Source organism: Clarias gariepinus, chromosome 23, assembly GCF_024256425.1.
Source record: "Clarias gariepinus isolate MV-2021 ecotype Netherlands chromosome 23, CGAR_prim_01v2, whole genome shotgun sequence".
Classification (NCBI taxonomy): Eukaryota; Metazoa; Chordata; class Actinopteri; order Siluriformes; family Clariidae; genus Clarias; species Clarias gariepinus.
Window position 1 is genome coordinate 13,718,311 of NC_071122.1, and position 61,119 is coordinate 13,779,429.

General features: G+C 37.0%; 1 protein-coding gene across 1 annotated transcript; it reads right to left on the reverse strand.

Annotated features, from left to right (window-relative positions):
• Nucleotides 1–13,916: 13,916 nt before the first annotated feature.
• Nucleotides 13,917–56,229, reverse strand: slc6a11b (solute carrier family 6 member 11b). Its single transcript, XM_053484374.1, has 15 exons — nucleotides 55,965–56,229; nucleotides 55,444–55,650; nucleotides 53,237–53,371; nucleotides 52,557–52,697; nucleotides 51,331–51,412; nucleotides 50,277–50,409; nucleotides 47,021–47,155; nucleotides 42,816–42,919; nucleotides 40,345–40,469; nucleotides 25,694–25,806; nucleotides 25,240–25,377; nucleotides 23,239–23,341; nucleotides 22,048–22,148; nucleotides 21,252–21,422; nucleotides 13,917–15,563 (listed from the first exon to the last, which is right to left on the reverse strand). Exons 2-15 carry the CDS (start codon nucleotides 55,634–55,636, stop codon nucleotides 15,414–15,416), a joined length of 1,824 nt encoding a protein of 607 aa, XP_053340349.1. The 5' UTR covers nucleotides 55,637–55,650; nucleotides 55,965–56,229; the 3' UTR covers nucleotides 13,917–15,413.
• Nucleotides 56,230–61,119: the final 4,890 nt, after the last annotated feature.

The window sequence follows — 61,119 nt, forward strand, 5'->3', positions numbered from 1 at the left end:
ACAATTTCTAACTTTCACACATAATTTATCTGGTCTGCAAATGAAAATGTAATGCATAATGCTCTATATACCATGTAAAAGGCACATAGCAACATAAGAGCAAATCAAAGGAAGCTACATGGACTATTGCTTGATTTAATACACTTGTTTTTAACTGAAACACAAGCAGCAGACACAATAATAAAATGGGAAATATTTAGCAGTATGACTCATCTAGTAAATTGCAGCTACAATAAGTTAAATAATTTAGGTTTAGTACCATATTTATGGTATAGAAATTAATTTATGTAACAGCTTTGTTAAAGATGCTACGGCTCCACTAATGCAGTTTGGGTAAATCACTGGGACACAATAAACCATTGTATGTATTGCATATAAAAATGCAGGAATGTAAACAGTAGATCCCAGACTGATTGCATGTGTTACAATCTAGAGCTAAACTGGCCTTTACCATTTCATGACACATCTAACATTCAAGAGAGAGAGAGAGAGAGAGAGAGAGAGAGGTTAACTAATCTACAGAGGAAGGCTTTTGTTGTATGCCAAAGTATTCAGCCCTCTTGATCAGAAACCCAGAAGGTTGCAGTTACAGCAGGCAATCTGTGACAGTCTGGGTGGGATATGTCTCTATCAGTTTTGTGTTGCTGGTTCCTGATATTTTTCCCATTGTTCCTGTCAACACTGGGTAAACTGTGTCAGATTTTTTGGCGACATGCTGAACTGTAATTTTCTCACAGATCCTCAGATGGATTAGGACTTGACGTTGACTGGAACATTCCAACACATTCGGGGTATTTGGGTTTTGAACGTCTGTGTCAGTGTCGTTTCTTCTACAATTGTACAGTATTTTTGTTTCTAACATTTTAAACCTAACCCTAAAATGTCTGTGCCCCACAACATGATGCTACTACCATCATGCGTTACTTCGGGTGATGCTTCAATGATAGTGATGTGCAGTATAAATGCAACACCTAAGGACAAAAAGGTACATTTAGGGGCTCATCTCACCACAGAACTATTCTCACATGCTTGCTGATTTCCCAATTTCTTGTGCCAAACTCTAAGTGGCAAAAACTTCAAGTGGCAACAACTCTTTTTTCTCACCATTCTTCCGGTGGTTGTCCTGTAAACAGTTTTTCTTATCTGAGCAATGCATCTCCCTAGTTCTTTTATATTCTCTGCATTACACACTCCTTGACTTTTAGTGGTCATTGTAAACAATCCTTTTCATTTGTAGTTCTGGAGTTGATTTAAATATTGAATGGGATATTCTTGTGATTTATTAAATACATAATCAACCCCTGTCTGATCATTTCTAAACTTTGCCAGGAAATATTTTTATCATGATACTGGTTGTTATGATAAAAATACTCCACAGTCTAAGGAACCTTTAGGAGGTTAATTTTATATTGAGATTACAATGCACCGTAGTTACACATGTAATGATCCCATTAATTCATAGTTTCGTTGAATTATATATGTAATAGTTTAGTTAATAGTTTTGTGGTATTGGATTTACTTGTTAAGAATGTGAGATAAAATCACAATCAATTCAGTTTAAGTTTCAGATTGTTAAAAATGTTGAAATGTTGTCAAAATGTTTAAAAATTCACCATGGGGAATGGTTATGCAAAATACAGTACAGTATATTCACAATTACTTACAATATGCATTGTAGAGAACAATCCACAAACGTTATTAGCACGTTGTAATTCTGAGCATATAAACCAAAGAGTTCAGGAGATATTGCTATAAGAGGAAATGAAATAGTGATTCATTTCCTTTCCTTCGGCTAATGGTTCATCCTCTGTGGTTAGGGCTTTTATCTGTTCTTTTTTCTTTTTTTTACTCTGTTACATAGCTGACCTAATTTTTAGCATGAACCAAAGCTCCACTGTGTCAGGCATACAACATTTCCTGGATCACTAAGTGCAGGCGAAAATATGAAATATGAAAACTTAAACCATATTACATAATACACTTTTATTTAATTACACTTAATTTGAAACAATTATTTCCTTAAGCTTACAGGCTAAAAATACTAGAAATAAGTTTATAAATAAAAATTAAAAATTAAACAGGGAATTTTAAAATATGATCTTTTAAGTAATAAAAGATGAAATCAGAACACTTACAGTATTTTGTTATTTTGTTAATGTCTGGCATGATATTGTACAGTCTGTGTTTATTTAAACATTGTACAGTATGTCTACCTTATACAGACATAATATAACTGTTCAAGCTGCAAAGAAACAAAGGAAAGAACATTAAGACAAACAACATATAAAGACTATTTGTGCTTGTGCTAGTAATTAATATTGACTACCATAATAATTAAAATGAGTAACTAGTTAACTAGCGCGAGCTAATGCAGGCATTGGTTCATCATCCCTGACCATGTCTCTGGATCCAGCCTGGCTAGCCCTGACCGTAATGTTAGAGCTGTCAGAGTCTGCAGAACTGTAACTTAACTTAAATTAATTAATAGGGGAGGGTGGGCAATACATTTGCGTGCACCTGTGTAGAAAAGTGATGCAATATTATGGTTTCCATAATTTTTTAAATACAGTATATTTGCGTTCTGACTGGGCCAGCCCACATTAGCCAGCGGCCCACCGGGAAAACTCCCGGTGCTCCAAATGGCCAGTACAGAACACAATGAATAGTTTTGGCTCAGCAATGCATCACTAACAGTTTGCTTAAAAGTAACATGCGCAGAAGCTGTCATTAACACACAGGTATAAACCAATCCTCTGCTCAGTTTCTCATTCCTCATTATTCCTCATTACCTGCTCAGCCTCACATTACCATTCCTCATTAGCTGCTAAATCTCTTATTACCATTCCTGTATGAACTACTTAAATATTGGGAGTATAATTCTAACTAATTATTCAAACTGTGTTCAATGATTTTAAAGTAAATATTAAATGTAAATCAAGGCACCAGACACTAATGTAAGTGTATTGTGCTTCTAAAACCTACTTTATAAATAATCTGAAATACACAGTTGTGTAATTGCTGTTTAAGACTGCTTGAATTACTTTAAATTACTTTATAGAATATGACAGTATGCTCAGAAGTTGAAAGAAATGTACAGCTACTTTAAATTAAATTAAAGTATACACAACTTCAAACGTCTGTGGTCTCTTTGTGTGAACTTTGAGGAAAAAGGTCCTCTCATCAAGAATTACGATTAAACGTTGCCTCTAGCCTTTCAGCAGAACCGAGATTATAGTTGTGTTAATTATTCAAATGAAGAGGCAACAAAACATTCTTTTTTTACTAACAGATAAATGGTGAATGAAATTAAAAAACACTGTACTGTATGTGTTATAAGTCCTGTGACAACCTTGCATGCACACGCATGCATCCATCATAGGTACTCACCAGTACTAAAAAAAAAATTAAAAACATTTGGCGCACACCCAAAACATGACCTACCTCCAACGAACAATTTAAAATGCACCTCATAGAACCAAAGGGCAAAACTATTACACAGTTTTTTTTTTAAAAACAACCACTATAAATTTTTTTCAAAAACAACATTCAACTGTCTTTCCTTTTAAATCAAGAGGGCAATGACGTGATCATACAGGTAATTCTTGGCTTTAAGAAATCCAACAGCATCCAACCAACTCTCCAAAAATTGTTGATCTTCAAGGAATGCCAACCAACAGTCTCTACAGTTTAATAATAATAATTAGAATAACAATAATAATAGTCCAATAAGTGCAAAAAGGTTCACAGATTCAACCATGCACAAAGAAAAGTCTCACATCAAACACAGCTCACTAACTACAAAAACGTCCAGGTTGCATTTGTACTATTGTGATAACTCAGTCGAGATGCTAAACAAACTAAAAATTTCTGATGCAGACATAGTGAGACTATCTAGTGAAAGACTCTCTATGATACACCAAAATCCATTTGGCTAATTAATTAATCAATCTTAATTTGTGCCTTCAGTCATTTACATGGCAGTAAGTCCAAGTTCAGCAGGGCCTTTGAAAAAACCTTGGAGAAAAGCTTTAGTTGTCAGTAATCACATAGCAACAGAAGAGAAAAAAAAAGCTTACGGACTGATTTTGTTTTCACTCCCCCATAGATGGTTGGATCAGAAAAAGTTTGTAGACATAGGAATGTGTGTGTGTGTTTTTTTTTTTTTTTTTTTTTTCATTTTGAGAAATAAGGTCTTGCAGGCCATAACATGCGTGACAGAGTTAGCCTATGATCTCTATGTGCTGTGTGTGTTTCCTCTGGATACTCCAGCTCCCACAGTCTAAAGACTTAGTACACATGGTTTGTAGTGTGTGTGTGTACAGGGGTGTGTTTCCCCACCACACTGGCTTGGCACTTCATTCAGCGTGCCTTATGCATTTAGCTCCGTGGGATAGACTCCAGGCCCTTGTGTCCTCACGCAGACAAATGGTTAAGAAGATACTTGTAAAATTCTCATGGGAACAAAAAAAAAAACGATTTCTGAAGGAGCAAGTTATTATAGGTGAACGTCTTAATGCTGATTGTTTCCAATAACCCTGCTGAAACACCTGTCTATCTTTAAGGTCAGTTTTTTAGTCCTTCCTTTCTTCTGCCCTCTTTTCCTCTTTCATGCACTCGCCTCCCTCCCTCACTCCATCTTTCTCTCATCCTGTCCCCTTCACTTGCCAGTCTTTAAATAGCTCAAGGGCATTTGGGTGCTGACACAATGTGTAGATGCAAGAAAAAAGCTGTCTTCACAGCAATTTGGTCTTTCTACTATGTTATTTATTATTTGCTAGTCATGAAGCCTCATCATTTGCAATATGCAGCTGGTGTTATTGTAACAAATACCCAGGATCTTCAAATCAAGCACACTTTTTTTAAAGAGAATGGGGTGGAAATTAGTAATTATCTCCAACCGGAGAATGGACATGCTAGTTTGGATGCCATGAATACTTAATACATATGGAATTTGCTCAAAATGCTTTAAAAATAATAAATAAATAAATAAATAAATGAGAACGCTCTGAAAACTTGCAATTTGCAAATGTTCCTCACACACACATGCCTGATTAAGATTAGGATGCAGCATATGAGTTTGTCTCTAATAAATGGTTAATAAATGGTTAAAAAAATGTCTTTTTTTTTACAGTTACATGTTACTTATGTAACATTTAAAGATTTGAACTATTATCAGTTTTAAAATTAAATTGGCCTGGTCACACACAACCATACAGATTATAAAATGTAGTGTAAACTGCCTCTTAGGATTCCTTTCTAGTGAAGAGATTTAAATTTATATGACTTGCTAAAATAAAAATAAAGAAAAAAATGAAATCTACAAATATATACCTAGACATTATACAATTAATATTAATATATGACAAAAAATGTATAAAATGCAAATTATGTTATTATACCTGAATTATGAATTCAAGATCTGTAAACAACAATCCAGTGCTTCAGTACAATCTGTTTGTGGGCACAGTGACATTCATTGAAATCTTGGTTACTTCAGTGCCTATTCGGAACAGAATGCTCCCACCATTGATGAACAGATTTGAGGGTAAGAGGTCAGACAAAGGATAACCCTAAAAACTCCCATAAAAGGCTTGAATGTCTGAAGTTTGCAGTAACTAAATAGGAAACCGTAACAACATGTACATTATGGAAGACAATCAAAATTCCCACTTATAACTGGGCTCGACTTTCTGAGTGTTACACAGTCTTGGGGCTCAGAGAAGAAAGATATGGTTTAAAAACAGAAGGAGGTTTCACATACTTCCCTTTTTTGCTACACTTCTTACTTCAGATCCATCCACAATAGCTGTCATGTTCCACAATCATCTCTCTGCCACATCAAACATTTATTACGCATTGCCACCAACCTCGGATATTCTACAACTCACAAACTTGCAAAACATGACAGGATGGGACACAGACAATATGGAGAAGTTAATGGCTACCTGGCCTCACACCACCTCACTCATCCTGGGTAAAACAACACATCTGGGGAGACACACAAAATATCATTATCTCCATTTTGAGAAAAAAATCATTGAGGATCAGGTTGACCAGATGCTGCAAGATAAAATTATTAAACCCTTCTGCCCGCCATGTTCGTCCCCCATGGTCCTTGTCCCAAAACCCAACAGCTCTTACCATTTTTGTGTGGACTGCAGGAAACATAACAGCAAGATCAAACCAGATGCTTAACCAATGCCGCTGATACATGACATCATAGACTCCCTGGAAGCGGCCTCATGGTCCAGCACATTGGATCTGAACCTGGTTGCTGGCAGGTGGAGATGGAAGGAGAGGGCCGTGAAGAGACAGCCTTCATCACCACTTTTATCAGTTCCGGTCCATGCCATACAGGCTCAGAAATGCCATTGCCACCTTTCACCAGCTCATGGAGAAGGTCCTGGCTGACCTGAAGGGAAAATGTTGCTCCGCTTACATCTGAATGCGTTGTTACAAAGACTCACCCAAGCCAACCTCTCCTTAAATATGAGAAAAAGTGTAATTTCTACAAATGACAGCTTAAGTTTCAGGGACACATCTCTGAGAGAGGAGTCCACATCAATCCTAAAAAGACCCAGACAGAGGCTGAATATGTTCCACCTCAAAATGTAAAAGCCTTACAACATTCCTGGGTCTCGCTGGCTGGTACCACAAGTTTATTCGTCATTTTGCTGACATAACTGCCTCATTTAACCATCTAAAGAAAAAGGGAGTAAAATGGGAATAGACTGACGAGTGCCAGGCCAGCATGGACACAAGCCCTTCAAAACTCATCTGTTCTGGTTCTACCTGATCTCAACTTTACCCTTTCAGTTGCATACTGTACGAATCCCAGTAATGTGGGTCTGGGAGCTATCCTCACCTAACAGTCAGCCGAAGGAGAACGGGTGGTAGCAAATACCTTCAGTTGTCCGAAAACCAGCTCACTCAATGGAAACCTGATGTAGACTACAACAGTTCGTCTTCCACAAAAAGGCCTCAACCTGAAATAATTTTATCAGAGCAAAGTTTTTTTCTATGAGCTTTTGTAAGCTGTAAAACTGTCTTATTGTGGATTATTGGACATTGCTTTTTTTCACCAACCAGACAATGTTACAGGGCAGTCCTTCCTCTATTATCATGCTCCCAGACTGTTTTTCTGAAACCAGTAAAGCTGATTCATTCTCCCCCACCCCCCACATGCACACGCAGCATACACTGGCCTTTGGACTTTCAATACATTTTCCCACTCATTAAAACATTGTATATATTTTGTAAATATTAATATTTGGTACACCGTTTGGTTTATTATTTATACAATACACATTTGGGATTGGTTCATTGTCTGTTTGTTTATGTAGTTTCTTTATTAAACACCAGCAATAAAGTCAAAAGTTCCCCTTTTTGTGTAATCTTGATTTATTATTTAATTTGAACGTTAACTGGTATTGATAACAAAAACTAGTAAGGAAAATCCTGATTTAGTGAGGTTATAAGATGGTAAGGTATAGTTTCTGTATAGTTGCCATTACTTGCACACAGGACATCGGGTGGGTAAACCCAAGAGAGCCTTTTAGATTTCTTGGAATGATATGGTATCTCATGGTATGGGCCATGGCCCCACCAGGAAGAGAAATATGAAAATATTTTTCTACCAGACCTTTAAATACAGTTTCAGCATGGAGCTGAACCATTCATTGTTTACCCAGGAAACACTATGTAAGTGCTCGAGGAAGTCGTGATGGATCCAAGTGCAGATAAGAAGGTCAGAAGAAGTCACTCATGTTTTATTGCATTGATATATTGTTGAAACTGTGGTTGAAAAGACGCAGCAGTGTGGGGATAACACTAGTGTGGTCTGTGCTCCTCATTTGGAGCCGATGTGGATAGAAAGACGCTTGCTGGAATGCGGAAGCACAGAGTGCTGGCACAGGAGCTCTGAGACAAGGGCCAGCATATGTAGCGTGAGTCTTGCAGGAATGCGAAAGCACAGAGCCAGCATGAGTTGAGTGTGCTCTGAGAAGAAACCAGCACATGCAGCATTAGCCTTGTAAGAATGCAGAATTGCAGGAAGACGGCATGGGCAGAAGGAGCTTAAGCAGGTTAGTTGTTGAGGCTGATGTGTTCCACGAGATGACTGATCTGTGAGGATTAATCGTGGTCATAGAGCAAGCAGAGGTCGAAAGTCTGTGATCCTTGGTTGCTAAGCATTTCCAGAGGTTGATAACAGAAGAATACAAGACGTACAGCGAAGATGAGTTTGGTCAAACGAGGCATGGTCGAGATTGAGAATGCAATGATGCAAAATAAATCTGGAATATTGGGCATCTAATATCTAATCTGGTGATGAGGTGTTGTCTGACCATAAGTTAAATAGGAAGCAGACGTTAGTAATTGAAAAAAAATTGGGAGTGGTAAACAAGTAAGCAAGAAGCGAAGTGGATTATGGAACAGGAGTGCACCAGTGTTCATGGAGGATTTCTAGATGAGGATGTGGCCACCAGGTGTTCTTGCGCCTCGGGGTGGAGTTTCTGGGAGTCAGTGATTGGAGATCCATCTAGAAACCTGGTAGGTATCCAGCTTCTGTCATCGGGTCCGTAGCCCCCGCCAGTCCACCAGGTACTAGTGGCGCAGAAGCTGGAACATAGAGCATATCAGGTGGAACGTTACTTGTGCCTGGCCCTTGTTTGAGAGTCTGCAGGACCAGGTTCCCTACGTCTAGTTGTATAGTGGCCACAATATGAGGGGAAATGATAGTTTCTGTGGTGGGTGTGTTCTCTAGGGTAGAGAACTGCTGGGAGAGAGCATTGGGTTTGACCTGGCGTGAATTAAATCTCTTGGCTGTCCTTAAGTACCTGAGGTTTTGTGATCTGTCCGGACAAGAAAAGGGTGTTCCGCTCCTTCCAGTCAGTCAATGATGAGTTATATACATAGTATTATATATATACACATTATATATATAAACAGGTGTACTGGGAGCAGTGAATGAGGCAGTGAAAAGCAAGAAGTGAAAAGCAAGGAGTAAAGTGGTAGGGTGGATTACGGATCTATTAGAGATGCATATACAACCACCCATGAGGTTCTTTACAAGCTGTCAAACAACTACAGTATGGTCTAAAAAAATAAATAAATAGATAAATAAATAAATGGAATTCTTTCATCATATTATATGTAAAATTTAAATTGAAGTTAAATTTCTTGTCTAGTGTTAATAGACATAAAATTACTGTAGTGATTAAAGAACAAAGAAATGAGTTTAAACAAAATGAATCCACAATGACTGCCCTTGATGTTCAAATCTTTCATGATGAATCTAGGTCAGTGTTGTTTTGGGCAATATACTGAACAACATTGCCTTTTGGGTAGCACAAAGTACCAATATTAGATCTGTCCCAAAGTGATGCCTCTACACACTTGAATTTGTGTAAGCTGATGAACCATGCATCTGGCTCCTAGCATGAGGCCATGTCAGCTTGACTAAATGCCAGAGGACTAAATTGCACATAATTACAAGCGTATAGACACATGCAAAAATGTACACACACACACACACACACACACACACACACACACACACAATGTTATTAAAAGATAAGCAGCACAAGTTTTTTTTATTTAAAATATGTCTGAAAAATACTGCAAATTTAGTATTTTATCTAATTTGGCTTTTTCTTGTCTAAAGAAGGGTGAGTCAAAAATTACCCACACTCTAGCTCTAGAATTTTTTTTAATTAACTTTTGGGGGGAAAAAAACATTTTCCTACTGTTATGAGGGGCCACCAAATATGTTGTAAAATGTGGGAGCCCCAAGGGAAAAATTGGGAGGTGGGGGAATTATGTTCATTTTGGCACTTAAATCGGTTAGGACAAGCACTATCCAGCACTAAGGTAATGGCACTTTTACGCTGCTTTGTAACTAATACAACTTAAGCAGGGAAAATGTCTTTTACCACAGCATGGAGGTACGCTTCTAGTACTATGCACTGCCTTGTTTCTTATTCTCTTACCCAACTAAGGAACTTGCCAACTTGTGCTTCTAAACATAAATGTATATCTATATATACCTGAATGCACCATAAACGGTGATGTGTGACGCCACGGGAGAGCTTAGGGATAAACGGAAGCATGGACGTATAGCTTCCTGGGGACCCACCTCCCGGATCCGGTTCCTGTTGCTGAGCTTGCTCCAGATCTCCAATGCCAAAATTTCACTCTGCCAGGGACAAGCGATGTGAGAAACAGGGGAAGGGATTTAATTCCTGGTTCTCCATGGAATGTTAAAAGAGGATTGCACGAACAGCCATCAGCCAACAAGTCAGATGCGTATACCTCCACCACAAATTGGGCTTGGGTCCGGGCACCCATGAAAACCCCTCACTGAGCTAGGGTGACTTTGGACTTTATAACCTCAAAGCCCTTTTGAGTCTCCTCTGTCCATTTAAATTGCTCTTTGTTCTTCTTGGTGTGCACACTGAGCGGGGCCACTTGCGTGTTAAAATTGCGAATAAATCGCTGGAAGAAATGATCAAATCCTAGGAAGCGCTGTATGGCGTTAACTGATGTGGGGCAAGGCCAGTCTTGTTCGTGTTACTGTTGCTCTCCCTGTCTATTAATCCGTGTAGTCACCGTCTGCGGGTTTGAAAGTCTTATGGTTTGGCAGAGTTACATCAACATAATCTCCTTGCTTTTCAATGCACTCGTATTCCCTCATTAAAGATGTTAATGTGAGCTCATGAATGCACCGTTGTCTTCACTTCTTTATTTGATGTGAATCTTTAAACTTGTAGTACTGCTTTCAGTGGACAAACCAGGTAAAACAATAAGATGGAGCAGGATCAGGACTATAGAAAGAATGCTTTAACACCTAAAAACAATGTTTTCGCAGAATGTAGACAGTGAGTGTGTCGGGAGTGTGCAGACGTGCATTGTCGTGCAAGAACACAACGACCTTGGAGAGCAATCTGCGAAGTTTAGGCTTTAGCTCTTCAGTAAACATCCTTAAACCTTTTTTCTGATAAAGTTTCAGTGATGGCCCTTGAGGATCCCAGAAAACTGTAAGCATCAATTATTTAGTTGATGCTTGAATTTTAAACATTTTCTTGATCAGCAATTCATTTTCATTCCATATTCTTCCGTTTACTCTCAGACTTATAATTATGTTTGTCTTATCATCAGTAATGCTTCTCTTTAAGAAACCTTTACCTTTCTTAGAGTATCGGACCAAATTTTGTTTGAAGATATTTAAATGTTTCTGTTTGTGCTCCTCTGTAAGTTATTTCGACACCATGTACACCCTTAGCGCATAAAAAAAATATTATTGCATGCTGCTCTTCTGTCTTGCAAATCATAAGTGGGGCATCTATTTTCGAGAACAAAGGACACGACCCAAAGCATCAGCCCCAGGAGTAACAGCTAGTGTCAGGAACAGGTGGAGAGCCTGTGCACACCGCACACCTCTGCCTTGAATCCTGCTCGCCAACATCTGGGCACTGGAAAACAAGATTTATGACCTTACTGCCAGAGTAAAGTTCCAGAAAGAAATATGGGACTGCAATCATCTCTGCCTTACCGAGACATGGCTGAATCCAGCAGTACTGGACCACTCAGTCCAGCTAGCCGAGTTCTTCTCGGTTCACAGCGTGGACAGAACACTGGACTGACTTACCTGAGCTGAAAACCTTCTGCAGTCACTTTGAGGCTGCAGCTAACAATGCTAATGCTAAAGCGAATGCTAAAGCTAATGCTAATGTCTGCAGACAGGAAGAGAATGACAACACTGGAAACACGTTCATCATCAACATCCCAGGATGAGTCCTCAGAGCCTATGCAGACCAGCTAGCACCTGTGTTCACAGAAATATTTAACCTCTTCTTTATCCAATCGGTAATCCTCACATGCTTTAAAGAGTCCATTATTGTTCCTGTCCCAAAGAAACTACATCCTGCTTTCATCTTCAGTAGTGATAAGGTGTTTTGAGCACTGGATCCATTAAATTTTGATACCATTTCACACCATCATTCACTTACCTGGACACTTGGAGAGGGAATTATGTTAAAATGCTCTTTGTTGACTGCAGTTCAGAATTTAACATGCTAATTCCCTTCACACTCACCACCAAGCTAGAGCACCTGGGACTTAGACAATTTCGTTGTCAGTGGATCTAGAATATCCTAACTAGCGGACCACAGGCACTAAGTATGAGTAGACATGTCTCAGGTTCCCTCACCCTTAGCATTGGAGCCCCCAGGGGTTTGTTCTGAGCCCCGGGCTGTACTCACTGTACACATAAGACTGCATGGACACTAACAACTCCACCGCCATCATTGAGTTTGCTGGGAGGGCCTGATCTCTGAAAGTTTAATATAACTCTGCTACCTCAGGCGCTGGAGAGACTTCAGACTGCCCTCCAAGAACATTTACCCCTGCACCATGGAGAGTTTCCTGACAGAAACCATTGCCACCTGGTTTGGCAAGAGCACTATGCAAGACAGGCTAGCTCTACAGAGGGTGGTGCGATCAGCTGAGTGCATCACCACACTGAGATCACTGATCTGCACTCAATCTACAGCAAGCAGTGGTGGACCAAGGCCAGGAAGATCGTGAGGTACCTCAGCCACCCCAACAGTGGACTGTTCTCTCTGTTGGGTCAGGAAAGTGTTTCTGCTCCCTGAAGGCCGACACAGAGAGACTGAGGAGAAGCTTCTTCCCACAGGCTATACAAACTCTCAATCACAACACCACGCGCGACTAAACACATTCCACATTAATGCACATTTAACACTTATTTGCACATACTTTGCACACTGTTATGCTGTTATGCTAATTACTGGACATTTACATTTCAATTTAATTTCGATTCCTTTTTATTACTTGTACATAGTGTAAATTTCTACTGCTAAAAGTTTTCTATATTTTCTATTTTAAAAATATTTGTATTTTATATTTTATGTTTCTTATTTGAATATTTGATGCATACTCTATTTTTCTTTTTTGTTATAAAAACATTTCACTGCATATCCCATATCCTAGTGTATGACTGTGTACTGTATGTAAAAATTTTTTTAAATTTAAATAAAAAAAATGATATTTTTTAAAACATATTAATACTCCAAACTCCACAGGTTTATATGGCACCTGGGTTAATGAGTGATTGTCTTCACTGTTCTACCAGTTTATGGCTAATTGGATAATGACTATGACTAATTTGGATATTTCTCCTTATTAGGCTATTATACTGTGTGTCTGATTTGGCTTCTTTTGTTTTTCTATGTGTATGCATACCCAAAAGGGTCAACGCCATATTGCATAGTGTTAGTGATCATGGGAATAATAATAATAATTACAATATATATAATGTAAAAAAAAAAAAGGCTAATCTCTGCCTCATGTGTTTCCTTTTCTACACTGTTAATAGGGCTATCTGACTTTATAGCATGCATTAAGTGCTATTCGTGCACTTTACGTAAAGTGCTATTCATTTTTACCAACAACAATAACCTTTTCAATGAATTTTTTTTTCCACTAATCTTGGAAAATCTCACTTCTTGTTAAATAGTACTTCAGTTCTAGGAATACTTTACCATATTTACAATATTTCATTAAGAAAATTAAAGTAGATTTATTTTCAAGTGGATGGTTAGGATTGAGCCCAAATTACATTTCTCATTGCACTTACAGTAATGTTTGAAGAACAGTATTTCATGACTCCCACTCCCTCAAACCCAGGGCTTTCTCTAATTTTTATTGTGTGCCTGAAATTTACAGTAGTTACTTCCAGTGTTTTCCATTGTGGCTTTATGGGATTGTGCTTTGATTGATAAAATAACTGTTTAATGGCAATGTTACAACAAAATGCCAGAATACATAAATTATTGCAATCATTTTATAATGTTAAAATGACAAAAATGGCAAAAATGAAACCTTTCTTTTTAACTTTTATTTTTAAAAATGAGTAAGCAGATCATTCTTATGTCCTGTGAATACCAAAATTTGTGTAAACAGCACATATAACATTTGCATTATCTCTAAAACGCCATGATGAATGGCATATCAAAAGACACCCAATAAACAAATTTTCTGTCTTTTTTTCCTTTTGTTCATCTCAAGAAATAGTAGACACAAAAATACCCTAACCAAATGTAAAAATATATAGCAACCTCAGAAGTTAGGCTATTAAAATGTAAAACAGTTTACTTTCACAAACAGAAGAGATAGTGTCATGATGAATTAGACCATACCAAAGATCACATGCATGTGCACAGGGCTCACAGTGGATCCAAGACAACTGGAAATCTAAAGGGTCGAAGTAGCTGGTTGCCCTGATAACACTTTTGTCAGTTCTTTTTCTTACTCAAGACAATCAAAAATCTAGTTAATCGTAGTATTAGAAATATACTTAGCATCATTAGGTCAGTCTAACGGCACATACCAATTTACGGGCACATTTCACTCTACACATCAGGTGGTAAACGTGATAATAGCAGCAAGTGTGTTAGCCAGTCCAAACAACATTAGGATATTATGCCTTTTACCACATATCCCTGTTAAATCCTACTTGCCTTTAATCTTTTTCTATCTTAAGGCCCAAACTTGCATAAAACAGAACCAACAATTATAAGCCACATTTATCTATAATGGTATCCATATAGTGAATGTGTACTGCAAAAAAAAAAAAAAAAAAAAAAAAAAACTGGCCTTATTCTCATACTTTACCAAAAAACACTGAACAGTTTTCCTTGGGTCACCAGCTTGTCAACAGACTGCTCTATAACATGAAAGTGTGAAGTGCCCACTACAGCATTGAATAGTCCAGCTGGCTATCTAAGATCACAATGCACAAAAATGAAAAACTGTGTTCAATTTGTCACCTTGGATTAAACTCAGTTTAACCGTGAAGTAGCATTAAGTCCATGCTGTACTGTATAAAATGACTTTTTGACACTGAGTGTGCTAAGTCATGCTCGCCCTGCGAGGAGTCTACTGCCAACCAAATGTACCATAATTTTTATCCATCAAATAAAGAATCCACTAAAAACATACCTGTAACATTTGGAATGGTCATAAAATGTTTTTTTTCCTACACATTAGGAACATCCTGTAGGGAACAATGGCACTGACAGGAGTCAAAATGCAGAAACACCTTACAGAACATTTTTACCTTGGCTTCACTCTAGGTACGGCAATCACTAGTGTCACAAAAAATACATAAAGTACAAGATCACCTTTAACAGTCTAGTTCTTTTTATAAAAACGTGAATATGAGATTTTTTTATTATGAAGTTAACTCGTAATGGATGCGTTAAACATTTGTGCAAAAAGGGCAAGGCTAAGAATGTGATAATCATTTTATCTTCACCAAAAATTGAGGCAAGCTTTAAGTTCTTTTCCTTTCCAGTCTTGGTGGCTGTGATGGTGTCTTGGTAGGTACAGGTTTAGAAATGTGTCTCCTTCTCCGTAATGGTGGAGATTTTGCCATCCACCCTCATTTTAGCGTCAGCGTCATTAATGGCGTAAGGACTCTTTGCACTGAGGTGGCCTCTCATCCTCAGATCAGAGCTTGGGGTGGTCAGCTTCTTGATTCTCTAAAAGTATGAGTAGATTAAACACAATAAGAGAACTGCTTTCTTCACATTGTGAGACTAAACAATAGCATCTTAATTTGTAGAGATTTTTCAGGGCTGAATTTTGAATTAAGGCGTTTAAAAAGCGCAGCAGAAACTGTCACGAAATTATATAAAGCAATTTTCTTAAATAAATGAAATAAAATATAACATTTCTAGCTACCTTCTTTTTTCTTTTACCTGATAATAGTTAATTAATATTTGGAGGAATTATAGAAATTTGTACTGGTTTGTTATTACAAGAGTGGGTTTGCTTACCAAGATTCAATTAAATGTAGTCTGCTAGGTAAACAGGAATGCTATCTGTAAGCTACTTTAATGTTGTGGCCATACAAGTAAAACATTACAACCATACAAGTAGTGCAAGTCTGAACTGCTGCCTTTCTGTACTGAACAGCTGAGTGTTTAAAATACTGCTGAAACCAGAAGTTGAAATACACCTAGGCTAAATATATTCAATCTATTTTTAACAACATGTATATGCGCTGTTATCATATATTTCTTTTGGCATTTCATATCCTCTTTTCCTGACTAAATAAAGCTTTATTTCAGCTCTACTTCATTATTTCAGAAATAATTTGTTATTTTCGTGAAACTGAGTTCTTATTATAATACAATTTATTAACAACAATAAAGAAGTACACAGACTTCATATGAACAGTTTTTCAGCAACATCATTTTAAATCTTTTGATTCTGTTTTGCCCTATAGGTTGGATAGCATGGGGTACGACGAGGTAAATGTAAATAAATAAGTAAAGCAAAATTGTGCCCTACTCTTACAGTAATTTTTAAGAAAAAAAGTGAATACATTGTGCGATTTGTAAAAGCATCAATACTACCTGTCAGTTTTTCACACTAACCCCAGAGGGGTAAAAACGGGGAAATGCAGTTTTACTTCACACGATAAAAAAAAAAAAAAGGTAGTTAGTTTTTGTCCAAATGTATCATTTATGAGCTCCATGTCACTCAATGTTACTAAAATGTCTCTCCTCCATGAAGCCATTTCCTTGCTACTACTAACCAGTTTGGACACAGACTCTCCTACTATACGTATTGGTAAAGATTGGAGTGATTTCCTATTCTAAAAATTTAGATAAATAGCTCTTATTCCTACTCCTGAAAGTAGGACCAAAATGGCTTCATTCTGAGAATTTTTGGCCACTTAGGAGTGATTTCCTACTCTAAGAAGCTTGGTAAATACGGGTCCTAAACCCAATTGTGGGCCAAAACAATGTGAGAGGCTTTTAAATTCTAAACTTACAGTAACACAATTTCAAGTTGATGAAGGCTTTCTGGTAATAATAATCATTGCAGTGTTTGATACCCAAAAAGCTAATAAAATGCTAGTATTAGAAAAGCTTTACAACAGCAGTAACATTCAGCAGATGTTATCATGCTAAGTTATCATGCTAGTAGAGGACTTTGATGGCAAAGGATAGTCATGCCTAAATTTAATAACAATGTGAAGGGAGAACAACATCCAGGATTAAGTCTACACAAACATCCTAAAAGCACTGAAGTAAATTTCATGTGCACCACTTTAACACAATAAGATCATGTTTTCTTAATGCTGATCACAGCTTATAAACCATGGAGCTGCAGAACAAGCACAGTAATCAGGACATAGGTATGGTCTAAGGAATTGACCTTGATGCTGCAAGCCTGCTTTAGCAGAACAGACTGGAATCAGTTTGTAGTGTAAGCATATGCCAAATCTTGAGATATACAGTATAAACTTCTGCAGTGAGAGTGTGCTACTGCAGCAGAAAATAAAGTCTTGGATTTATAATAATGTGTGAGAGGGCTTCTTAAGGAATGGCATTTTGCCTTTAGATCAGTGGACAAATAAGTCTGTAGTAGTGTACAAACAAAACTCAAAAGAGGCATCAGGGATGCAAGGCGCAAATACAAACAGCGCATGGAAACACACTTTGACCACAGTAGCACATGGAATGGCATTAAGGCACTGAGTGGTTACATAACCACCAATCTGCTGCCCAGTGATGACATCAAACTGTCTGATGACCTGAACCAGTTCTTTGCCTGCTTTGACACTCAGAGCAAGGAGACTGTCCAGAGAAAGTCTAGATGGGCTATCCAGTTGATTATGGAAAGCATGTGCTATCCAGATTACAGAGATGTTTACAGTACTACCATTTTTATACTCTTGTTACAAAAGCTGCGGTTCCAGTATGTTTGAAATCGTATATAATTATTTCCAAGAAATTATATGTGAGGTGCACCATCATTAGATTTAACACCATTATTCCTTACAAACTGGCCAAAAAGATGCTGGACTTCAAGACCAACTGCACAGCAGACCAGGATTTGAAAGCAATGCCCCTCTCCAACATAATTACATGCAATTAGAGGAGGCATAACATTAAAGACATCAACTTTGGAATCTAATAAGACGTATAACATGCATCAGAAATTCCTTTTATACCACTGCTTTCAAAACATTTATATTAGGAGTTGAGGTGCTTTGGCTAGCTGTGGACATTAACATCACTCAAATTCATCAAACATTGCTCAGAAGTCAATGTATCTCTAATTTACTGATCAGGCAATTAACTGCACAAAACAAAACGGCTGCATTTAAATCGCCTTTGTACTCTTGGCTTTTACATTATTGCAGGTTACAGTAGCCTATATCATGCTCTAGCCATAGCTTAATGGTTGTAACCAATCATAATACAAAAGGTGTGATTTGTCCAAAAGATTTTTTATTTTTAAACTTACATCAAAGAATAAGTCCTGTACTGTCACCTGCATTTTGAAACACTTAAATTTTTTACAACGATCCAAAAATTGCTGATTAATTTCAATCTCAGATGATTCTCCAGTTCATTCCTCTTGTTGCATTATAGCTTTAGCCCTATTCAAGTATGGCGGGTATACAATATCTTAAGATTAGCTGCTAACTGTTGCCGTTGTTTAAACCTCTTCTTACATGTCTTAAAACATCAGACACCAGTTCTGCTTTTCACACAGATCTCCTGATTCCTCCTGAATAAGGCAATATTCATGACTTGTGCAGGCTGTGTAAAGGTGCTATAGGAACTTCATGTGCTGAACCCCATGCGTTTCACACTTTTTACCCACAATTACACCCGCATCCACACCTTAATCTTCATAATCAAATTCAATGATGACATTACGATTGATGGACAGATTTTATAGGCATGGGGTGAAACACCTGGCAGAGTCAGCATGATACAGCGCCCATGGAGCAGACATGGTTAAGAGCACTGATTAAGGGCCCACAATAGCAGCCTGTGGTGCTGGGGCTTAAACTGCCACCCTCTAATCAGATACCTAGAGTTTTACTCCACTGAACTACCACTGCACCATTGCCATCATGCAAATAGGTTAAAGAACGGCTTTAAATAGGTTAAAGAATATTTTGCAAATATGTTACCTTGTAGAGTCAACTGCAAGTCAAATATTACCTCCATTTCACCCTGCCTGTCCAATAAGTTTATTTATTTTATTTTAAATGAAAGTAAGTAAAATTAAATCTGGCCAGAAATGTCTTGTGGTTAAAAAAGCTAATAAACTCAGCCATGGATAGCTAGCAAAAACTGAATAGCTGAATAGCTCATACCAAGGAATGGTACAGTATGAGCTATTCGGCTATATAACCAAGTGACATTTTGTAGCTCACTCTATTAATTAGATGTGGCACAATGGGGTCAGACAAGGGCAAAGAGTTACACATGCAGCATGGCATCAAATTTGCATTGCATTCAGAATATCCTGCTGTTTGGAGCAAATTACATGCATGCCCTGTCACAGCTATTCAGCTAGAAGTTTATCAAATTTATTAAGCTATAAATGTCCTCTGTTATTTTTATGAAAAGTGCAAGCAGGTCAAATAGACACAAAAGGAAATGTACCTAATAAAAAATAGAAAAAAGTCAAGTAGTCAATGAAGCTCATGTAAAATTTTAGTGTTATATAAAAAAGGGGCTTGAAATTCTCATGCAACTTTGCAATTCTGTATGGCACATTTCCCACCTTCCTCAATTTGTACAATCTTGATAGACTTACTTATTATTAGAATAATTTCTCCTTAGAATTTTGAGCTAAACTAAAAAAATAGCAAATATTGAAGTTTATAATGTGAGGTATTGTACAATAGTGTGTGAAAGGTTCATAAATAAGGAAAATATTTGGCAGAATAAAAAATAAGTCTCATAAATAAGCAGTATATAAATACTTATCTAATGCCTTCATAATGATAATTTAATACATTTCCTCAATCTTAAAACAGTGGGAAATAATATGCATATAGTACTGTATATACACAACCAGCTGTTGTGCTGATGCAGCTATAGGCACAACGGCACAGCATGGGTGCCAAAGATGTCATTATCAACAGATAATAAATATTAACAGATTAAAATTATTATTAACAGATCATTAATAGTTTGTTTATTTGACTTATATTTCCACTTTGGATTTTTTTTTAGAATGTCCGCGTTAAAATATAGCTTTAGTATATTAGCTAACTTCTAGGGTTCCGGAGTTAAATCCCAAGTAGCATTGAATGGAAAGCTAGTCCCTTGTTCCGCATACCAAGTAGCTTGATCAGGGCATAAAGGGATTTGAGATTCAGCCTTGTACAGTATTAAAAGCTAGTTAGCCTTGTAGCTTATGTTAGAAATGAATAGAACAACATGGACAGTTTAGAGGTAATTTAGAATGACTTAGAAGCAGTTACTAAGAAGTGTTGTTTACGAAGACAACATTAGCAGATCGGTTTTCTTGCTAAAAGTGCTTTCGTGATTGGTTCTGTATGTGGGTTTTCCCACACTTTCCAGTACTGCGGACCTTACCGACTTACTTTCACACATGCCTATGACTGACAGTGTAATTAATGATTGTCACACCTGTGACCCTGAGTGATGTATACTGTATAGTTAAAGGTCCCAGTGCCAGAAGTAACTGTTGTATAACGAAAGTTTAAGACTTTTGAAAGTATTTATTTTTCAGCACACTATTTCTAAATTAAAAGCATATAAATAAACCTGAATTATACATACTGTACCTATTTCCACCTGTCATATGAAACATACAGTTCATAATACTGCTTCAAAACCACTTAACTTTAAATTAGTCATGAACAACTACTGCTTAACAAGGCTTCTGTTGCTCAGTGAAATAATAAAACTAAATATGTATCTAAATAACCTTTAAAGAAGATTATAAGGACTTTTAGCTATCCCCAAGTTAAAAAAAATATATTTTAACAACACTGTGATGATAGATTTGGAAGTGATTTACCTTTATATTTGAAGTAGAATTATATAGAATGTGGTGCATTTTAATTCATGGTTGCAATCAGAATCTGGCAACTGAGTGTGTATGTTACCTGAGTTAACATTTTTAGGGAAGGTTTTGGATTATAATAGTAAGGGCATTTATTTAACGCATTTGTTGATAAAAAATAATACAATTAAATTAATATTATAGTACTATTTATTGTACCATAAAACAGTTCAACAAAGTCTTGTCGCATATTGTTGCTAAACATACAGCATAACCTATGTTTACTTTTTTTTAAATATTCCTAGACACTATATATACTGCTGAACTAATTTACTGTGAGGAAAATGGCAAGTGCCAAGGTAAAAAAAAATTACCTCCATAAAGGTTCCTTCTGTTTTCCAGATCTGGACTATAATGCCCAGAGGGATGCAGATCATCGAGGACATTGCCATCGTCCATCCAATGCCATAACCCCAGTCTGGATATGTGTACACATTGTTGTATTTCAGGGGCTTATATTTGATCAAGAAAAAGAGGAAAATTCCCTAAGAGAAAAAGATTAAATAATTATTACAGAGACAATATTTCAGATGTTTGTCCATTATTATTAGTAGCGGATCATTTGTAAGGAATACAACTCATCTCTACTGTTATACGAACATAATCTTTTTATATGCGATAAATTTTATACCCCAGCAACCTGGCACTGATTACATTTTGGTATTCATTAAAAAGATATGTGAATTACCTGCTAAGAGTTTAATTATATACTTATACACTGTCTGCAAAATAAAATAACCTACCAATGTCACTTGCATTACATGAAAGCACAAACTAGACTAAACAAATACAAAAAATGGTCTCTTTCCAGAAAATCTTTGTAAAATAATGACACATCTTTTAATCTTTTTGGATCTAATAGTATATGGAGCACCTGCCATCCAAGTCCTTGTAAATAAGTTATTACAAAAGAAATTATAACATTTTAGAATTTGATCGTATTAACATAAAACTGTGGTTTGCTTTTTAGCCAGAGTACTGTCAGAGCTGCTGTTAAAGAGAATGAATCAAGAATGTTTGTCCTGTTCTGGGGTTGTAAAAAGTGTGCAAACATTTCAAATGAATTTAAGAAAAAAATTATCATTGCTGAAAATATAAGGCACAACTTACTGAACAGATGCCAGGGGTGAGGATCTTCCAGCACCACTTAATGAAGAATACTGGCTTGTACCCAATCATGTCCTCAATGTTCGAATAAAACTTGTCACCGCCTGAAATTCGTAACAAAAGATGTGATCTGTCAGCTACATGCAGAATAATCACTCATTATATGAAACTCTGTTTCACATACGCATGCAACGTTCTGCAAAAATGTGTGAATAGTTGTAATACATGTCATGTTCCAGCAGATGTCAGGGAAGTTACACACATGAAACCTTGCTTAAACATATAGTGCCTGGTTAAGTCTGACATTAATATTTTGTTTATGACCTTTAGCTTTGACTACATTGTGCAAAGGGTTGGTCATTTTATTTCTGAAAATGATTTCTTGTGCCCACTGTTTCATAATCTAAGTCCCGGAATTGCCTTCAGGAAAGAAAAAACACTACTTTGCATTGCTCTAAAGTCCCATCCTAATGCTCCCTAGCAAATTCTGATTAGCCTCATTTACAAGTGTTTCTTATGGCAACACAACTGCTGAGTACGAAACCTAAACATACTCATCACAATGTTTGTGGATTGGTTGGCATGGGAACGCTCTTACTTTCACCATTAATCATAGATGTGATTTAAATTTTTGAAGTTTAACTTCAACCAAGCGTTTAAGTGATCTGATTTTTTACAGACCACATTTCCTGTGTAAAGTTTACGATTCAGCACTATCATTCTAATGTGTGGGATAATTCTTAACCTAGTTTTAGTAACTCCAGCAAGCTCCTTGGTTATTTCCTTTGCACTAATGCCAGGCAGTGTACAACATGCATCAAAAACCTTATACATGAAAGATCCATTTGAAACACCCATTAATAAAATGTAATACCATTTAAAGTAGTTATGAGAAATTGAGTGATTTGATATTGTGGATATGATTTTAATTAAATTAAGTGCTTTAGGTAGTAGCAGGCCATTGCTTTTTTTACTGGGGCTTTCTGTGGCTAACAGATACAAAGGTCACACCCTTTAGATGGAGAATAGAACCACACGCGCACGCACACACACTGGATCAACTTTTGCCCAGCACATACTCTCTGAATAAGTTAATCTCTTCTTGTTACTGTTAAACATTTTTCAAACCTGTAAACAAGGCTCATGTTTTTTAATATTAAAGTGGAAGAATAATAAAGTGGAAGAATCCTTTACCGTAGACCCAGCCGATGCAGATGGACTCAAAAATGGCCACAAAAAGCAAACACATCCCGCTGGCAGCATAAGAATCAAACAACTGGAACACATACATGCCACCCTGACAAAGAATAGAGAAAACTGTTAAATAAGATTTAAAAAAATCATTTACTTTACATACCATATATAAAAATTATATACTAACATTATGCTTTTACCAATTTTTGTGATTAAACTTCATACTTCACAATAATTGTACTATAGTACACTTTCCAAAAATATATTATAGGAAAATATACTTTAAGTGACAGATAGAGGTAATTTCCACAGCAACTTCCGCAAAAACTTTTTTTCAATTTACTTCTGGCATTAAAAAAAAAAAAAAAGCTCGAAATAATGCTAACAATGTACAGGAAGTAGCTATACATTAGATTACAAATTTTTATATAGGGTAGTCTAAGTATATTTCTAGTTAAATTTGAATGTGCTTATCTATATGTACTTTATTTATGCTTATATTAAGTGCAGTACTCTCTTACATGTGCTCTCAAACTCGTTTTTGTATGCAGAAATTCACTTTTGTGCATTCAAGATCAGTACTTCAGTGCGCTTAATTTTATACTGTAAAGCTCCACTTGCTCGGACTGCAGCGCTTCACTGCAACTTTGCAACTAATCCAGCTAACCATAGACTAGAGTAGGGTCAATACCAGCCAATCAGAAACTGGAGGCGGACCGTCTGTTTTTTGATTTTCTCCCCAGTCCGTACGTTAGTTCATATCGTTCTTATTTTATTTTTTATCGGCATAAGGTCAATTTTATGGAATAAAACTTTAAATATACTTCAAAATAATTGTATTATAGTACATTTTCTAAAAAATATATTATTGGAAAATATACTTTAAGTGAAAGGTTAGTCTAATTTCCAAAGTATGCTTATTTAACCTTTGTTTTTCAATGTATTTTTGGTATATTTAAAAAAATATGCTCGAAATAATCATTGTACAAATGTACAAAAAGTATACATTAGAATACAATTTTTAATATACAGTAGTCTCAGTTTATGATCAGTTAAATTTAAATGTACTTATTTATACCTATATTTAGTGCACTACTCTCTCGTGCACGCGCGCTTTTAGACTAGTTTTTGCACGCTGAATCTCTCGCTTTCTCAAACTCGTTTTTGTGCGTTCAAGATAGATTATGTTTGCACTCTCTCACTCTTCTGTGCGCTCACTGTCATTAAGCTACACTTGCACAAACTGCAGCAGCGTTATAGGTCTGCAACTATTCCAGCCAACAAGAGACTAGAATCTAGAACACCAGCCAATCATCTGTTTCCTGAAGCACCCTGTGTTTGTTAATATTAACTTTTTAATGATTTTTTTTTCCTTTTAATTTCTTTTAACAACTTTATTACTGAGTTAGCACAAAAATCTGATTCACAAACATATTTGTATGCCTGAGACTAAAGGGTTCTCAAAGTGTTATAACCCCAAATACTGACTTTGTGTCATTAAAATGTTTACTTTTTAAGAAAAAAATTTAAGACATCCTTGCTCTGAAGCATTTATCTGCATGTACCTAAAACGTTTGCACAATGTTGTACATTACCTTTTTTTCTTTTCTATTTTACATACTCAATAAGAGTTTCAACCTAATCTAAAGCCAGGCCGCATTATTTAGAGAGGTAATTTGATAGCTACAATGGTTGTATTGCTGTAAGTAAACTACAAGCGACTGCTTTAAATCTAAACAATAGATGCAGCTTACACTTTTAAATATTTTTAATAACAAATTTTAATCGTAAAAATTTCTGTAAACATTGTTTCATATTTTTTTGGAAAACCACAGAATGCAAATAGATTGCAATAGATTATAAGCATTTCACTTCATATCGTACTGTGTATGACTGTGTATGTGACAAATAAAATTTGAATTTGAAAATTTGAATTTAGATTGATGATTCATCAGTGCTTAAAATAGTTTTTACAATTCATTGTTTTTCCATTTTTCTTACCTCTGTCAACATTGTTAGACCCAAAATATAAGAAGCCACAGACATGCCTAAGATCAGGAGCTCTCGACGGTATCCCACCCTGAAGGTTTTGGGGTACATGTCCACCACGGCAGTCACAAGACTCTCTACACATACAAACTAAAAAACAGTAATAATATTTTATACAAACTTGTGTATAATTGTGATTTCTTCTTTGCATTATACGTATATGCTAGGTTATACAGCTACAAAGTTTTTGTCCTCAGCCATAATGTTTATACACATAAATGTTTCATTTAAAAATCAAACAAACAGAAAAAAACTAAAATGCTGTATAACAGTTAGAAGTGTGTTACAGAGGGTAGATAATTAAACATGTTAAAAATGAAATGTGAAATTGTAAAAACAAATAAAAATACAAAGATAGATTTATTGTTTAATTTCATTGATTTTTGATTGTGTAGATTTTTATTACTTGACTGTCCAAGCCGAGGAAGATGAGCATCATGAAGAAGAGGCAAGCCCACAGCGGTGACCATGGCATCATGGTCACAGCTTTTGGATATGCAATAAAAGCCAGACCTGGTCCTGTAATAGATGATAAATATGTAGTTATTGTAAAAAAATATGTTTATTCTGAATTTTACATGTTTGTGCCTTATTCCCTTAAAAATCTGTTCTTTCCACAATGGTACAATTTTAAGCTAATCACAGTATTCAATTAAGAGTGTATTGTTCATTATACAATCATGTAACATCAGTATTTAGACTACAAAATTATGAACAAAATGAGCTTAACTTCATTAAGTTACGAGGTCGTATTAAAAAGATTTGAAACTAGTTTTGTAACACACCAACAGATGCCCAGTCATGGGAAGCACCGACCTTCATAAGTCAATGTGCCAAAAGACATTGTCATGTGTAAATCCTGACCTGTGCAACTGGTGCAAACCTGACCACGTGCCCAACCATGTCTGCTATTTGATCATGTACAGCAAGTTAGAACAAAAAATTCTTTTTGTGTAAAACAGGGCAAATCTCAATTTCTACAATTCATGTAGAGGATCATTTCGGGTGATAAAACTTGGGTGTATGGGTACGACCCTAAGACAAAGCAACAGTCTTCACAGTGGAAGAGCCCATAATCTCCACGACTGAAAGCGGCGAGGCAGGTCTGCAGCATGACCAAGGGCATGCTTATCATCTTTTTCGACATTTTGACATGCAACATTCAACTTTTTGAAACCCACTTGTATGCACACTCCTAACCCTGAATGTAAGTACAGTGGAACCTCGGATTACGAGTAACACGGTTTACGAGTGTTCCGCAAGACGAGCAAAGATTTTTAATACATTTTTACTTAAAGGGGACACACAGGCCTACATGCACCTTTTTAAGCTGTTTGGACTGAACTGTGTGTTAGGAGAGTGTGTACACAAACACTCTACGATCATAAAGAGCCGCCCAGTGTTTTTTTTTTCATTTATTAAAATAACATGCCTCTTCTGAAATCAGGCCAATCTCAAATGCCTTGCAGTGTGACGCCACACCAAAAGAGGCCGCTCCTACACTAGTTGATTGACACTGGTGTTTTAGCAAAGACCCGCCCGAGTGAGAAGAAGCTGTCAGCCATTGTTTTTCGCCGCTGGAGCAAAATGTCGCCTAAGCGAGTGTTGTGTACAGTTGTTGGGTGTAATAGCGAACACAGCAGTCGTCATTCACTACCGACATCTGAGCCGCTGAGGACGCAGTGGCTGAATTTAGTTTTTAAAGCTAACGTCCCCGCCGGTTTACCTAAATGTGTTCATGTTTGCACTAATCATTTTTTATCAGACTGCTTTATAAACGCGGGTCAATATAAAGCAGGTTTTACTAGGAAGCAGCTCCTAAAAAATGGATCTGTACTAACGCTTTGTGTTCCTGCTTCATTTTCACCAGGCTCGGTGAGTGTGATTTCTTTTTCTATAAATCTTTGCAGATCGCCTTTTCTAATAATCAGTGTAAGTTAACTTATACTCTCATAGAACATGGTTATGGCTTCTTCTCTGTGTACATCTGTCTCAGTATAAATCCCTAATCGCCTGTTAATAATAATTAATGCATTAAGGTGATTGTCTAGTTGCAAACTGTGTACGTTGTCGGAAAACTATATTATGCTTACCTTTGTTACGTTAGATGGTTTATAACGATGTCTGTTGAAGATTAAGAAGTCATGTAAACACATCAGTAAACACATCGCGTTTCTCCGCTTTTGTTGTTGTTGCTCGCGGCAGCGCAACAGCCCGTTAATTCATGCCCATGCAGTAATGAGAAAGACAAATCGAGTCGATGCATGTCCATTCTTTTAATTTCTGCGTTGTCAGGCGATATTACAAACTTCCGCGTAGGTTCCGTACTTAAATCAAACCGAAAACTACTTGAGAAAACAGGCTCAGGCTCTATATTCCAGCGGTTTCCAGTTTGGACTGCATTACCCACAAAGCATTGCCCGCACTGCGTTGTGGGCATTGCTTTGTGGATAATGCAGTCCAAAACATTGCCCGCACTGGACTACACTCCCGTGGCTATACCCCACGTGTGTTGTGAAGACACGCCCCACAGAACTGGGGGGCGGGCTCAGCAGAGATCATAAGCATTTAAAGGAACATGCACTGAAACAGGTTGCTAAGAACAGAGCTAGTTTTTACCAGTTAAAAGTAGTGTTTTTTTACACAACCATTAAGAATTTTTAATTAAATATATTACAAACTTTTCATTAGGACCCTAAAGATTATATTAACTTTTAATGAAAAATGTTTCTGGATGACCCCTAAAAAAAAACGAGCGTTGTCATGGTTTACGAGCACAGAGTATTATGTATAACGCATGCACTTCTTGTTTTGTCACCGAGCGTTTTTTCTTTCTCTTGCGCTGCAGAGTGTTTGTGTTATGTGTGTGCGCGCGTGATTTGACACCGCGCCGGTTCACACACACAAACACACACACATACACGCTCCCTCTCTCTCGCCTTTACTGTGTGTCAGTGTTTGAGTGTGTGTGTTATGTGTGTGCGCGCGCGCATAATTTGACACCGTGCCAGTTCTCTCTCTCTCTCTCTGACAGCTTCATCCATCAGGCGATCAGGAAGCTCAACTTCCTCTCAGCTCTGCCTCCCTTTTGCTCTTCGGCCTCTCCCACCCTTGTTTTCTGACTCTTTCTTTTACACAAACACACACTTGCATCTGTCTCTTTATGCAGCATTGGTCTGTTCACTACCTTAGCCTAGGAAAAAATAACTACATAATAATGTACATACATTGTTTTATACAACAAATATTTTTGTCTAATATATTATTTCAGAATTGGTCTGCCCACTACCTTAGCCCAGCAATGAGGAACTGAACACAAATGTCCCTCTTGAACACAGACTCTCCCATTTTACATACACTCACCTGCACCTGTCACATGTGAGTGTTCAGTACCTCAGCCCAGCAATAAAGAACTGTAAACTACTTTTACTTTAAACAAACTAAAAAAAGCTAATTTGCACTACTCCTGTATTTGCACAGCTTTGAGAGAATCACACAGTACAGTGAAACCTCGGATTTGAAGTAACGTGGTTTGCGAGTGTTACGCAAGACAAGCAAAGGTTTTTAAAAAAATTTTATTTGAAAAACGAACAAGTCTTGGTTTACGAGTTCCGAGTGTTTTTTCTCTCTCTTGCGCTGCGAAATAGTGGGTAATCGTCTCCCCTGCTGGGTCCTAGTGCGCGTCTCTTACTGGTATTATCCACATCCGTGCACGCATGTACTGTTTACTATAACACTGTGACCACATGTCTGTATGCGTGCGTGTACAGGGCACATGTAAAGCAAAAGCAAGTCTCATTTGAGAGGTTAAAGATCCATTTTTTTTCTCTGCTCAAGGCTTAGCCTGCTCTTTGCTTGCTGTGTGTGTGTCAGTGTGCGCTCGCGTCATTGGACACCTTTAATAGGAGACAATGTTTTATTGTTAGATCTCTGACTTCTTTCAACAGTGCACACTGTAATATAATACAATATAACAATATAATCATATAAGACATATAAAAAAATACAATCAACAAAATGTTCTTGATGACAGTATTAGACAAAAGTCAAAGCTTTGAAAGCTGATCCGGTCATAAATAATCGCTCGAAAATAGCATTAAATAAAAAACAATTCAATTCTGATTAATGTAATAAGTCATTGTAAGATAAAGATATATATTTAATATTTTAACTGCATATAATTATTTATATAACTTTTAAGGCATAAAATTATGGTAGAAAATTAATAAACCTGTTGACTTAATTACTGTTAATGTACTGTTTACCAGTGATAAGATCTTCCTGTGCTCCGTCCCTCATACAAGTTGAGTAAAGGCACAAGATTTGTAAACTGCAAATTAAAAACAGCATGTTTGCCCTAGACATTTTAACTTTTTTTTTGGTGGGGTTCTTCATGTTATATCTCATAAACTGTATAATGCATGAGTATGGCCAATAAATAACTGAAACAAATTTATTTAGCCTTAAAAGTTAACAACTGTTGACAGATACCATTATGTTGAACAACATATTTCCTATTAACCTATTCTACGTTTAACATTTAACTTAATATTACATATTATATATGTTAGTTTAAAATATATTAAAATAGCGTATTGTTGTCAGTTATCGAGTCAATGACTTTGGCACGAAAAACAGATCCAAGCAGTTATTATATATATATATATATATATATATATATATATATATATATATATATATATATATATATATATACACAAACATGTCCATCAGCTACTACACTAACCAGGACACATGTACCTAATCACATTCACCTGTACTATACTGCTGGTCAACTCAGGAGTGGCTGGTAAATTCAATGATCAGGTCATTTCAGAGTAACTTTCGCCCTTAAGCCAGCATGCAGCATCATGAAGCACTCTGCTGGTCAAAATAAGTGGCAAACACCCCATCATTCTAGGATTCCCATGGATGCACAAACACAACCCACATATTTGTGGGGGGTTCTTCATGTTATATCTCATAAACTGTATAATGCATGAGTATGGCCAATAAATAACTGAAACAAATTTATTTAGCCTTAAAAGTTAACAACTGTTGACAGATACCATTATGTTGAACAACATATTTCCTATTAACCTATTCTACGTTTAACATTTAACTTAATATTACATATTATATATGTTAGTTTAAAATATATTAAAATAGCGTATTGTTGTCAGTTATCGAGTCAATGACTTTGGCACGAAAAACAGATCCAAGCAGTTATTATATATATATATATATATATATATATATATATATATATATATATATATATATATACACAAACATGTCCATCAGCTACTACACTAACCAGGACACATGTACCTAATCACATTCACCTGTACTATACTGCTGGTCAACTCAGGAGTGGCTGGTAAATTCAATGATCAGGTCATTTCAGAGTAACTTTCGCCCTTAAGCCAGCATGCAGCATCATGAAGCACTCTGCTGGTCAAAATAAGTGGCAAACACCCCATCATTCTAGGATTCCCATGGATGCACAAACACAACCCACATATTTCTTGATCAAAAGAGAGATCATACAATGGTCCACAATGGCTTGCTTCCACCATGCTCAAGAACCCTGAACAGACTACCCTAATTTAGATGACCACAGAATATGATAATCTACTATGTATTCAGGAAAGCCAAACCCATCATCTTACCAAGCCCTTCACACCCATATCTATCCACTCATACCCAAACAAAAAGCCATAGATGAAAACAATACTACTAACCTTTTAAATAACCTCAATAATTACTAGGTTTGATATTATTTAAATACCACTGCTGTAGTTTAGAATACAAAGTTCTCAGGAGTACAGGATGCTGACAACCTCATCAGGCATGTATCCTCACATGTCCAAAAGGCTCACCAACACGTGCATGCTGAAGAGAGTACATTATTAATTTTGGTCCATTAATCCATATCACTTTCTACAGAGGCACCATAGAGAGTGTTTTGACCAGCCACATCACTCTCAAGTATGACTTTAGATAGAAAGTTGCATGCACAGACTCATGGATTATAATATAATTTTACAGACTTTGACTTTGATGTGAGGAGGTCTATGATGTGAGATATATCTACAGAACTAAGGTTATTTAATTATTGCATTTCCATATTTGTTATCTAGGTTATTTGTGCTTTTTTATTTATCTGTACATATTGGTGTACAGATAAATAATAAAGTGGAATCTTGATCTTGATCAGATTAACAGGGGTCCTCCTTCTTAGTGGAGAAAAAGGCGAAGGGGTGGTGTGCAGTCATGCAGTGATTATTGAGGTTTGAATCAATTTACCACTAGTACCCTTAGCCCTAGAACAAGTGCACACCACAAAGATATTTACTATGTTTGTCCTACAGGGTGAAAATGGAGTCTGCAATGGACAGAAGTGGAAGATGGATTTCGCACATCTGGCCAATATGAGGACTACATGCTACATGGGCTATTTTACAGACATCCAGACTTCCAAAGTTTGATTGATGGCATCATCTGAAAAAACCTGTTTAATTAGCATTTTAATTTACTTCCCATTTTATGAAACTTACAACGACCATGTACACCTAATACCCTAAATATTGTTGGAAAATCTGCTAAAAAAAAGTGTGAATTTCATATGACTTAGAAAGCCTCTTTCTTTGGATCCATAATCAGTGCTGAAGAGGTTCTCATGGACCAGAATAAAGTGTTCATCGTCACTACGTGGCCCAGTCCATAAACTCTCAAGAGCCTCCAAAGATTTCTCTATTGTCTAATTTTTAGATGCAGTTCATCAAATACCATTGTTCACCTCCCTGACCACACAGCAGCAATTCTTAAAGATCCAGACCTGTTCTAACTATTGAAAATCAAGGGGGACACATCCGAGAGGGAGAAGAAAAAAAAACTTTTTCCGAAAGATGTCTACTGTGGAGAGAAGTGCACCTCTACCACCCATTCACCGAAACATTAAAAAAAAACAGAATCTCTTATTCCGCTCAAAAACAAGTTTGGATTCATTGTCCAAACCCCATGGCACTCCAAGAGAGCTTATATATATATACCTGCTTTCCTAATTATGTGATTTGGAAGTCATTTCCTGTTTAATAGAGCAAGAGGTACCTCAAGCAAAGCTGTACCAAATGCGTCCCCCTGAGCCCCCCAACTTTGCAAGGGAAACTTATGTGGGCACACACTGCACCAGCTTTTGGTTATCCAAGATCCTACAGAATGTAATACTCATTTATATACTGTATATCAATTAATGGTAAGTTTACCTTGTTACAGTATGTGCTGCCCGTGCCCAACTGCCATGGACAACAGACAAACTCTTGCCCCAGCAAACCACATGTTACCAGCCATATGAGTTAAACTGACCACAAAGGACTTTTTTTTACCACCAGGGCTGCAAAAAAGGTGGGTCCTAATCAGAAACTTCAGCCAGAAAATTTTATCTTAGGAAACACTTTGCTTACAAACATGGCCATAAACTAAGTTACTCAGCACATATTCCTGGCTACAACCCCTAAATAATCTGGATTTCCAACATTACCAAATTAAAAAAGCTCAGTCTTTTTAAGTAAAACTTTAGGCCTGTTTTTATTTTTCAGCACTGTCTTGGTCTTGTTTACCTGTCTGATTTAAAATGACTTAGTCCTCCCCATGTGACAGGTACAGTATATATTACTATTGCTCCTAGTATAACATAATAGTTATACTTGCAATACAAACATATTTATGACACACACACATACTTTAGAATCTCTGCATAATTCATAGACCCATGGCCCATGGTTCGATTAAAAAAATCGAACTGAATTGAATTTTTCTCAATTAGCATACTTTAATATGAGTATGAATTTCCTACTTTTTGCTAATTTGCTACTTGCTAATATCAAGATGAATAACCTCTCCAGAAAAATCTGGAGACCCATGTGGTTCTTCCCCCGAATTGGCGCGCCAAAGTTGATGTCATTTTATATTATGTCTTTGTATGCTGTAGCATTGTAGCTTCCCTCCACTAGAATTAAGTGACCCAAATGTGATCCAGCATGATAATGCCTCAGGGCACAAAGCAAAGTCAAAGAAACATGGTTTGCTAATGTTGGGGTGAAAGAACTTGCTTGCACAGAGCCGTCACCTCAACCCTACTGAACACCTAAGGTACAAGCTGGAAAGCTCACTGCATGCTAGATGTCCTTGGTGCCTGACCTCATTAATGTGGCTGAATGGACTGAATTAAATCAATGCTGTAGGAATGCAATTTTCCTTCACTGGAACTGAAGGGCCCCAACGTGACCTAGGGTCTGCCTGCACAGAGCGCCAACCTTAACTCCACTGAACAAATTTGGAATACGCTGAACACACTTTGTGTCAAACCTGTGTAGTGCCTGATTTGACTAATTCTCTTGTGGATAAAGGGACTGAAATGAATCACTGATGTAGCATTACAAATTTATTTTACTGGAACTAATTTGCCTAAACCTGGTCCAGCATGTCAATGCCCCAGTGAACAAAGCAGTCCACAAGGTCACTGATTGCCATTTGGGATGAATTGTAGCTACCCACCCCATCTAGTGGAAAGCCTTCCATTAAAAGTAGAAGTTGTAGCAGTGGTGGCATGTTAGGGCCTTTAGGGCCTGCAATCAAAATATTCTTGTCCCTTCAGTTATTGTATTACAAACATTCATATTCCTGCAAACATTTTTCTGATGCAACATCTTTAGAACCCAGGGAATTTCAGCCAATCAGATTTTTTTCTCCTCTGTTGCTAGTGATTATTAAACAGTTGAGGTTTCTTTGAGGCTTTTTCCAAGGCCGAGCTAAACTTTAGAGACTGTAGTAGATGATATTCCTTGAAGATCAACAGATTTTGAAAAAAAGAAATGCGGTTGAGTTTTATAAAACAAAGGATTACCTGAACAGTCCGATTTCTAATCAAATTTAGTATGTATTGCTTTGTCCTTGGGTTCTGTGAGGTGCATTTTTTTTTTATTTGTACTTTAGTAGGTTGTGTTTTCGGTACCCTCCAAATATCTGATTATTTATTTGTACAGTATATTCAGCAGACCTCAATTAGAGCTTTAGTGGTATTTCTTAGTACTAGTGATTTTCATTGCTATTAGCTGTTAGCTAAAAAAAACAGAAGAATAATTTTGTACCTCTTTATTTTATTATTTAACATTGCGTAACAACATAGCTATATTCTCTGTGCTACACAGAACCCACTGGCAACTTTAATGGTAAAATGTTTTCTTGAAAGAGTTGACGTTGTCAACCAATCAACTACAACAATTTTACTACAACAACCCTACATTTTACTCCAACAACTTAATTTTGTTTTTCAAAGGTTTTTTAGATGACATATGCCTTACTAATAAGTTATTGTCAATATGCTCAGAAAATCTGAGCGGATAGCACTGTTACTCCGAGTGTGTTACGCCGCCCCCAACGGTGCGTGAGCGAGCAGTTTGAAAAAAATGAAGTCACGTGGATCGGAGGAAACCCATGGGCGGTCTACGGCCCTCCCGACTGAGTGGCAGTAGAAGCTTAATGTGGGAACCTACAGCGACTGGGACGAATTGGACACGACTAAAATTATGAAAACAAAAATGGGGGGGGGGGGGGGGTATGGTTAAAAAATAATGACCAGATGCTTTATAGTCAGTGTACAATAGTTTAGTTGCATCATTCTTGCTTTTCAGTCACGGTTCGATACTGATGTAAAATATTAATTTAAAAACACCAGAATAGTAAGTAGTAAGTATAAGTAGAATTACATGATCAAAAAATATAATTAAAAAGCATAAAATACAAATGAAAAATTAAGAATAAAAGATATGAATAAAAAAAAAGAATAAAAAATATGGATAGCACTAAAAAGGTGGTAATGTATTCTCTGTTTTCAAAATTCTAATTCACAGCAGCATCTACCTCAGCAGTGTGCTCCAACTTATCTTCTACCTCTTGAAAAAGGGTGGACATAATAATAATGTGATCACATGATAATGTGATCTATTGTGGCTATTCTATCGGACAATTACCTAACACTTTCCTAAAAGCTTTTTCTTCCTTTTGTTTTAGCTCACGTTGCTTAACTTGCTGAAGGATGTAAGGGGCTCTGGGTGAGTCTGGTAGAGTTACCACGAAGTGCTTCGAGAGACTGGTTCTACTCAGGCAAACGTTACAGGTCCATTTCTTCTTTTTCTAATAGATTTGAGGATATGAGAGGATAACACACATATCAAATGCATTATCAGTTATACCTACAATCTGCATGGTTACACAAATTTCTTCCCCTGTTGTGTTGTGTCAAATGTTTACATTTTGCAATACTTTATAATTTTTTATATTATTATGTGTATAATCTCTATATAAGAAATTGTTGCTTACATAATTTTGTATTATTTAGACTAGATAAAAAAAATCATAATTTAAGTTGCACTGCAGATTGCTTTAATTGCGCTATACTTGCATAGTGACAATAAAGAATCTTGAATTTGAAATTGTTTTAAAGAAGATTACCAGCACTGTCATCAGCTTTACACCCATATCTAGCAGATTCATCTTCATTTTTCATTGTGATCCTAAACCATAACCATTATCCAAGTAATATGCCCCAACAATAGTTTATAGCAATAATGAGATTAAGAAATGGATGCTATCATTGTAAATGTCCCAAGGAAGGATTTCCAATATGATTGGAATGCTCAATTAGGCCTAGATGCACACCAGAACTGGACAGGAACAGTAGAATTGTGCATTAGGGGAAACAATGACTAAGCCTTTCCCTGAAAATCTTGCAGATCCACACAGTAAGTGGCTGAGATTTCCCAGGCCCAAGGTGGTGGTAAATTTGCAGCACTCAGCCTCCTTGACAGCATCATAGAAATGCTTGCAATTGACATCAAATATGTGTTATTCACTACAGCTTAAGTCAGAAACATGGTGAGAATACCCAAAGAAATATGGATAGAAAAACAATGCTACATCTAGACAACAATGCAACTCCATTGAGAAAAACATGGAAGCCAAAAACAGCAAATAGGCCTTTAACAAGTCACTCACCAGAACCAGTAAACCAAGAAAAGCAATACTTTAAGACAAAAAGGCACTCCTGAGAAAAGTAATGAAAAAGTCCTGCTGCAATAGACAGACTATTGCAGTAACCTGTAAAACTATAGGCCCTACATGAACACCACTATACTATAGAAATATCACACAAATGGACAGCTTCCCTGTGCTTGAGAGAAGAAGTAAAAAGAGCTGTAAAGTACCTTAAGACAGGCAAGACACTTGGAGTGGACAATGTTTATTTGGAGTTGCTAAAATGTGCAATTCCAGCAATGTTATACTCCAAGTGATCCTCAACTGACTTGAACCAAAGTGCAGAAGAGCAAGTGGGTTTCAGAGCTATCAGAAGTACAGTGGAAGAAAAATACAACAGCAGTTCTCATCGGAAAAACATTTACCGCATCAAGATGGATCTTTTCCACAACTTAATCAATGTTTTTTTTTTTTTTTTTTTTTTTTCTCCCCTAATTTAGTCGTGGCCAATTCCTCCCCGTCACTAGGGGGCTCCCACATAAAGGCTACTACTACGATTCAGCCGGGAGGGCGAAGACTATCACGTGTTTCCTCCGAACCGCATGACGTCAGCCGACCGCATCTTTTCGAACTGCTCGCTCACGCACCGTTAGGGGCGGAGTAACACACTCGGAGGAAAGCGTTAGCCGCTCCTTCCGCTACGCGAGCTCACAGGCGCCCCTGATTGGCTGTAGAGCCGTGATTAATGTGGGAGCGCAAGTACCTCTCATCCCTCCCCCCTGAGAGGTTCGAACCAGCGATTCCCAGATGATAGGGCGAGCACTTTACCACTGCGCCACTCGGAGGAAACTTCATTAATGTTAAGAATGCTTTTTTTTATGCCTGCTAGTGTGGCATACAAGGATGCCCAATCTCTCCTGTACTTCTCAACCTGCTACTGATAAGAATAAAGCAGAAAAATCCCTGCGTGTCCCCAAGAACCCCTGGCCCCATGACATCTTGTCCATAACCATCGTGCAGGGCACATTTGACACTGATATACAATACAAGAGTTACGTCAACAACATCAAGGAATGGAAAGAGATGACATTCCCAACAGCTGCTAAAAGACTAGCTTGAAGAAAGGCACCTGTTTCTTCAACCCTCTGATGTGACTTGAAGGTCAAAAGTCATGCCTCTGGTGAGGTTTTTGGTAATGCCTGGGCTGATGAAATTGATAAGTCTGCCTCTATTGAACACTTTTGTTTATGGATGTATGTAGGGATACAGCATTTTCTTTGCTGTCCCATGTCTCTGTTCCAATTTTGTCATCTGACATTGATATAGCTTCCTTACATTTCCACTCTTTACCTGAGATTTAATAATATTTATAAAAGCAGGGCTTCTGAGGGGGGCAACAAAATAGGAGTTTATGAGAGTGCTAATGACACACGCACAGGAAGACCATCTAAAAATAAACTGAATGAAACTGAAAACAAATTAAACAGAGCTCTTCCATTCCCTCGAGACCAAGCGGAGCTCTGAAAACGAAAAATAAATTCTCTCATCCTAAAAGTATAAACTCTCTTTTTGAGCCCAGAGGGCCACTGTGCTGAAGGGCAAGCCTGGCGACACCTATCTGCATGGCCTGTCCCATGTCTCCAAGCCCTAACTCAGGGGCCAGATGTACTGTAGCTTCTAGCTCTGTTTCCATGGGCAGAGGTGAGGCTTCTTGCCTATAGTCGAGGGACCAACCAACTACAGTAGGTCCTTGGAGCAGCGTCTGTGGCGTGAAGGAGATGTTCCCTACCTGGAGCTGCTGAGGCGTTCAGCCTGACACTCATGAAGGAGGTTGTCCACCTAGATGGCTAGCCCATATAACTCCTGCAGATCCTGTGCGAAAGTCAACTGTACTCAACAGTCTTGCCAAATGGCATGGAGGGGTGACACTACACTCCTCACTGCATAAGGATGGTGGAAAGTAGCCCTAAGTGTGTCAACGAAGGCACTTGGGTTCGCATGCTTCAAAAGAAGGTGCTGCCACACTGCAGTGCCCCACTCTAGTGCTCTTCCTGTGAGCAGAGACACCATAAATGCAACATTCGCCCTTTCAGTTGTAAATTTTGAATGGTTACAGCTTAAATATAAGTGATCACTGCCCCTTGCAAGACCTGCGTTGTTACAGAATTTCTTTTTGTGTTATAGCCCCAATATGCTGATTTTTCGAGGATGGGTCTGATAGCTCTTCAAGCATCTATGTCCTCCAATTGATTCAAGTTATTTCACAAGTTATTTCACACACAAAAAATGGGGTAATTTGTAAAACAGATTCCGTATTTGTAATGTCAAACAAGCTACACTTGTTATATGCATTTATTTTTGATTTGTGCTTGTGCAAATAACGAAGTGCAAAATGTTAAACATGATGCCTTGCCAGTGCCTACTGTATCATTTCAAATGAAAGAATATCTGCTTGTATTTCTGATCAGATTTTTCTAAGTGGATAGAGTCATTCCAGATAATCTCGAGAATTGTGTTTTGAGGTAACCAATAGCCCTTCCTAAATTCTGTTATAATTTATGGCTGTAACTTTTAGTCTTGTCTGGTATTTTTTTTTCAGGTTATTTACTTTAGCATGATGCACTCTTTTTGTTCCCCAGAGTTATTTCTTATTGATTACATGACAAAACTTAATGGCAAGGATGTGCTGGATGTCTATAGAACATGAAAATGGATGCATCCTGCATGGGGGTTGGTGATAGCATCATGGACAGAACTACTGGTTCATTCATTAAATTCTTCAAATAACACCAGCTTCATTTGTTTTGACATGAAAAAATGCAGCTAAGCTGATAGCAATAGGGTGTGCTAAATACAAACTAATGAATAAATCTAATTATAATCCTTTTATCAGAGAAACAGCAATGCTTGAATTCAATGCACTATTCCTTCTAAAAGTTTTTTTTCTATCACTGTAAGGTGGTAATAATGAAGTATTCTTTATAAATGCACTGAAGTATTTTTAGTATTTTTGGATTTCAAGCATAATTAGTTCCGGAAGCATACTCATATATCAAAACAGAGGAACCCCCACAAAAAAATCATGTAAAAATAATTAATACGAAATGTAAAGTCAAAGTTAACCTGCACTTTACCATTGAAAAAAAATCACGACAGAGCAGTGTTTTAAGTGGAGTGAGTGCGTGCGCTTGTTTCTGTGTGTGAAGACAAGAGGCGGAGAGAAGGGAGGGGGCTACTGTGTAGGACAACTTTCACACACACACCCTAACAGAAACACTGCTCTGTCAGGACACTTCTTTAACAAAGAACATCTGTAATGATACTCGCGCACGAGACTACCTACATTACGGGTAATGGAAGCAATGGTAAAGTTACAATGTTATGAACCATCGCTTTAATGTCAAATTTTGTCATAATCAACAAGGCATGACAAAAAAAAGCCACAGCTCCTTTGAAATAAAACTATATGCATGGCTCCAATGGCTACATCATTGTAATATGGTTTGTTCTTTATCCATAAAATTTGCATATGCTGAAAGTTAAGTTTAAAATAAAGTATTTTTTTAATATATAATTTTCTTTATAAATTTGCCTAAAACAATTGTCTCTCGTAATGCCCACAAGCTTTCCATGAACTTATAAGGCATCTAAACATAGACAATTAATAATACAATAATTAATTTATTCATTAATAATTTATACTTTTATTCTGGTAAAAAAAAAGTAAATATTTTTATTTCTGCAAAAACAAGTACTCCTACTCCTACTAGTAAAAAAATAAACCAGTACTTCTACTTTAAGTGGTGTACATTTTAGGCAAAGACCTGGAATTTTTCTTGAGTACCGAGTTTTTGTATTCTGCCATCTGTGACTATATTAAAATAAAAGAATAATAAAAAAAAAAAATGGATGTGTTTCTAAACACACTGTTGGGAAATAACCAATGAGCATTCGTCTCAGGTGGCCAATACTGGCTACTGCTAGCTATCCCCTATCTCTCTTTTTGGCAGTCACACTCACCTGATTCTGCCACAGCTTCAATCGGCACGTTCTGTTCATAAGCCATGAAACCTAGCACAGAGAAGATGGCGAATCCTGCCACAAAACTCGTGCCACTGTTTAAGCAGCATAGGATGACGCAGTCCCTAAAAAACAAACTCATTACTGTGACTTGAATATTGCCTAAATGTAAAATGAAAAGAATTGTTAACATTAGAAACATGGAATACAGATGATTTTTGTTTGTTTAATAGCCTTTGTTAAACTTGTGATAAGTTCCTCTCTACTTGTGAATTATTTATAACTTATAAATTCTAAATACAAATAACTTTCAAACTCTAAACTAGAGCTCCTACTCTTTTCTTGAATGCTGGAAACATTATCTTCATACCCTAGTACAAACAAAATTTCACGACAACGTATGAGCTACATCTGAAGTAACTGTCAGTTTAACAAATGTCTAACTTTTTTAAATTTAGAATATACATTATTTTTTTAAGTTTCTCATATTTTTATGTAACCCACAGACTTGATAGGACCTGAGTTGTTCTTTTTTCTATGTAAGGGGTAATACCTGGCCATGAGATTTGTGTACGGAAGGCAAGTTAAGTCAGAGCCCCATTTAAACTGCTCCTACATAATTATCAAGCAAAAAGCCTTACCATAAGCTTGGAGCTGCATTTGAGATAAAAGTCAATTCATCAATTCATCAATTTCATTTGGTTACATTTAACCTGGTTTTGCAACACATTGCAAGATTGAAATTATTTTCATTTAATATTTGAAACATTGCAAAAAGTTCCTATAACCTTTCTTAAATTATGAGAACATCTGTGTATTTTATTACTTAAATTTGAACAAGTACATTATGTATGTAATTTTAAGGCATTTTTTGCAAAATGCAAATGCACACCTGTCCTCTGAAACAGATTTACCTAATAAAGTATTTGAAAATTATTACTATGGTTTTGACCATTTGTTTTATTTAAATATTGCAAAAGGTTTAAATATGCAAATGGGACTTCTAAACAGTCCTTAAATATTGTCAGGGATAGCCCCTGGACCCTGCCTTGTACCAATAGACTTTTTGTGTTTCATGTTTGTGCTTAGACTTCACTTCCCATGTGTTTACCTGCACCTAGTTTTCAGCTGTACCTACCTGCCCCAATTTGAATCCTTATTTAAGCTATCTTGTTGAGCTAGTCAGTCTAGTTGTCTCTGTTAAGCATCTCTGTGGTAGTATTGTTCTCTCCCTTAATATTTGGGGGGGGGGGGGCATGGACAATACACACAAGGTGATCACGTTACCAGAAGTAATGCAGAGAGAACACTGGAAAGAGAGAAATATAATCCCGCATTGGCACCCCGGAGGGAGACCGGGAGAGGTAAATAGGCAGCATAGCCGAGCTGGGCAGGTCCAGATTTATGATAAAATACATGCCCTTTTTAAAACGCAGGGTGAACGGTGTTTAATGAAACGTGGTGCTCCCCGTTCACTGTACAAATAGAAATTTATTGCATGTTGCAACTGGCATAGCAGGAGCTTTTGGAGGAAGAAGCAGTGAAACATGCTGGTGCAGTTCAAAAAGAGGTAAACAAGTAAATCTCCAACACACACTCCCAACCAAAGGTAAGTGTTAGTCATGAAGGCCCTGTTACCTGTGTTTGCTCTGAAAGCCCTGTGGATCCTAAAATTCTTGCTAGCTCTGATGACAATGTTTTGTTTCGAGACAGCTTAAAATTCTGAGATGGGCTACTGGCCCTGTCATAGCAAGATACTGCACCTTCTTCACCTAGTAGTGTTCTCTGGCACCAAGGATATGCTGCAGTTTCTGCTGAATGGATCGGGCAAAGGTTCACTGCTTCCACAACCTGGCAGTGTTGACCTTATGCTAGGTCCACCACCCGGGTTCAAGGACTTTGTGTTTGCTCTGCCTCCCTGATTTAAAGATGCCGAGCTAACTTGTTTATATAGCCACCATGCCAAGCTCCCACCTGGCCCTAATTCCGTGTACTTCAACCTCTGTGTTGGAAGGCACAATGAAAGATTTTGAGGGTGGTCCTCCTGAACCTCCAATGGTGCGCCAGAGGGGCGGCTTTTTGCCGGTGGGGGTTCCATGGACTTAATTTCACATGTTGACACATTCCCTGTGTCATGTCAATGATTTTCACCTGCACCTAGTTTATTGTCCTGATTTGTATCTTTATTTAAGGTCTCTTTTTTTACTTAGTCAGTGGCTCGCATCTGTTGTAGTCTCTTTAAAGTCTCTCTTTGTAGTATTGTTCTCATTCAGCTGTTTGGTTAAGTTTACTACTCTTTATCTGTTCTGTTTTTGTTGTTTCTGTTTGTCTGTTTCCTCTTAAATAAAAGCCCTAACATCTTAATGAACATCAAGGCTTCAGCAATTAAGGGTAAAGTTTCACAAGCCACAAAGCAAACTTGGAAGTCCTGCAGTGCAAGTTTTTGTTGTCGCTGTTGTTTCAAGGCTTACCTGTAACAGTTGTTATTATAACTGTTATAGCTCCCAAGAGCAGTCAGACATCCCAGACAGATGGCATAGGAAAAGAAGATCTGAGTTCCAGCATCCACCCACACCTAATGAACGAATTATGTTTACATTTAATATATATACAGTACTTTTGGTTTTTGCTAAACAACAAAAGATTAATCATTAACGATTATAATCTCAAACAAGAGTAATATTTGAATAAATATCAGCACTGTAGTGCCTATGAATGACATTTCAGCACAACAGCACAACCTTGAGTGTGATATTGCTTCTATACCACAGTTTCACATCAACAGTTTATGATTTCTTTGTTTATTTAACTAGTTATTTCCCTACGACAACACAAATAAATTTTGCAACTGGTCAGCAAAATTTAGTGTAATTAACAGGAGTGGAAGTAGTTTTAAATTCTGAACTGTACTATGTAGCCAAAATGTTGGGAGAATAAAATATGGAGGTGGTGACAATCCTTTTAATCTTGAAAGATTATTTTTACATTTCTACCCATTCAACTTAAAAAATATAGGTGTAATTGCATCAGGGTTCCAGGCTTAAATCCCAAAAAGTGATCAAAGGATAGTTAGTGCACTATACCACCCGTTATTGTAATTAATGACTGTAGAACACCTGGGATCTGAAGTGACACATGTTTGGATGGAACTAACTGTTGTATAAAATACAATATCGTCCTTAGGTTATGTGAAGCGTCGTCCAAATGTGCCCCAGGATATAACATATTACAACTAGAGCATTATATTAATGTATTTATGTTAGAGCCATAAGCACTGTAATAGCTGATTTATTGTTATCAAAAGTAAAGAAGTTTATATATATATATATATATAAATATATATAATATATATATTTATATATATATAATATATATATATATTATTATTATTATTATTTAATATTTCATGAGGAACAAAAAAGGAAAATGATTAACTTTAGACTTTTAACAGATTCTAGCATGACACCACCCCATGGGTTGCTTATTTTCCTGGACCACAATGCCCTGTCTTGGATTGTGCTTCACTTGAATAAAAGTATCAGGTTTCCACTGACATGCACATATATAATTGTTTAAGTGTCTCACAATGTTAACATTATATACAGACTTACTGTATTAGGAATGGAATTGAGTTATTCAATTTCTGTAGAAGGATGGTGTAAAAAAAAAAAAATTGGCCATGGGATTTGTGCGTGGAAGGCGAATGGAGCCAGAGCCTCATTTAAACTGCTCTCACATAACCATTGAGCCACTAATCTCCTTTACTAGAAAAACAATTGACAGCTTGCAGTATTCGCTTCCTCTGGCGAGTAACCAGGGAAACTCATCTGACCTCACAAACTGAGAGTAGCATCCCTCCAAGAACATCCATTCTGCACCCGTGGTCATTTACACCCTTTCTGTTTCTCACTAGGCCGCTGTGGACATGCTAGAACAGCTTTGCCTAGACACGATGCGACAAGTTATTTAAGAGTTGCTTATTGGTGTTGTGGCTAATTTGGAGGTTTGTTTTGTCTTGTTTGGGTCAGGAGATGGTTGGCCTGGAGTGAAAGAAAGTTTTCCTCCTTTCTTAATATAGAAGTTAAGTGTACTGAATGCGAACATACCTTTTTCTCGTATATAAATAAATGCAATAAATCATACATTTGAAAACAAAGATAAATACAACAGCACACATTACCAGTTTTACCAATGATTTGTCTTAACATATAATAGTGAATATAAAGGAAATCTACAGTACGTAAAGTTATCTAACCTTCAGGTATCCTAAAACCAATTCAAAATTAATGATGTCGCTGATGTGCTAAGAATCAAAAGAGACATTTACAAGTGGCTAATGGATTTTGGGCTCATGCATATTTCATGCATTTTCTAAAATGGATTGAGCATGCACAGACCCTAGACAAGCTAACACAAGATCTGATAAAGACAGTGGATATTTCCTCATCTTAGTCTTTTCTCTATTATACATTCCAGATTCTCTTACATAGTTCTTATAAAATAAAAGCTGTTTACTGGAATCAAACTATATTTTAACCTTTTATTTTATCTAATAAATTTTTTCTTGAAATGAATAAAAAAAAACCTTAACTTTAACAATGTTGCCTTCAAATGAACTTGTTTAATATCTTTTTTTTATTGAGATAATAAACAATGTTTAAGTTTAAAGATCCAAGTTGATCCTTCATAAAAAGGTTAATAGAGCTTAACCTTTAAAAATCATAAAAAAAATCATGTTAGCTCAAGATCATGTTTTCTTTTGAAATTAAAATAAAAATCACAGAAAGTTAAATAAAAAATAAAATGTTCGAACTCTAGCCCATGCAATATGCTACTTGACCAAGCCATTCAGACCAGTAGTATACTGTCTCGATTATTAGTTGATTTAGATCATGAGCTTCGGCCAAATAAAAAATGTAAATGCAATTGTAATTTAGCTAGCTAGACTTGGTCTCTGTTATTCTCTACTATGTGCAGCAATATGCAAGTTTCTCCACTATTTAATATCCAATACGGAACAGAATTTTAATTTTGTCTTATTCTTTTTTCCTGCTTTACTTCAGCAAGAAATATATTACATCTTGTATGTGATATCAAAATGAAAATAACAAAAAAGGGAGACCCTTGGGTGCAGAGAATTGGGCGGCGTGGGTGATATACAACTGAGCACACAGAGTGGGAACAGACCGCTTATTGTACAAGCTAAAAAACTAATTAAACATTGGTGTTGCTTGCTCTCACAGCCAAACAGCAGTCCTTTAATACTCCTGTTGTTTCACCCCGCTGTTTCTTCATTACATACCGTCCTTTAACGTCAAAATCTTAACCAGACATTCAACATTACCTCCAGAACAATGGTAATGTCAAATGTGACACATTAACGTTACGAGCCTTACTCAAAATATGTCCAATAATCCATCTCCTGACCCTGACATTTCGCAAGTCTGGAAAATGTTATATAAAATATTTCTATTTTAATTTTACTGATATACCTTTAATGACAATGTACAGGATTAATATATCTCTAACCACTATATTTAGTATTCTTAATATTAATGCAGTTTTCTATCAAAGTCTTAGACAAAAAACTAACAAATATCTGGTGCAGACCACCCTGTCATTTATTATCATCATCACACATGGTTTGAAATAATGGCCCCAAATAGTGTGCAGAACGCTGACCACAAATTTACCCCATGCTTAGTGAAGGGTCAGAGTAATAGGAAGACATTTGCTAAGGGATCATAATAAAGAACTTAAATTACTCTATTTTCTATTTTCTATTTCCTACAGTAGTTTTAAGGTAAAGCCATGTCCCACCCTTAATTAGGCCAAATCAAGGCTACAACCACCATTCAGGAAGGGCAAAGGCTATCACATTTCCTCCAAGACAGTTGATTCCAGCCAACCGCATCTTTTTAAACTGTTTGTCATATAGTGAGCAGCAAATACACTCAGCGGAAATCAATATCTTCTGCTCAGAGGCACCCATGATAGGCTAGCAGCACGATTGATATAGGAGAACTAGAAAGCTCAGCCAATCAGCTCTCTCTGTTTTTTTTTTTTGTTAGTTTTTTAATATCACGATTTTTTTCCATAGATTATACACTGTCTGGACAAAAAAAACTAAAGTTTCACATGTTAAATTTCTTTTACCACACTTAACTTTGTAAGTGTCCTGAAATCTGCCTGTGCCATCAGGGAAGTAAAAATGCACAGATGGTCTACCTTGGTCATTCAGTACATTCAGGTAATCAGCTGACTTCATTTCATTGCTATATACCATTGCAGAACCTTGGCCTGATCAACTACAGCAAACCCCAGATCATAACACAATCCCAAGCTTTATGCTCCCTACCAAACTGAAGCTTTTTTTCTTCATTAGCCTGAAGTGATTTCCTAAAATCTATGCAGAAGTTCAGTCAAAATTCTAATCTTTATGTGGAAATAAAAATGACTAAAAGTGCATTTTATTTTGGCATCTATGCATAGACAGTTACAGATCTGCTGCACTGAATAAATCTATACAAAGAAGGTCAAAAACTTATTATTTCGCTAGAAAGAACATTTTGGACTTTTTAAGCAGTATGTATACGGTTTGTTTTCAATTAAATAACAGATAATATATTTGCCTGCAGCAAATGTGACAGAAAGTAAAGACCAGTAGACCTCTTACCTGAGGGTCTGAAAGCCGAGAGATATCTGGGTAAAGGTAGAACTTGATACCTTCTGCTGCACCAGGAAGAGTGATCCCTCTAATGAGCAGGATTACCAACATGAAATAAGGGAAGGTTGCAGTGATGTATACAACCTGCAGGACGAATAGTAGAAGAATAGTATTAATAAATCTTATGAAACTGAAAATTAATTCAAGTGACCCTATGTAAAGTAACCACTTATTCTGTAAAACATACAATATCAGTGATAAAACAATTAAATACAATAAACATTAAGGCATGCCTTTTACAAGGAATAAACTTGCATGACCATGCTACTTTTAAGACCACCATATTTGGTCTACAATGGCCATACCTGTTGACCAAATAAACCAGCACCGGGCTTAAACTACTGTAAATAGCATAAAGTAGCCAAAACCAGAACAGAGTCCAGGCTGTTTTTTTTTTTCCCAGTGGGCATAATGTTTAAAAGATGAACACACTTAATGGGCTAAAGCAAGGAAAAAACAAGGAAAAATGAATACAGGGCGAGGTCTACCAAGTTTAAGTGAATGGTGGTTGAGTGAATGAGGGGGGACGAGTGCTGGGAGAGACACTCTTGAGATGGTGAGAAGGGGTTAAGGAATGCTCTGAAGCATGCCAAGCAGGCAGGTTCAGCTCTCAAAAGCTTAACTGAGAGCCAACTGAAAGACTGATTCTCAGGGGAAAGGACAAGGTTTAGCTCTGAGCCAGAGGTTTTGATGGAAAGCGGCACTTATAGCACCATGTCTCACTCATGAAAAAGAACATAAATAGAATACTCAACATGCTACTGGTTTATGAATTGTCGACACATTGTTTACAGTCAAGCATTATCAAGTCTTCAACAATAACAGACTAAATTTTGTCTCATAAGGTGCAAATTGATTTTGATTCTTCACTTTTTCATGCAGGTCATGGCAGAGCATCTGGCTATGACTGCATTTCAAATATACTTTAGAAAGTTCGTAGCTTGGGTGGCTCCTACTATTTTTTTTTGGGGGGGGGGGGGGGGGAACTTATTTAAAAACCATAGAAATTTGGTCCAGCATAGTAAAGTTCTTTCAGCTCCATGAACAAAACCCCACTTGGGGGGGGGGGGGGGGGTTTGGCACTAGGTTCTTGTCCTTCTGGCGTTCAGTCAAGTCCAGGCAAGGACAAGACAGAGTTTGGACACAAAAGCTTTCTGCCCTGTTTCCCTCTAGAACGAGCCCGACTGGGAGATGTTGGCAGTGTGGGAAAATGTGTGGCAAAGAAACGTACAATTGCCAGTGTCTTCACTTTGACCTCACCTATTTACTGTACTTAAGGTTACATTTACAGGACAACAAGCATTACATCATGGGGACTAACAGGTATCCTGTTTACATGGTTACATTATCAAATCTAATTATGTATGTTTGTTTATAAACAATTTTTGCTAACTTGTTAAGGATATTTGCTGCAAAAACAATATACTCTTCTGTCTATTTCAAGACACATTCAATTGAAGTGCACCAAAGCATTTTCTCTTCTGCACCTAATTAAAAATAGCAACTAAAATGATGGAATCTGAAAGAACAAACAAAAATGTGTGAGCTTGTCATATAATCATTTTTGAATCCCTCATGGTGAAAGCAGAGACACTTTTCTGTTCTTTTATACTTTTCAATTAGTCCAACACTATGATTACACATACCAAACTGTGTGCATCATAGAAAGCAAATCTTCTGTTTGGCATTTAGATGCAAGTGCATAGTTTCTCCAAACATCGAACTTTCCATGAGTCTTGGAAGCACACTGACTTTGTTACAGCTCTCCCCGGGTGAACGTTTAAACCCTTGGATTCACAGGTCAACCCCATAAATCTCCTGCCGGCTTATGTGAGAATCACACCCATTTACAAAAGACCTGTGGTGACCAGCCTAGCAATAGCCTTGAATGCTCTGCTGTGTATATCGCTCAAACAGGAGGAAAAAGTGCCTCGCTAGCCACCATAATTCCTCACAGAAGGGAAGAGGAAAGAAGAGGAACTCTGCATGCTCCTCATGAACGCTCTACTTTCCGTCACTGAATACAGAAATCAATCTTGGCTTGGCCACTAAAGCCTCCCAATGAAGGGACATTCTTCCCTGTTACTTCACGGCCAAACAAAAGCTACTTCAAGAGATACAGGGCCTCGCTGCCGAGGTCTTTTCTCCGGGACCTGTACAATGTGAACCCATTTGTTTTTCCCCACACATCCCTCTACTTTCTCTCTTTTTCCCCCTAACACATCCCTCTCCTTTTCTTCTTTCTGGCTCATTGAGTCTGTTCGGCTAAGTGAATCACAACCCGGAGGAGGCTAGTATCTGAGGACAAAAGTCTTCATTGGACTGGAGTATAGGGGGAAGACAACAGAAGGACAACCTTGTATTCTTCTTTAAAAAAAAAAAAAAAAAAAAAACTACAAGATTTTTTTTTTTTTATAACAGAAGTTAGTAAAATGTTTGCATGTTATCATTGTTACACTTTAGTTGCCAGCTAACCGTATGGGTGCATCAGTAGTCAGTGCAAGGATACTTAGTTTATCTTGACAGATGAACTACTACATGCCCTTTAAAAGACCTTTATGCAGATGAGGTCCCCATTCCTTCCGAAAGCTAAATTTGCTTTTAATTCTAAATGTTTTACATGTACTAATTTAATCCATTAGCCAGCTCTTTTCAACCTCCTGAGACCCAGACTTAACTGTTGTGTGCATTACATTTCCCCTCACTGCTTCTTTTTATTAGCACCTGATAACTATGAACTTAATGAGGTTCTTCGAACAGGAAGGAGTTTGGTAAAACAAGTAGGGTGTAATAAACAGTCCTCATATGATAATCATACAACGATAAATAGACAATGTGGTTGGGAGAAAATGCCATGTTTTCATGCAAGAGCAGTTTTCATACAAGTTCCATAAGCAAGGAAAGAAAAATAAGTTGGAGGTAAGTTATTACTTTCCATGTTTATTAATTTCTCCTATCCTTACACAAAGACTAACACTTACTTTTCTTGCAAAAGCCAAAAATTAACATAGATGCTCCAACTTTTTTTCTATGTTCCACCATATACCCTGAAGTTTGTTTTTTACAATACATTTTCTCCAAAACAGTACAATTGTTTAATCTGATGTATAAAGTGTGTATAGAAGTTTCTTTTAACTCCAGAAGTATTTATGATGTTTTATTAGGGAAGCATATAAACAATAAATAAAATATGCCTTGTTTTTACCTTTCCGGTTGATTTAGGACCTTTCCATATGCAAAAATAACATATGAACCAAGCCACTGCGAGGCACAGAGCGAGTTCCCAGCGCAGCTTCCCAACCTGCTCAATTCCACCAGAAATACTGAGGACACGACGCCTATTAAGAACATTAGAAGAAGATTAGTTCATATTTAGCATTTATCTTTCACCATGTTGTAAAAAGAGTGAAACAAGTATAAAAGTTAATTCTTTTATAATTAAGTCAAGAGTAAAGTAATTCCCTAATTCCCTAATGTATTCCCAAAATTTGCTATAACCCAAACCTAGGGCATTTAATGTTTTGGTGAATAAATTAAATCTGACTATACTGCCTTTATGACCCTGATGTTACCCTGAAACTTGCGCTTAAAATCAGTCGCCCCTTGAGTTTAGCAGGATTGCATATTAGATGCATAAAAGCCACAATCCTGTCTCAGGCTCTCTGTCCTTCTGCCATTAATCATCTCTGACATGTTTATGGATGAGGCCCAAAGTCTGAGTTGTAAGAACGATCTGACTACTAAGGCCTGGCCTTGGCAAAAATGCAGAAATCATTCTGGGCCAAATTTGTGTCCATACCATTTCTAGCTGTGCGAGTGCCTTTTGAAGCTTGTTCACAACAGCAATGCGAAAAGAATGACAAATTATCAGGGAAAAAGGTTACGCGGTTCTGTAGAATAGTAAACGGCGGCCCGATTGCTCCATGAATGTGCCGTGCCAAAAGCTGTCTGGCAAGCTTGAGCATCACTGTGCTTTGTGACTTCCTTGGCTATTATGCTGATGACACCAGATAGATCGTATGTGGAAGTGACTTGGTCTTAAAACTAGTTTCTCAATGAAATTTCTACTTGAATATTGTCAAATTAGAGTCTTACATAAGAAACTCCCAGAAGTGTTTTAGTAAGTTCACATTATTAAAAACCTATAAAGTATTTTAATGCTTTACTTTGATTCTCATTTGCCATTTATATGACAACAGTGTTAATTTATCACCTGTCAGGGAGTTAAATGTTATAAATTTAGCAAAAGTTATACTTACTCCCAAAACTCCATGACTGGTGAGGTGGCATAAGGGTTGCTGAGGTTTGCCAGACTGGCATTGTTGAAATCCACACAGTTTTCTTAAATAAAAAAAATAAAATAAAAAAACATAAATAAAAAAAATCACATTGTCATGTATTTATTAGTGATCATTCATTCATTCATTCATTCATTTGATCTTTAGCTAACCACTTTATCTTAGCCAGGGATGTGGTACACTGGGCACAAAAAGGAAATACACCTAGGATGCGATGCCAGTATATTTCAGGGGACCACACAGACACTTTCATACCTAGATAAATTTTGGCATGTTCAGTGGACCTATTAACAAGTTTTTTAAGATGGTGCGAAGAAACAATAAAACTAAAAAAAAGCCCTTACAGTATACCAATTATATACAAAACACAACACAGACAGTAACCTAACATTAGGATGAAACTAGGAACCCAAACATTAGTGACTAATTTCAATTTACTTTTAAATAATATACAGTATCTCAAATAATCGTGTATCTCTCTTTTCATACTCCTAAAAAACAAACTATAGGTAATTTGATAGATTTACCAAGCGAATGTGTCTATATGTTGCTCGATCTAAAGTTAATCCTTTTATATATAGTATATATATACTTATTTAAAGATAAAAAGCACCTTTTACAGCTTATGTTTTAAGCAGCTCATTTGACCTCACACTGAATTCGGGGCATTGCAGGGCATTTTTCCTTACTTTTTACTATTCAGGGTTCAGACAATATGAGCTACAAAACTGTAATCAAATAATACATTATTATCGCATATATAATGTATATGCGATAATAATGTATAATGTCATATACCCAGTGGTTAAGAATGGAACTGCAACAAGTGCTAATGACCGAATTCTCTGGGCAGGATTCATGCTGCCCCATCCTCAGAGCACGGGAGGAGCTGAGGACAGAATGGTAAATGCAGGATTGCCAGGTGGGTCTATTTTTTTTAGTGGCATACAAATAAATTCACTTTCCAAATTATATACATTCATCATTAATTACAAAAATTAACCAACAGTGTAATGTGAAAAAAAAGTTTAAGTGGAAAGGTATGGTTGGTTTTTATACTTATTGTATACTTGTTATGGGTGGCCTTATTAGAATTCTTATTCCACTAAATTTTGTGTGTAATCATTAGGGGCACCAACAGCCTGCCACAATAATGCTACAGAGCTGTGATGTAATGATAAACAGACCTGTATTCCAGTAATGATCACAAGAGGCCCAGGGCAGCTCAGTGGTAAAGCAGTTAAACAGGTAGAAGATTGCCCATGCCAAAATAATCACATAATACACGTTCAGATGTGCCTCGATGACCTGAGTTGCATAGCCAATACCTGAAAAAGAAAATAAAGAAACAGAAAGATATACAAAAGGCTCTATTAGATCTTAATGACAGCTGAATATTCCATTCATAATTATAAGTACACCCAGATTAACTTTATATTTGTCATAAGTACCAATAAATGTGCACAAAATATTGTTTTTGACTCGTTATAAATATTGCTGACCAGCAAAATAGTGATTGTGTCTGAATTAGGATGAAAATGTTTACCAAACACACTCTGGGGTACTAGGGGGCACTAATTATGTATCAATCAGCATTAAAATCTGGCTGTGAAGATGGAACATTATATTCAATATTTTGACTTAGCATTGTCAGAGTACACTTTCCTTCCTTGTATTAAACTAATTTTTTGCTAAATATATGCTTTAGCACATTTTGTTTAGACCAAGTACTAACTCTGTTAAAAGTATTTTTCATTTTTATATCCTGTCTGTGTATTAACTGTATAACGTCCCAGTTATATTGCTATAGCCCTGTTCGCAAAAAGAGTTGTAAATAAATCATGAAGGAATTTTTTCTGTTACTAACCCTCAAAAAGTGGACACACTTTTCTCCAGCATGTGATTCCTCCTTCGCTGGTAAACTGGCCTAGCGCTGTCTCCAGGAAGAACACAGGAATACCGCAGCACACGAAGAAGATGACATAAGGCACAAAGAAAGCACCTGAAAAACAGACCAGAGTCCTTATTGCACCACATGGTGAGTTCCTGCATGCGCACTGTAAACAAACACTGAGAGTGTCATAGTGGCTGTCATTTCATTACAGCAGAACTTCAATATGAGAGAATATGAATCCTGTGCACCAGTACTTTAAAACAAATCAATTATTTCAGTTCTCATTGATATATCTGTTACATAAGATAACTAAAAGAAGAATAGATTTTATGTCAAATGTACTGTATGTGCTTATTAATAGAATTACTACTTTATTGTATGACTCTAATCATAAAAATGAGGCTACACCACATAGCTAAACATGACTGTAGCATAACAATTTTGAATCCTGAATTAGTTAAATTGAACCTAATAAATGCTGCTGCTTGGTAAATATTATTATTTCAGGTGAGCATATAACGATTTCATTGACTTTTAATTATACAGACTAGTAGACATAAACTTGGGCCTGCATCCCTGCTAACATAATTACACCTTGCTAGTAAGCCTATGTTTATGACTACCGGTTTGCATTATTCAAAGTATCATTACATGCTCATTTTAAATGATAATATTTGCAATAGAGATATCTAATGTTCTTTTCCAAAAAGTGGCAAGGAAATTTCCCTTACAAAGCTAGATGTTGGTGTTAATAGTGCAAAATGTTAGCTTGGCACTGGAAATTTTGCTTGAGCATTTCCTAATAAAATTGTAAAGAAAACCAGTATTAGAACATAATATCATTTGTATTTTTAGTAATATTAAAAGATTATACTCTTTGTCTAACTTACTTCATTATGTTACTGAACACTGCTCACTCTAGTGTTTAATAATTTTCTGTTTGGTTTTAGTTTAGATAAATGGAAACTCTTTACGCAGAACAGCATGGAATTTGGTTTCCATGCTGTTCTGCGTAAAGCAGCTGGACTTATATAAAGTCCGCAAGCTATTGGCATAGCTAAAATCATTTCTATAATGAACAAACTATAAAATCAGAAAGAATTTAAAATCTTCTGCGATCTACCTATAAACTATTCACTAGCAGCTCTCAATCATAATGCATAAAACACCACAGATCATGCCAGGATTGGCCAGAGTTTATATGCCATACTTCTGGATATTTGTCCAGGTATTCAACTGGTGAAGTTGCAGTAAAACCCTTAAAACCCAAGCGGCACAGGTCTGTGCCAGCAACACAGAATGGGTCAATGGCGCTTAAAAATAATATATATGTGCTTATATGGAAGCCTTGCCGATGTGTTTTAATGGGGGAGGCGCCAGACATCAAACTGTGCATTTGGGTTTTTGGATATGTCAAGAAGAACAAATGTTATTCTTGCTTTTATAATGTGTAAATCACTGAAATAAGGAAGGATGTCGCAAAAATGTAGAACTTTTATAATGGGCATGTTCTTATTATTTTTTGTGTCATAGAAACAACTGAAAACAACCATAAAGACACATGTTCATGTGTATCTGTGCTTTTTGTTTTTGCATGTGTGCCGCATTATTTATTTATTTTTTTTGCTTAGTCATGTTTGTATACTCACTCACTTACTTATAGTGTATACCGCTTTATCCTGTATACAGGGATGTGGGGGCCTGGAGCCTATCCCAGGAGACTTAGGGCACGAGGAGGGGTACACCCTGGACAGGGTACCAATCCATCGCAAGGCACATGTTTGTATATTGTTTAAAATAAAACTAAATTTTAGTTTTGCATCACATTGCCTATGTTAAAAGGATTTGTCACTATATACTACACAACCCTGAACCCCATATATGTTTATTTAAAAAAATAAATGCCTATAATGCACTGGGTTTTGGGAAAGACAGACAGAAGGCTCAAAGGCTCAAAGCAGAACCTATTTAGAAAAATGGAATCATGAAGTTTTCCCAAGAGTAAATAAGATAAATCTAGAGATGAGTAGTGTAGGCAGCTGTTTAAGAATTGTAATCATTTTGTAATGTAAAATTGTAATGTTTTTACTGTGATTTGTAGTCTGGATTAGTGCACCAAGAGTTTTGGAAACAACAATGTCAGTAAAATTATGCAGCATGGACGTTCTGGAGCGTCTCACCTCCTCCGTTCTTGTAGCAGAGGTACGGGAACCGCCACACGTTGCCGAGTCCGATGATCTCTCCGGCCACAGAGAGCATGAACTCCACCTTGCTGTCCCACTGGCCGCGCTCGTGCACGGGGCTCGCGTGCGGAGCCTCGGCGTCATCCGCGTGCCTCCCGTTCACCATGGGCACGGGCTTGTCGGCTGTCATCACCTCCCAACAGCCTGCGAGCGAAAAGCGGGTAAAGCGCAGGGTCCGAGCCGGAGCATGCGAGGAGAAAACTGTATCCTGACTTTGAAATGTCTCGGAACTTAGACAAACGCGCGCGCAAACACACGCAGCCCACAGAGACACGCGCACGCACCCGCGCGCGCAAAAGCGCATCAAAGACGCACGTTTAATTCACCAGTGTGTGACTATAAGACAACTGACACATTTATCTCTGATTACAATAAACACAAGCTGAACATAATAATAATAATAATAATAATAATAATAATAATAATAATAATAACCCTGATGGAGATGTTTTACTCACCAATATGAGGTCGTGCAGTAAATCCTTTCCTGGCTGATCACCTGTTATCAATCTCACCCCAAATGCTCAATTCAAGTCCCTTGTATCAAAATGAAAGAAGGATAAATAGGAATAAAGGTCTGTGTGGTGGGAGATGCAGGGTGTGTGTGTATCTCGGCTGGGTTTGGAGCCGAAAGATGGTCGAATTTGCTGTTCTTGCTGTTGCTCAGCTCCGGTTCCTGTGTCTGATCTCAAAACGTCTCTCGTTGGAAAAGAGCCATGTGGTAACGGGACTCGCATCCTCCTTAGCACCACCACACTCATTTAGATCACACTTACTCTAGCTATACACACACACACACGCTGCACTGTGTGCACTATAGGCACGGGCTTTTGCTTTTAGCTATGACATTTGGGGTGAAATTTGGGACAATGTGTCAAGCAGGTGGTTTTTATCCACTTTCAAGCATCAATTAAATTGCAGACTCACTATATGGACTAAAATGTATTGATTCATTAAATTAAATTAAATTTATATAATAATATTACATAATGATTTATAGATTGATCAAGAATTCAAATTCTCTTCTAACAATTTGTCGTTTGCAGTTAAAGCCTTGACAGAGCTGTCCGAAAGTCTGAAGGCATCAATAAAATAGTTCTCACATTTCTACTGCCAATAACAAAATATACAAGACAAAAATAAACCTCTGTAAAATTATCACAGTTTGTTGCTTTGCAGCCTGAAATGAGGATAACATGGTGTAACCTTTAACAACTAAGTGAAAGATAAAACCAACATGTCAGAAAAAAAAAAAAAAAAAACAGAATCACTGATTCGGAAAAGGATCACCTCCTCCTTAAAATGGCTACTCAATGGCACACACAGCTTTGCACATCTAGACTTTGCAGTATTTATCCACACTTGTGCCTGTGCACAACCTTACCCTGGAGATCTTTTGACAGTACCTTGTCACTCATAGTTAGTTGATTGCTTTAGTTGCTTTACCAGGCACTGAAATGATCCAGCTTTTCATGCTGAGCTAATCAGAGTGACTATGGCTTTGATGTGGCATGGAGAAGGTGATTAGCTTCACCTGATTTAGTTTACAAGTAATTTTAGAAGGGGGCGATCCTTTTCAAATCAGTAATTTTTAAAAAATATATAATTATTTGACATATTGGTGTTATATACCTTACTTGGAAATTAAGTAGTGTAGTATGATAGTAGTATTAATAATACTGTTAATAATAATAATAATAATAATAATTATTATTATTATTATAATAATTATTATTATTATAAATGTTACTATTATTATTATTAATATTATTATTGTTGTTGTTGTTGTTATATCGACATCTTATGCAGATATTTAGCAATACTGAAACATAATCATAACAATAAATCATTCATACAGTATGTTCATATATCATTCATTATTAATACTATACTGGTAAGGGTAGTAGACCCAAAGCCTGTGCCTTAAACACTGTGTATGGCAGGAAGACACCCAGAATGCAATGCCAGTCCATTGCAGGTCATCATAACAGTGAGGCTGTTATTAATTAAATTGAGAGGCGGAAATAAAACGCAAAACAAAAAACTCTCTAAGAATACTGAATATCTAGATGCTTCTATGACAATAACTTCACAACTGACCTCTTAAATTCTTTTAGTATTCGAAGTGTTTTAATCAAAATTATATAACTATATTTTTCTAGTGTGGCAGAAGATGACTATGTATTATCACAATGGATTGCTTTATTTCACATAGCTTTTTCCTCATTTTGAAACAGACCACTAATTCTGGATAACAACCAGCTTCAAGTAGACTCGTTTCTCAGCAAGAAGAATTACATGGGTTGCAGGAAACTGGGAGTTCCCTAAGTGTTCACTGTGCTTATAAAAGACTGACCTGGTCACTATACAGCATTCAGTTAAGGGTCATTCGTCATTTAACCGCAAAAGAAGTAGGAGACTGCATACAGAGAGTGGCCACCAAAGATGCTGGCGAATACTGGGCTTTAAGGAGTCCAACCAGGGTGATAGTTACACTTCTGTTGCTGAACATAAGTCTCCTAAAAGATGCTTTATGCATATTAATAAATGTGTTCATGATGCATGTTCATGATGCTCAAACAATGCAACAGCATGATTATATCAGATTCAACAAGCAAAGTAATTATCAACTAATCAAATAATCTTAAACTATGCTCAAAGAACACTAACCATGCTCAAGTATATTAATGCACTCTTAAATCATATTTATGCATGCTAAAATCATGCTCAAAACTATGCAAAAACCTGAAAACCAAAAACAGTTAAAATATTTATTTTCCTGCTTGACCAGTGTTTCTGAGTCTGTAGGGAATAATCTATTATTGTAGAGAAACTGGAGACAAGACAGGATGAACAGGTTGCTAGGATACAAAGACATCACTTTATTTTCCTACCAAGCTGTCCTCCATTGCCTTCCTTTTCTATAACTCTGACATCACCTGAGAGTAAAGTGCTGATATGCATATCAAGAATAAAATAGAACAAATACAGTAAAAGTATTGGGTGTATGAGCAGGCACATTTACAAAATCTTAGAGAAAATGATTTAGGTTTTTCTAAAGATGCTACATTCCTAAGGCTTCGATTCAACTCTCTCAAGCACTCTCACACATGTAGTTCCACTTTCCCTGTGAGAGGCATGTCACGGTTCTTGTATACATACAGTATACAACACTCTGCTTACACAGTTATGGAACAGGAATAATATGTATAGTAAAGACGCATCTGTTTCTCCAGTACTTGGACTACCGTTTTACAAATGTTTTTTATAATTACATTAATTTCTCATATATGATTGTACCCATGTGTCATTAATCACAGTCACAGGATTTACTCTTTTACTTTTAAAGTATATGCTTTTGTACCAGTTTAAACTTAACCTTATTGTTGTTTATATTCTGTACAGTAAGCCTTATGTTTGTTGTTGCGATCCTGTCCGATCTTGTTTCCAATGTTTATTGTTACATCTGTTTATGACTTTAATTGTTACATCTGTTTATGATGGTTAATGTTTATGATTTGATTGGCAAGAACAATAAAGATTTGTTGACCTGCTGTTGTGTCCATATACAGTAGTACCTATCATTATTTTAAAATACTTTGGCCATCATTGATGCTGTAGACAATTTTGACTGGCATCAAGCCCTGGCAGCCCTGAGTCACATTATTTTTGAGCACAGCGAGTAGATAACACACCTCTAGGCTCAGATGGTGCAGCAACCACATCGGCACAAGCCATGTCACGGCCATAGTCTGTCTCATTGTACTCTGTAGACTAGAAAAGGGTCATTGATTGCATGAAAATAGTGCAGATCATCAACAACAGTAGCTACACCACTTTGAACACAAGTAGGTGAAGACCTGGACTCAAACAAACACATGATGTTGTTTTTTCAGCAATATTTGACCCCTCTTCAAGGGTAAGCACAGATGGGAGTGTCCTATCGCACTAAAACATGGAGATCTAAGTGCCACTGAATATGGCCCAGATTTTTGTACCCTAGCTGCCCACAGTTTAAATGAGCATTTTATGGGTGCGCATGGAATTCAAAGATCTGACATGCCACCATGACAGAATTTTCCTCAGTGAACTTACTGACATATCAATTCATCTGGGAACACTGCTCAAAAATCACAGACCACCAAGAATCTGCCTCCCACCTCATCCTCTGAGCCCATGCAGCTGCCAAATCAGAGTTGATGAAAGCGAACACCAGCGATGGCACCACAAGGGTCTGTGTTTCTACTGTGGCAACCCCCACCACCAAGTAGTGCAAAGTACTGTTTGCAGCCAAAGCCCCACAATGCACTTCCCAGTGAGCACCCTCTATGCCTTGGTCCAACACAGTGAGTAAAAAAAAATCCTTTTTATCTCGCCCAAATTTTGTTCTTCCAGTCCAGATATTTTTTTCTATACAGTGCTAAGCAACTCCAACATGGCCAGTAACTTTGTGGACAATGTCGCTGCTAAAGAACTCCAGCTTTCACTACAACATGTATGACTCCCTCTCAAAGTACAAGTATGCCACCCATTGCATCAAGCTCATTACACTGCATTGTGTAAAGAGTTCATATTGTTACCAATCACTGTAACTGCCAGGTTTCTTGAAGTATTGGCTTTCAGTAGAGGTAATCCCCTTGACTGCATTTAGAGCTTCTTTCAAGAGCAAATTGTGTTGTATGTATGTTGTATGAATGAATTTCCAAACTGTGCACAGGTTGGTCTCATCCTGTTTAGTATTTGCTTAGGAATAAGTACCTCACAACCATCTCCAATTCAGTCATTAAAAGTTTCCAAATGGAAAAAGACGACTAGAAAACCAAGAAGACACAACTTATTCTACACAACTATGCATTAATCTAGGTCACCGCATTCCAGTGTATCCTGGTGTACCAGTGAGGGTAAGGTAGTATACAGTAACAATAACACCACAACTCACCCCATACTGTATGGACAGCTGGTTCCAGAGAAGGCAGCAAATATGGGAACATCTTAAGTCTTAACCCCCTTCTTTCACCAATATTTGTTGAAACAGACATCATGGGGAGATACCAGTGTACGATCTGTTCAACTAGATATCTGTCCAAGGGTGTGAGTTGGTGGTGTTGGCACTCCAAATTATATCTCTTCATCAATTTGGTAGTTATGTGGGTCGCTTCAAAGTTCTGCATTAATAAACTGTATGCATACAAACTTGAACCACCATGCCATAGCTACATAGACAATACAATACAATACAATTTTTATTTATAGAGCACAATTTAAAAAACAACCGAGGTTGACCAAAGTGCTTTACAACACTATTAATAAATACACAGTAAGACAGACACAAATTATAAAACATGATATCACACAAGCTGTAAACACAGGCGAAGTTCCTAAGGCCAAAAACACAGAACAATAGTTCAAGAGATGTTGAACGCCAAGGAAAATAGATAAGTTTTAAGAGTGGACTTAAAAACAGACAAGGTTGGAGCAGTTCTGATGTGAAATGGGAGATCGTTCCATAACTTTGGACCAACAACAGAAAAGGCACGGTCACCTCTGGTTTTTAGTCTTGTCCTAGGCACTTGCAACAAATTAAAATTAGTAGATCTGAGTGATCTTGGTGGA

Coding starts and splice junctions, on each gene's coding strand:
- slc6a11b (XM_053484374.1), bottom strand. CDS start 55,636: ATGACAGCCGACAAGCCCGTGCCCATGGTGAACGGGAGGCACGCGGAT. Junction 42,920..47,020: donor CTCGGCTTTCAGACCCTCAG/GTAAGAGGTCTA, acceptor TTCGTTCATTAG/GTGTGGGTGGATGCTGGAAC. Junction 23,342..25,239: donor GTCTAACAATGTTGACAGAG/GTAAGAAAAATG, acceptor ATTCTTTGTCAG/GGTGGCATGTATGTGTTCCA.